This window comes from Ruditapes philippinarum, unplaced genomic scaffold, assembly GCF_026571515.1.
Source record: "Ruditapes philippinarum isolate M1 unplaced genomic scaffold, ASM2657151v2 ctg9521_1_1_1_1, whole genome shotgun sequence".
In the NCBI taxonomy this organism is placed as follows: domain Eukaryota; kingdom Metazoa; phylum Mollusca; class Bivalvia; order Venerida; family Veneridae; genus Ruditapes; species Ruditapes philippinarum.
In genome coordinates this window covers 1-66,508 of record NW_026852451.1, presented here as the reverse complement: position 1 = coordinate 66,508, position 66,508 = coordinate 1, and the positions used below count along the sequence as shown (strand labels likewise).

Genomic DNA, 66,508 nt, shown 5'->3' with positions numbered 1-66,508 from the left:
TGTAAGGAGTTCGATAAATTTCAAAAGATAACAAAATGATAACAAAATTATAACTTAGGATGAAAAGGTTAGAACAATTGGAAGTATGTTTATTTAAAGACGAATAATAAAAGATATATCATAACCCTCGTCTTTAGCAATTCCAAGGAATAAAGTAACTGCAACGTATTCATTTTGTAACTATCATTAAATGAGATACCATTTCAGTAGAGTGATTCTTAAAAAGAGGATTATCCTTTGTAAGTTTTGCTATTTCGTAAGATTAATAATTAAAAAAAACATTGCCACTTGCATTTCCTGTTAAAATCACGTATATCAAAGTCCTCACATGTGGTTCATATATTTTTACATAAATATGTATTTTTTGTAGGGGCATATCATTAACAAGATACTAAAGCTTACGGTCAAGAGCATTTCAGTTTACAAATCTATCTAGCATTTAAGACCTTTTTATGCGATGAACAAAAAATATAATTGGACAATCTAATTATCGTTTAAGTTAAGATCAGAAACATCTACTCATTGATTGGTTATGGAGAAAGTCTTGTAGAAAAGTATTGCAGATAACCACGGGAAACGAGTGGCAAACGACGCTTTGGACGATAGACAATTGACGTTTTACAACTGTGCTGAAGTAAATGTTAATAAACGTTATCCGGAACTCAGAAATGTGTTTTTTCTAAGCTAATTCGGAGGTACAAACTTTTACAGTTATAACTTCACAGTACAGTACCCCTCACAATAGATTAGTCAATCTTTTGCGCTTATTTCAAAGCTGTAACTGTAAACGTTTGTTGGTACCTACGGTATAGCTGGGAAATTTTCATGTATTTTCCTATCCGGAGTTAGTCTTTATTAATACATGCCTGTGTTAGGGTCTTTGAGGATTCCTCCACATAAACGCTCTTGTTCAGTTGGTTCTTCGGTGAATAAAGTATTTAATGAGAGCGTAGAATCTCTGCGCAGAGAATATTCTTGTCGATTCTTCTGATAAATTATTGTTCCTGTTTCGGCGATTTGTCCTACAGGCTCTTTAATAAAAGCACAATTTTACACAGTTTTTTATTTACCGAAAACATGTGTTTGCTTTGAATGGATCTCAAAATACGAGGGTGCTTAAAAAAAAATGTTACTTTATTTATAAAATAAAGACGGTTAAAAGTGTCACAAAATGATTTATTTCAATCCGTCTAAATACCCCCACTTAATTGAAATGCACGTTTGCAATCTCAAAATTCATTGCTTAAAAGTCCTGTAGTAGTCTGCCCTTGGTACCTGTGTTTGCCAATGATGTACTGTGCTTCAAAGTGTACTCCTGGTACCATATCTCCGCTCTGAAAGACTTTTTCTGAGTCGTGGATTAAAAAGAAGAATCACATGGACTTAAACTAGGAGAGAAGAGAGGATGGAGTTAGGACATTAACTTTTTTGTTTGGTCAAAAAGTCTACTACCACCCGACATTTATGGGCTGGGGCATCGTCACTCGTGAAATACATCTTTAGGTGCTCCGTAGTTGAAATATAGCCAGATCTTACACTGAACTAAACAAATATCCTCTATATCTTAGAATCGTGAAATTATTTGTCCGACATTGTTTCAAATATCTGTTATTTGCTGTAATGTTCTGATACATGTGTTGTGTCTTTCAGCACTACCTAACTTATTTATAATGTAAAATAATTTAGGATGAATTACTCTTGCTACTAATCAAATTCTCTTTATATTATATGCAAGGAAACGTTCAGAAGGACAATTTAACCTTATACTGAATAAGCGCGCCAAAAATTAATACAACGTGACGTATTTAAGGTAAAAAGTCCTTTTAATTTGCAAACCTACCGTAACCATCCGATTCATCTTCATCCGTCAGTTCATCTTGTCCCATTGAATCGCTCTGACTCGGTAGCACACGGACACCAGTGTGATATGAAGTCATCGTATCACGTGACGGTACTACAAGTTTCTGTGTCACGTCCTCTATCAAAAAGAATGAGAATATAGGTTTACTTTTCGAAAAAAATTTAAAAGCATGCGGATACGTTTTTATACATTCATTCAGGGTCTTTCAAATAGTATGGTCTAGAAACGGGCTATGTAAACCCTTCTCGCTGAAATTAAACTTGTCTCGGTATAAGTCGGTATAGTTTGCTATATGCACATTAGGTAAGTGTTCAAGAAATGGGTGAAAATGAAACACAAGAGTAAAAATGAAAGTTCTAACAACATGATGTTCTTTAGAAATCTTTAAACTTGGGAAAAATATATAAATATTTCAGAAAATAATGCTTTTAAAGCCATAATCTGTTGAAAAATATAGATTGCTCGTTCAGAATATTTGCCGAAAAACGGCACCATTTTGAAAATACACAAACTTAAACATAAAGTATTTGTAAATAACATCGTGAAGCATTATAAAATCTTTACATGATACGATCCACTTACATTTTTTCTCTTAAAATCAATTTCTATTTTGTCGTTGAACAATGCATAACATTAAGAAAGCCTAAGACACTCGGACCTATTTTCAAATATGAGCAGTAGATTTTAACCTTGACACCGGGAAAGATAAATTTCTTATTTCATTGCAAATCTATAAAATTGTTACTTTTCAAATTAAAAACTGATAGTGTAGTGATTCCAGGAATAGTTTTTTAGTAATTTGTTGATTGATTTTACAAAACATTATCTTATAATTTGATTTTTGAACGGTGATGTACTGTTCTAGATCACGGTCGGTAGATAACCTAATCATGCGACTCAGCAGAGACAACTTCTTTCTTAAAACTTGTCCAACTCCAGACCGTTCTATTTGAAAGACCCTGATTCATCCAACCAATAAAGATCAATTATCTTCTATTTTTCCTTTTATCACCATAAACACTGAATAAATCTAATAAACACTCACTATTTTTTTTAACATTGTGGTTAGCAGAACTAATAAATAATAAATTTTGGGACTACTATATCTTATTCCAATTATCATAATGATCGCTGGGCTAATCAAAGTACTGAATGTGGTGAATTTGTTTGGATAAGAAACAAAGTACATGTTATACTTTTTTTCCTTGCAGAAAGTCAGCTTTTGTACGAAAATCGTATCAACAGTTATGTTATCTTCTGCTACACAAAAAGTAAAAAAAGCAACCCGGTTCATTTTACGACCTGGCAGCACGATTTAACCAAATTTATTTTGTACCACAGAGTTTACTGCCAATATAATTAATACAACTTTTGTATTTTGTATTTCGTGTTATATCAGACATTGATGTTTAACGTGTAGATATTGTTGTCTGAAAAGTTTGATTTGTTACAAATGTTTTCTTTCTGCAAAATATAACTGATATTTGATCGGGAAATGATATTTTCTGGTCTCTAAAATCGATGAAAAATTAAAGCGCCTCTTAATTTATACAGACGGGTCTTTGTCGGATTTGACAACAAATGGAGTATAGGCTTCAAAAAGCAGTATTAAAATATTTGCTTGGGTCTGAGGAGACAAACAAAAACAATTGACGCACTATCTGAACATGAATTTTAGGTGCTTATGAAATTTATGTTATTCAAAATTTTAAATAATGTAGCTGTACTGATTAAATTCATAATCAATCGCTATAGTGTGTTTTATTTGGGCATGATTACGTAGATTCTAATACCTTTTGGAGACGCTAATGCCGTTACCAACAATACGCCAAATTCCTTCTCTTCCTTCAAAAGCTCTTCCACCATGTGTCCTGGTTGAAACTCTTGCCTTCCAATAGAATTAATAATATCGAAAACCCGGTATATCATATAAATTAAATGAATGTAATGGTATATATTGCTCACTTTAGGATGGAATGTTGCACGTAAAAGGTACTGAAAAACGGCATTGCTTATCATATGTGAATATTGCTTAAGCCTGAGTCTAGTTGACATGGACGATAACTTGCCCTTTTCACTACTGTCCAATGACAGGCTCAATCAAACTTCTATTTCATTGTGTTTGTAAGTGTTGAGTGTGCAAAATTATATTCAGATTTATTAAAAGATTTTAGTTATGATGATTATCTCAACAGAATTTTCAGCCAAGTAAGTTTAGGTAAGATAACCCTGTATAAAAAGTAAGCTAGCTGCGTTATACAGAATTAGATTTAAAAATACGAAAGTACACGTATATAAGTTGAAACGTAGAAGTTTGTAGCTATATCGAAAATAGTTACCTTTCAACAAAATTTAGTTTTTCAATTTCTTCTAGCTCAATTTCAATTTGCTGTAAATTATCTTGTGATTTTTTCATAGCTATAAACAATGCTACGTCTTGACCACTCTCCTTCTTTTCATTGATTTCCTGGTGAATGTCTGAAGTTTCCCTTTCCTTCGTAGTCAATTGCTCATTCACTTTACGTAATCTAGCAATGGAGTTTTCGTATTTGAACCGATTCCTTTCATATAATATCTTGTGATGTCTTTCGATGAGACCAATCAAATCTTCTTTATGCTTCCTTATCAAAGATGCTGCTTCCTCTTTCAAGTGTTCAGTTGTTGTTGTTATTTTGTAATTATTTGCCAATGTTTCATTTACACGTGTGGAAATGACAGACATGTTCTTTTCATACACTACAAACTCCTTAGTTTCAGCGCAGTTAGTAGCGGCGTCTTCAATTGTCTGTATCTTCTTATGATCGCCATTATTATGCTCTGTAGCTTGGCAAATAACACATATCACTTTGTTACAATCCACACAAAACAGGTCTACAGTATACTTAGGATGTTTGTCACATAATGCAGAAAATATATCCTTTTTTTCTTGAACTGTGACAGTAGTTTTTTTCCGGAGTTTCTTTCCCATCTTGACTTCACGAGAGTCACGATATATTGAAAACATACTTGTGAAAATCAGTCACCCACAATCCCCGCTATCTTTCATAATGCATTGACACTTAAACTATTTTTTTATCATATGTGAACAACAAAACAAACAAATATTTAGATCACTATATAGAATAGCACTCCGTTAAACATACAAACGATATTTTATCATATAGGTGTCACATATCACACTTAAAAAGATCAATTCTACGTGAAGGAAGTTACATTATACTGTAAATAGAATAGGAAAAAAACCCTATGCAACATGCAAGGTGCAAGGTGCCAATAACATATTGCTGTGCCTACTTAAACAAGTTTATAACTATACTAGTGTTCTTCAACTATTTATGTCGCACTGCCTATTTTGTATTGTGCTGTAAATAGCGTTCTGTAATTTTATTTGAATATCAACTTCATTTCACAGAAATAACATTAACAATATTTTGTGAATAACTAACTAATCGAGCATATTTAAGAATGTGTCTGATGATTTCAGGATCAAATAAAAACAAGTTCTACGATGTACGCTCGGATGCGTGAGTGCGCATGTGTGTAACAAGGTTTTGGTTTATTGCCCTTCTCACTAACAAAAATCAAAAGAATTCACTTCTGTTTTATTTCTGTAGGTCTTCTTTTTTATTATCACACTGTTAGCCACATGTTCGATTTATTTATTAAGCTTTCTTTTGAACACATTCATGGTTTTAAACTTACTTATCTACATATTTTGCATTAATATTAACGGCAACAATCTATCTGAAATTGGATACAGGATTTCACTGTACCAAATTGCTTTTCTTGTGGATCGCAATTAAATGCCCTTTTTTGTATTTCAGACTGTTATCTTTTAATACAAGTATACCTTTTCATCATAAGCTATTAATGAAAATATGTTAGAATCGAAAACAAAAGTGAACATTTGAAATAAAAAAGTGACCATAACCGTTTAGCTACGGCAGTCACTCATATACTTTGAGTAAAACAAAAGCAAAAGTTATAATATGCAAAATAACATTCAAACACATGTCTCTTTATCGCGAAATTCCTAAAATGTGCTTATGTTTAAATTCATAAAAGTGACTGCAATTAAAATCCGTTGCAAAGTTTGAAAAAGGGCAGTTTCATAAACTTAAAAATAGAGAAAATATGAATCCCTAAAGACTGTCCAAAACAACAAAATTGAAATGTTTCAGAATCGGTTTAATTGAGACTTCTCATGAACGGTACTGTCAAGTGCAAACTTCCGTCCACGCTCCCCCCCCCCCATCACCAGCTTGGGCAAAATTTAACATTTAAACGGACAATCAAGACCTGTGTTCTTATTGTTGGAAACGTGGTCATGTCAAGAAAAGTGTGGCACAACTGAGTAAGACTCAGTGTCCTGCATATGGCCACAGGTGGAACTTTGTCATCGAGATCACCATTTCGATAATATCTGCCGCAGCAAGGACAACCCAAAACGCCAAACACAGTCTAGCCAACACAATTTTGACAAAGAAAGTGCTGTGTTTAACACCTTGTGTACACTGAATTCCCCTCAACCACAGCATGACAATCTAAACACTATTCAAACCGGACAACGGCAAAGTATTTCACTAGATCATCACTTCTACGACAGCATGACAGACACGTGGTTTCGCAGAAACTCAAAGTCTCAGCCATTTGTGAACATTACTGTGCGAGCTCTTCCTGAAGATTACTCAGCCTTTGGAGTCGACCTGCCAACACCGTCAGCGCCCACCATTATTCCTGCTATGGCTGACACCGGTTTTCAGTTCAGAGCTGCCTTGCCGGTCTTAAAGTTATTTATCGCATAGGACTATCTAAATCTGACCTTATCCCTGTGACAATGCGCATGCACACAGCTAACAATCAAGATTCTTGGAGCCTCTTTACTACGGTTCTTAAGCAAAGACAGTAGTGGTGGAGTGTTGGAAATTAAAGAGGCAGATGACATATGTTACAGACTCTTCAGACAAACTGTTTCTGAGTAGAGAGGCATGTGTACAGCTAGGTATCATCAGCAATAGGTTTCCAGACATACAGCACTTACAAACCGGTACCGCAGCTGTCCATGGAGAGAACACTGCGCCATGCGGATGTTCTGAGCGCCAATCTCCACCTCCACCGCCAAGTGTTCTGTTCTGCCATTTTCACCTGTAGAAGAAAACCGCTTAAAACTACAGGAGTATCTCCTTGAGTACTACAGGTCCAGCACATTCAACACTTGTAAACACCAGACTCTGCCTCTAATGAATGTCCCACATATGAAGCTTTTGGTTGATCCAAACGCTGAACCATTGGCCTATCACACACCAGTACTCGTTCCAATACACTGGCGAGCTGCAGTAAAAGAAGGCCTTGATCAAGATTTACGGTTGGGCGTGCTAGAACCAGTCCCCATCGGACAACCTGTCACATGGTGCCATCGGATGGTCATATGTGCTAAGAAAAATGGACAGCTCAGACGAACAGTTGACTTCCAGGCTCACAATGCACATGCATCACATGAGACACATCACACACCTTCCCCATTCCTCCAAGCGCGATCGGTTCCAAATGGGAAGAAAAAAACAGTGTTTGATGCCTGGAACGGCTATCATAGTGTCCCACTATATGTAGAACACCGACATTCATGAAGCCATGGGGAAGATACCGATACAAAACCGCCCACAAGGCTACATTGCCTCAGGTGATGGTTACACAAGACGCTATGATGAGGTAGTTACAGACATTCCAAACAAAACCAAGTGTATTGATGACGCCTTACTCTGGGCAAAGACCTAGAAGAAAGTTTCTTCCAGGCAGTGCGTTGGCTTGACGTCTGTGGAAGGAACGGTATAACACTCAACCCAGAAAAGTTTGTCTTCGGAGCAGATGAGGTCGAGTTTGCCGGCTTTGAAATCACTCGTGATGAAGTCAGACGCTGTCAGAGATACCTGCAAGCCATCATGGACTTTCCCACACAAAAAGACATCACAGACGTTTGTTCATGGTTTGGCCTTGTAAATCAGGTGTCATATGTTTTCAGTATGGCAGAGCGCATGTAACCATTTCGGGATCTCTTGAAGCAAGGCACTGTTTTCCAGTGGAATGAACATCTTCAGACATTATTTGAGGAGTCAAAAGCACAGATTATAAAATAAATAGAAGAAGGCGTTCGCATCTTTGACCCTGACAGACCCACATGTTTGACAACTGACTGGTCTTAATCAGGTATCGGGTTCTGGCCCCTTCAGAAACACTGTAAATGTGATAAGACAGAACTTTTTTGTTGTCCATCTGGATGGAAGATCACACTTGTCGGCAGTAGATTCACTCATTTAGCAGAATCTCGCTATGCACCTATCGAGGGTGAGGCACTAACAGTTGCAGATTCCTGGACAAGGCCAGATACTTTGTATAAGGATGCAAGGACTTAGCCATTGCGGTTGACCATAAACCACTTCTTAAGATCTTCAGTGACCGATCTCTTGAGGACATTTCCAACAATCGTTTGAGAAACTTGAAGGAGAAAACACTAAGATACAAATTTCGTAATATCCACATCCCTGGCGTCAAACATCGTGCTACTGACTGCCTTTCACGCCATCCTATTAGTGATGCAGGAAAACTTATCTTCCCTGATGATGTTGCCCAAGTGACCAATCACAGAACTCCAAAGAGCTTCCATCTGGAAAATTCAAATACTCAATACATTCAAACAAGTGGCAGAGACGGAAACATGATTTCAACTGATGTTGCATCATCGAACACCCTTGGCCTGAAGTCGGTGACCTGGGATAGAGTTCGTATAGCTACAGCCAGTGACCAGGATATGCTTCTACTGAGTGAGATCATAGAAGGTGGAATGCCACAGCACCGTCATGAAGAACCAGAATCTCTACGACAGTATTTCCAGTACCGTGAAGGCTTGTCGACCATTGATGGGGTTATTCTGTACAAGGACCGTGTAGTTATCCTGCAATCACTCAGGAAGGAAGTTCTAGATGCCTTACCTTCATCTCACCAAGGTGTTACATCCATGATAGCTCGAGCTGAGACATCCGTGTTTTGGCTAGGAATCACGCCTGACATAAACATTCTTCGTGCAAGATGCCAAAAATGCAACCGCAATGCACCGTCCAACCCGAGTGCTCCACCAGTTCCACCAATGAGTCCTGAGTATCCTTTCCAGTGCATCTGTGCTGATTACTTTACTTACAAAAGTAACCATTACCTGGTGGTTGTGGACCGCTACTCAAACTGGCCCATCGTAAAGCAGTCAGCCGTTGGAGGTCAAGGACTGTTTACTTGCCTCAGAGGCATCTTGTTACATACGGGATACCTGACGAACTTGCATCTGACCGGGGACCAGAATTCACAGCTACAACTACAAGGCAGTTCTTAAGTGACTGGGGTGTTCATCATAGATTATCCTCAGTAGCCTTCCCCCACAGCAACTGCAGAGCAGAGATTGGAGTCATGACAGTCAAACGCCTTCTAATTGACAGTACTAGCTCTTCTGGCGACATTGATACAGACTCTTTCAATACAGAAATACACCAGACAGAGACACGAAGCTCTCCCAGCCATATGCATATTTGGTCGACCAATTAGAGATTTCATCCCAATTCGACCTGGGAAATACAAGCCTCACCCAACATGGCGAAACACATCCCTTGCCCGTGAAGAGGCATTGCGCAACAGACATATGCAATGTGCAGAAAGACTGTCGGAACATACACAAAGACTACCACATCTTTCTGTTGGAGACCACGTTCGGATGCGGAACCAAATTGGCTCATTCCCTCGCAAGTGGGATAAGACAGGAGTAGTCATTGAGGTGCGCCAGTTTGACCAGTACGTTGTGCGCATTGATGGTTCTAGACGTGTCACTCTGCGGAACAGGACATTTCTTCGCAAATATGTTCCAGTTCAGTTGCCGCCAAAGCGGCTTACCATAGACACTGACACTACGCTACATCAACCATCGTTTTCTTTGCTGAATCCTGTCACTTCCCCTACTGTTACTACGGACGCAACAGTGAAGCATGGATTAACAACTCCGATGAAAACAGTCACAGTGCCGGAACAGTCACCCGGGCCTGCATGCCTGCCTAAAATGGAAGCCTCATACGAGACACCTACTTGCACCCAGGTACAAAGCCCATGTCGTCAGCTCACATACTCTAACCAATAACTCAAGATGCCATCTCACCGCCAGATGTTGCCACAGGCCCACCTTGTGCTAAAGCAACGGTTGTTCCATCGCCAACGGTTGAGTCTACTTCCTACCCGCCATGACGGTACAGCCGCATTAGGCATGCCCCAGAATGGCAAAAAGACTTATACTTGTATAAAGTGAATAAATGAAGACTTTCAACAGTCAATATTCTATAAGACAATGTTAAATCATTGGTTATTTATATTATCATGTGTTTATTTACTGTCAAGTTAAATATCAGTCTTTTTCATTTAGTTCATTATATTCATAAACTAAATAGATACTGCCTGCCAAAAGACTTGGGGGAGATATAGGATAATTATCATAGTTTATCAGTTTATTATATAGTTCGTCAGTTTATTATAGTTTCTGTTCTCATCATTTCGAGATCTTGATCATTGTGTAATACAGTTGAATAAAGATACTTACAAATAGATATAACTCTTATTTAGTACGTATGTTGCAGTTTTTTGAACAAACAGTGATTTCAGCACTTTTAGTCTTGACAATTGAGTTCCGCCCGGGGTATAAAGGATGTTAAAGTTTATTATTTTTCCTCATGCACAGGCTCAATCAAGTCGAATCTGTAATTTTATGTAATTTGGTTGTGATTAATGCTTTATGTTTTGTAGCAATATAGACACACATAATTTTATGGAAGATTAGTTTTTGACTTAAGTAATATATATATATTTAAGTTGTGTCATTTACGGTGTCATTTGATTATGAGATTCACTACTCGTACTTTTTATTTTTTCAACAAAGCCGTGATAAATTATAAAATGTTTAACTTAGATAACGTAGACAATCTATTATACTATTTAATGTATCGGTATTTACATTTTTTGCCTGCGTGATTTACAAAGGCTCGCATTTTTATCACAACTCAGTCTAAATGCATTCGAATCTTTCTTACAAATAAGATTGTGTGTCTATTTTAAGGACGTAGAACGCGTCACCCATAAAATATTTTCAATAATGTATTGGTTTTCTGTCACATATATTGTGCAATCCCCTTACTTTTTCCTGTTTTGGCACATTGCCAAATTCGTTGTAAATTCATGGCGTATATGTATTTTCGTTTTATATCGTGATCTATTGGATTAACTATTACTTCAGAATACGATTTTAAATATAAAACCAATTGTATAATGCTCAAGACAAAATATTTGGTTTTGAGGTGGAGACTTTTATTTCTTTTCGAAACATAATGGATGTAAAATCTCAACCTTTTACACAACAATTATAGAACCACCCGAATGTATACTTATTCGCTTTTTAATACCAATACCAACACTTGTTAAACACACTCTTAATAAAAATATGTAGTAAAAGTATGAATTCATTGTGAACAATGTTTAAGTTACAATATTCGGTCAATATTTTTCGGACAACTATGTCTCCAAAAAATCTAGTTTATGCCTTAAATATATAATATAGAAATTATAATTTGTAAATTGTCAAACAATCAAATGAAATGGTTCCTGTATTGTTTGCCGAGTATAACAAGACTATGACAAATCGCCATTCCTGTAAACAAATAATATCGTTTTTATAAATAAGATAACATATGTTTGTTTTGAATGAATCATCATCCTCAGAACTAGGAAGAAATCATAATTTGATGTGTGATCAAACAATTTTTTATGTCATGACTAAGTAGAAAGGTCAAACACTTTTCATCGAAGCGCGGGAAACAGAGGCATGTAAAGAAGATAACGACAGGCGTAAATCGATGAGGCGGAGAAAACAAGTAATCATTGCGGTGCAACTTTTAACCACTTAAATGAAGTTACGATAATTTAATTTATGATTTAAAAATGTAACGTTAGCAAAAAAGTAACGAAACAAATGAGTTCTATTTAATAAATATACAGATATACAGATTCATGAAAATTAAAATGCACATCAACTAAAGATTTGACACAGCATTATTACTAAAGCGAATTAATATGTTGAACTGGTTAGCATTAAATATAAAATGTATATATTAAGATAAATCATTTCATTGAAAAACTCTGTCCTATTATATTCAAGGTAAAATGATTGTGACGTCCTTCACGTAGACCAGAAATTTTATCCACTCATTGTATGCATATGTTTTATACGAGTCTGTAGAAGAATATCATTTGTACGTTAAACGGGGAGTTATTCGTAAGTGAGATATCAAAATATTTACTTAACTTTTTGTTAACAGTGGATAAAAACAATAGTTAAAGCCTTCATGAACTTAGAATAAGAAAAATAAAATAATGGTTGTTTATTATTTCTTTCATAGGTAGGTTTTCAATATATCGTGATGGGAAAGAAAGACAAAAAAGTAAAAAAGGAGGTATTTCCTCCAATATGTGACAAACATCCAAAGTATACAGTAGACTTGTTTTGTGTGGATTGTGACAAAGTGATCTGTGTTATTTGTCAAGCTACAGAGCATAATTCGGGCAATCATAAAAGGATACTTACAATTGAAAAAGCATCTACTGACTGCGTTAAAACTGAGGAGTTTGAAGACAGACTTAATACCGTTATCACGCGTGCAGATGAAACATTGGCAGAAAATAACGAAGTGAATGAAACAACAAATCACTTAAAAGAAGAAACAGAATCTTTGATTAACAAGCATAAACAGGAATTGATCGATCTGATTGAGACACATCACAAAATATTATATGAGAAGAATCAAGTCAGGTACGAACAATCCAAGAAAAGATTACAAAGTGTGAATAAGCAATTGTGCATAAATAAGAATAAAGCTGCAGAGATTCGCCAGGAAATAAAAGCAAAAAAAGAGAGTGGACAAAACGTGGCATTATTTATAGCTTTGAAACAATCACAAGATAATTTACAGCAAATTGAAATGGAGCTAGAAGAAATTGAAAAATCAAATTTTGTTGAAAGGTAACTATGTGCGATGTACCTAAAAACTTCTATATTTATACTTATATACTATTATATTTCACTCTGTATAACGAATCAAGCTTACTTTTATTAAGGGTAGATCTTACATACTTAACTTGTCTCAAAATCCGAACTCTGATAAAAAATATTAAAACTTAAAGCTTTATACCAATTTAAATATACTTTTGCACACTTTTAGACTTAATTTATTCAATTAAAACTGCAAAAGACAGTGCTGCAGGCCCGGACGAAATTTACTACCAGTTTCTTAAACACCTACCGCCCCAATCTCTTGACTTGCTTCTTGAAATTTTTCACAGAATTTGGGTTTCTGGTGAATTTCCTAACACTTGGAAAAATGCGTTGGTTATTCCTATCCCTAAGACCTGGAAAAGATTCAAACTGACCCTATAAAATTATCGCCCAATTTTCACTGACAAGTTGTCTCTGCAAACATTCGAAAGAATGATAAATAATCGGTTAGTTTGGTATCTAGAAAATAATGGAAATATTTACTAATTTTCAGTCAGGTTTTTCGTAAACAGCGAAGTACAAATGATCATCTTGTACGACTTGAAACTTTTATTAGAGAAGCCTTTGTAAATAAAAAAACACCCTGGTATCAATTTTTCTTTGATCTTGAGAAGGCTTACGATACTACTTGGAAATATGGTATCCTAAAAGATCTAAAGGATGCTGGACTTAAAGGCAGACTTCCCTTTTTTCATTTCTGGATTTTTAAACGATAGGCACTTTTAAAGTAAGAAACTTGGTTCAACTTTTTCTGAGGATCACACAAACAAGAACAAGGTGTTTCCTCAAGGAAGCATACTTTCTGTTACAACTTTTTGGACTTAAAATAAAATGCAATATTGCTAGCGCTCTGACACCAGGGTTGACATAGATTGTTCTCTATATGTAGACGATTTTCTTATCTGCTATCGATCGAAAAGTATGAGAACAATTGAACGGCAACTTCAACAAAATTTAGATAAAATTCAGAAGTGGGCAATAGAAAATGGGTTTAAAATTTTCAAAGTAAAAAACTCAAATGTGTTCATTTCTGCCGATTGCGAAAACAACATAATGACCCTGAACTTTACATATCTGGTTCTAAAATTCCAGTAGTTGATGAAGCTAAGTTTCTAGGAATTATATTTGATAAAAAAACTTTCTTTTATACCACATATTAAACATTTGAAAACTAGATGCCTAAAAGCTTTAAAATTTACTTAAGGTTTTATCAAGTACAAAATTGGGGATCAAATTCTCCACATTACTGAAATTATACAGAAGTCTTATCCGATCAAAAATTAGATTATGGTTCTGTAGTATATGGGTCCGCAAGAAAATCATATCTTCAAAATGCTAAGATACCATACATCACCAGGGTTTACGTTTAGCTTTAGGTGCTTTTCGCACTTCACCTGTAGAAAGTCTATATGCGGAAGCTGGGGGAACCATCGCTTTTATCTTCGACGTAAAAAACTATCACTTCAATATGCAACTAGAATTTCATCTAATAGGAAAAATCCAGCTAAAAAATATTATTTTCAAACCAAGTTATACTGAAAATTTGTTAGCAAACCAAAGGAAATTAAACCATTAGGCCTTCGTTTAAAAGTTGATTTAGATAAACTTAAAATTAATCCAGACAGTATCCTTCAAAATGACGATGAGGATGTTCCGTCTTGGACTTTTAATTCCCCGGAAATAAATATTAACCTTTCAAATATAAAAAAGGCATCAAATTCACCTGAATATTTTCAAAGAGAAGTTTCTAGCAATTAAGGAAGAGCATGAAGATGTTATACATATTTATACGGACGGTTCAAAAGAAGGTTGCAAAGTAGGTGCGCGCTGTGTTTTGAAAATAATTTTACATCTAGTATGAGGTTACCAGATAATGCATCAATTTTTACTGCTGAAGCAAAAGCTATCGATTTAGCATTGTCATACATAGCACAGCATACCCACGATAAATTTGTGATATTTTCTGACTCGCTTTCTGTTTTAATATCCATTAAAAATAAAAAATCTGACAATATCATGGTAAAGAAACTTCTTTTGCGATTTCATGATATACTAAAAACAAAAAATATGTTAAATTATAATTGGATTCCAAGCCATGTAGGAATACGAGGAAATGAAAAAGTAGAGATGCTTTAGCTAAACAATCATTAAATTTTCAAAAAACTGACTTATTGTTACCGCCCATGCTTGTGATTTTAGACCGGCTATAAATAAACTCGTATCATCTGAATGGAAGCAAATTGGGACAATGCCGTTTTTAATAAACTTCACGATATAAACCCATCTCTTGAATGTCACCATCTCTATCTCTGTCAAACCGCCGCGACAAACAGTTCTTCTTCGATGCCGAATTGGACACACTAAAATTACCCATCTTATCTCCTCACAAATGACAATGCCCCTTTCTGTGTAGGTTGTAAATGAAAATTTTTACTGTCAAGCATTTTCTTCTTGAATGTCATGATTTTTCACAGGCCCGTAATAGATTTTATTCTGTAAATTCACTCAAAGAACTTTTTAATACAATTCCATCAAAAAACATAATTGATTATTTAAAAGAGATAAACTTGTATTCTAGGATCTAATTGGCTCATTTTTATTGTCATTTACAATGTTTTACATAATATTTTAAGCCTATTATAGCATTCGGCACGATATGGCCTGTTATGTGTTGACGTGCCGTAAAATCCAAACAAACAAACAAACACTTATAAACATAGCAATCATCTATTTTAATATTTCTCATAAACAATCGTCATAACCGAGTGCCATAGTTTGAGGTTAGATGTTCTTTAAATGGCCATGTTAATTTTAGTAGCATTTTACATGAAACTTAAGAGTTTGATATTTACTCGAAAAGTTTCTTAATCTTTACATTTGTAAACATAGCGCTGGAATAATGCTACCATGATTAAAGGGTTAGATTGAATCTAACGAATAATCTCGAACACAAACAGATATCTACGTACCATGTTGGCATTACTTAACACCATAGACACTTGATGTTAACGAAACATTCTCTCATTCTATAAGTGTGCTTTTCTGTAGTTAACATTCGTCGAGGACTCTTTGAACAGAAAAGGTCATTGAAATTTATACGACCCCTATAACATTCCCATCCTAATTGTTTTAATACATTTTGTACTTAAATATTACTGTTTATACAGGAGAAAAGATAAAAGTCATAAACAAAATAGAGTGAAATAGAATCTCTAAAGGAAACCTTATACAGCTAAATTTGAAATGTTGCGGCTTGGTTTGATTGAGCCTGTTCTGTCCTGTAAGTGAGCCATATATACCTTTACATACCCTATATTAATATGATCATTCCGATATTATAAATTCCCTTGGTAGGTATGAGTTTCAAGCAGGACACGTGGTGGGACAGCTTTTGAAGGAAGAGAAAGAATTTGGTGATTTGTTAGTAATGGCGTCCGCGTCAACCAAAGGTATTGGCATCTATATGATCTTAGTTATTACTTAAATAAATCAAATCCGGCATTTACGTTTGTATAAATTAGCACGCTTCTCAGACAACAGAAAAAAAGAGTTCCCGATTAATCACAGATCCATTATGCTATGTAATAAGAAAACATCAAATTAAAATTTTCTGTCACCAATTTGAAATACATGATTATTTTACTTACTTATATATATATATATATATATATCACAGGTCAACAAACGTATTTATAAATTTTGCAAACAAATTACCAAATATAACATGTTAACAGGACTTAGTGAGAGACAGCATATCAAAACACGTTGGCCAATTGGATACGAAATAGAAATAGAAATTCTCAATAACATTCTCAAGTACAAGAAATGAGGTTTTTAGTACATCGTGCGGCTAGGTTGACGGCTGACCCGATTATCTTATGACTGCACATAATTTCAAATATATACATTTATAATATATGGCCTCTCTTTATTATTGTCACATACATGTATAGTGAAGATAACAATAATATTGCTGTTTTTGTAACCCTAAAAATTCAGCTCATTCAGTGCTTTGATAAGTCCATTTGTCATTGCGTTAAGTTTTTTTTGTAAGTAAATGAAATTTATAATGATTATTTGGAATAAATGTAGCAACTTCAAATGCTATCATTTAAAAGTTCTGCTTTAAAACATGTAACAATAAAGTTCAAAATATGAATGAGGGTTTATTAGTTTTATTTACTATATAAGGTAATTGAAATAAACAAAGTAAATTAATTTGTTTTAGTTGGATGATGAATGAATATACATACATGAATTCTCATATTATGTAGCATATTTCTTAAAAAACCTATATTCCAACATTTGTAGAACCGCCACGTGAATTAAAACATCGTGGTGTTTTTGTGTTACCTCGTCAGAGCAGTACCACAGGACAAGCAGCAGTGGCAGATGAAGATGAACATGATGATTACGGTAGGTTCTAAAGTCATTTGGACACCTTAACTTTGTGTACAAATTTGGCCGTGCACATTTCAAAGCTAGCTGCCTGCACATTTCTACATTATAACAAATTACATCTTGTCTTTCACATAGAGATATATGATAATCATGAAATACTTACGCCGACATAGTTTCAAATCGATTTTGTACTGAGTTCTATGTTTGTTACCCACATAATGTTCTCTTAGTTGTACTGTCTTTTAGCAGTACAAACTTTTTTCTATGATGTGCTGTGTATCGAACACAGTATTGTAAAATCAAAGCAAATTGCGGAAATAAGTTTATTTTTGTATGTCAAATATTTTATCAAACAATGTTATATACCTAATTTTTGCCGACCATGTTGGTCAAATAGTTTTATCACGTGTTTATTGCAATGTAGATTGATAAAACATGAAAATGAACAGGAAGTAAATATGAGTTTAAAGGGTATTTTTGAAGGAAACATTTCATTCATTTATGGAAATGAATGGATGATAAATTGTCGTCTAGTTATTTGCATTACATTAAAGAAGGTTTAATAATGTTCAATGGCACTTCTTGTAGTCCGTATTTTCATATTTAAGAATCAATTATTGAAATAACAGATATTTTTGATCAAAAACATGTACCAAGTAATAAACTTTCTGGATTACGTTTTATTCTTCATGTAACTATATAAATTAATTTGATTATATTATTTTCTATAAAATAAATAACATTGAAACTTTTAAAAACAAACTCCAAAAGGAAAAAAATGTGTAAAAATGTAGACTCAGTTTATCCGAATCTGTTCATAGACGAAAGTGGTTAGTGCAAGCTCAATCTAGTCAGCTTTGCCAAATGAAAACGAATGTCATTATACAAACTTAAATCAATCACTTTGTTTGATCGCTCATGTTTCTTATACATTGTTCGCTAGTGCTTTGTATAAAATTTTCAAGTGTTTTTTTCTAAAACACTATTGATAATATTTTGCCCAAATATCACATGAATTATTTTTAAATTGTCCTTCGCAAATAGCAGTAAAATAGGTTGGGTCTGATTAAATAATCAGGGGAGTTAAATCCTTTCAACCATATTAAGTTTATCTTGAAAAATATAGAATTATTAAACTTATGAATAATTTTTTAATCATTACAAGCAATACATGTTTTCGGTAAATACAAGAATCGTGTTAAATTGTATTTATTTTTATTAAAGAAAATGTTGAAAAATCTGCCGGAAATGGATCAGACACTGATCAGAGTACTCAACAAGAACCTCCTCCGCGCAGTGATTCTACTCAGTCCCTGAATACAGTTTTCACTGAAGAAACAAACAAACCAGGTACATTGTATGTATTGATAGTTAAAATTCAAGCACAGATATGCTCAGATGTAAAACATCTATTTTCCGTCGTCCAAGGCGTTGTTCGTCACACGTTCAACGTCGTTATCTTAAAAACTTTCTCCCAAACCACGGAGTAGATATTTCCGATTTTTACATAATATTATAAATGACAATTAGATAGCCTAATTCATATTTCTAGTTCAACGCTCAAAAAGGTCAAAGAAGCTAGATATATCTTAAAACTGGGCTGTTGGAAACTAAAGGATAAAATCTTGTATATGGTTCTACCTATCAAGCATCTACAGGAAATGTGTAAATGTGTTAAACAGCGGCGCCATGTGATCACCCTCAAGACTTGTTTCTTTAAAACGACTTTTAACAAAATCTAATCTTACATTGTTCAAATATTTAAAAAGGTGTGTTGTAAAAATTCATTCGAAGTTTGCATTTGCAATGGAAAATAGGACTTTGCTACGGATTTCCGGTATTTTATCAAAGCTTTTCCATGGCTAACATGCAAACAAGTTTTGTAACTTTCCCATGGTATATTATCCGCGGCAAACTGAAAAGATTAGAAAAAAGACTGAATATTTTGTAACACATACTGTTGGCACCCATTGTAATGTTTTCAATATAAATCTCAAAATTAACAATTTCTGCGATGGCAAATTTTGCCATAGCATTAACATGGCAAAATAAATCTTTTTTAAAATTCATTAATTGTGAATTATCATCAATGTCATCCCAATCATCATCATTATCGTTACCATAATCATCATTGTCATCATCACAATAGTCGTAAGCATCATAATGATTATCACCATTATTTGCCAATAATCAAGAATCACTATCATCATCATATTTATTATATCATAAAAGTTCTAACAATTCATCATCCCAATATCATCACCATTATTGTCATATGCGCCATTTTTTTCATCTTCATCGCCGTATTACATCGTCATCATCAATATCGTGTTTTTAATCTGAAAGCGATTGTCACTCCCCCCTCCTTTTCTTTATCATCGTCCATTATCGTTATTTTCATCTCATCATTATCATCAATATTATATCATCAATTATGTCATTGTTAAAACTATCCCTTATAATGTTAAACACCATAATGAACTTCAGCATCATCATTTTTGTCATAATCAACATCAAAATCATCACTACAATCATCATCATCATCATAATTATTTTTTCATTATGATCACCATCATTCGCGATTATCCGTAAGGATAATCATTTTATTGAATTTTTTAGTCATTCTTTTCATCCCTCTTATCATCATCATTGTCTTCATCATTATCCCTTAAATCTTATCATTATCTTCTTCACAATCTGTATCATCGACATTGTTATCATCAACACTATCCTTTTCACAATCATCAACAAAAAATTATTTTTAAATATCATCAGTCAAATAAGTCATCATTATCAAAATCATCATCCAACTCATCATCACCTCATTGTCATTATCATCATTTTCATTAACAGCATTATCATCAATGGCATTACAATAACACTCATAATTATATAACGCAAATTGTTTCCAAATTGCTCGTGGCTAATTAAGTCGTGTTTTTTTTATTTCTTTTTTTTTCAGTTATGAACCATGGTTTTATTAATAAATATATTTCATTCATATATGGATTATATTTATTAACATTGATAATGATTTTTTTTGCTTTTCAATTTTTTTAAATGCAAAATACGACGGACGGACGTATGTATGGACGGACGTTTATATCTTAATAAAGAATGCAATTAAGGACATTTCAGCCTGTTCTTTTGTGTATGTACATATACGTACACATTCATACATTTATAAATTAAATACTTGAGAAAAACCCCACGCGACGCTTCAAATAGAGAGTTATTTTATCAGTGTCTAAATACTAATAATATCTTTATATATTCTAATTTCAATGACATTCCTTTAGCGATCTAAAAGTTCAGAGGTATGTATGACAAGTTTCATATTTATGCACTTCTGTGCCTACGTATACGATCTGCGCTAGTTGTTGCAAAGGAAAGACCAGGAAGGTAATAAAATGGGACTCTTATTTGACCCTGATACATGGTATCTTGCTGTTGACTTCTGTTTAAATTTTCACGTTAGAAATATTTTTGCACAATTAGGATTAAATAACGAAAACAAATCAATGATGAATAGCAATAATGTTGCTTAAGTAAACATTAGCAATTTATATGGGTATGTTTTTACTAATTTATGATTACAAAACTTACACGTCTATAAGGCAGTATACAAGACGTATCGAATGGTATGATTTAATATGGACGCAGAATGAATGAATTAATGCATGCATGCATTAATGAATGAATGAATAAACGAACGAATGAATGAATGAATGAATGAATGAATGAGCTAACGAACGATCGAATAAATGATTATTTTAAGAATAGATTGTATAGTATGAAACGCCATAGTTGCCTTCTAAACTAGCTTCATTTGTGGTGATATCGCTTTGATAAATTGTGATGTCGTTTTGGTAGATGGCACTGGTGTTGTGGTTTTGATAAATGGTCTTAGGTTTTGATAAATTGTGATGTCGTTTTGATAGATTGTGATATGATTTGAGGGTATGGTAATGTCATCTTGATAATTGATAATGTAATTTTGGTAAAAGTGCTGCGGTTTTGATAATTATGATGATGTCGTTTTGGTAGATTTTGCTGTAGTTTAACGAAATAGTGATGCTATTTTGATAGATGGTGTTTTGATTTTCATTAATGATTTTGTTATTTCGGTGATTACTACAAATGGTGATGTGTTCTTTCATATTACTATATGATGTAATGGTTTTGATACATGGTGATGACGTTTCAATAAATAGTGATGCTGTTTTGATAAATGGTTCTATCATTTTTATGACGATGATGTCTACGATTTATAGATGGTCTGACCGTTCACCGAATCAGTTTGATGATGGAAAAACTGGTCTGACACCGTAATAATTGTAGTAATTCTGTCATCATTAACCAAAAACATTACAATCCCATATTTTTATTCTCGTCAATCCCAGCACATACACATAGCATATATAAATATATCGATAAGATATATAACTTTGTATTAATCATTAACATTCCATCATTGTTTAAAATTTAACCGCGTGTCCATCCAATATACTTCCATATTAGACGCTGGAGTTCGTAAATACGCCTTAACTGTAAAATTAAATGCGCAAGCTAGGTATGATTTAATCTAACCATGGACGGTAGTGGTAAATGCAAGCTACCGCCCACTCCCCATGCATCGGCTTGAGCAGAATTCAATACTCAAACAATTCAGAAATATCCGCAGATGTTTTCATAATGCGGTAATCTTAGAGCCTTCATTGGACGTTAATGTCATTCCATGCAAAGGGTCGTTTTGTTTTCAATTGAAAGAATGCTTTTGTTCTAAATAAAAAAAATTATTTGGCGGAACATAATAAAATGGAATTTTGAAAGGGGGTCTGAGGTTATGAAGCTAATATATCATAGACGAGCTGTCAAAAGACAACGTTAAAAGCAGGCATCATATTCTTAGCGTGATCATACAGTATCAAAGTAGAAATATTGGAACCACCTAACTAGGGAAAAAGTAAATGAAGGAACTAAATATTCCTTAAAAAGCGATATTTATGGAACAATGATAAAACAGAAAATGATAGTATCTGTAGACAATGCTTAAAACGGCAAAATTGATGATGTTACAGGCTCGATTTGATTGAACCTGGGCGGTAAAGAAAAAATAAAAGCTTTTGTTAAGCATTAGCGTAAGCAGAATTCAACATTTTAAAATGCAATGGTGAAATTTTGAATTAAGAATTTATAACTTCTCTACCCCTTTTCAAAATTCCATTTTATTTAGTTTCGTCCATTGTTTTCTCGTTAGGGGCACACGCGATGTTTATTTTGAGACCATATGCCGCTATTCATAGAATGGCACTAACGTGTCACATTTCCAGTATAACCGCCATATGAATCCATCTGCGGATGTTTATAAATTCAAAGTTAAACAATTTCCGTGATTAAATGTTGAATTCTGCTTAATCTAATCCCGTGCCGAGGGGCGCGGGTGGTGACCTGCACTTTCCAGTACCGTCCATGAACAAGTTTAATCAAACCAAGCCTGCAACATTTACAATTTTGCCTTGTTGGGCTTTCTTTAGGGATTCAGTTTTTCTCTATTTTAGAGACATCCGCAGATGTTTTCATACAGTAATGATAATGGAACCTTCAATGTGACACATTAATGCTATCTATGAAAAGTCGCGTATGGTCCTTCAATAAACAAATGCTAATGTCCTAATTAAGAAAACAATAGGCGAACAAAACGACATAGAATTTTGAAAAGGGACGTTACGAAACCTGAATGTCTGAAAAAAGAATCCCTGTATAACGCACGAAACGGCAAATTTAAAAATATTGCATGTTCGGTTTGATTAAACTTGTTCATGGACGGTACTGGAAAGAACAGAACTTCAAGTAACAGAAATTTTGATTCTTCGGAAGCATAGATCACAGCAAATCTAAATGAAAATTGCAGACCCGGTAAGATTGATTCTGTACACGAGGGATAATGAAAAATTGCCGACCCACCAGTACCTTTTTAAGAATTGCTAAATTTTCATAATTGAATGTGCTGGAAGAACTTCAAAATCGAAAATAGATGTAGAATAAACAGCTTATTTATATGTAGCATATACAATTTGTTTATAAATTTGGACTCGTACGCAGCTTTTGAACTCCTTTTTGACTCAACTGCAACGCTATCTACTTGTCCAAATTCGTTCCGGTATTGTGCAGTTAGATGTTACATAATCTATCAATATGCGCTGTGTTGATTAATTAAAGACGTTGATCCTGCTTTGACTTGACGCAACATCATTTTTATTCAAGGGTTAATATCTCCAATGCCCTAAGTGGACTGAAAGAATTTTTCCAAACTGACGACAAAAATTGCCTTCAGTTTTTGCGGTATCAGAATAGTTTTGCAATCATCAAACAGATCCGGGTAACTTCCAGACTACTATAAACAGTCAACATTAATCGTAATTAATATTATAGAACAATAAACAAATAGTATCACTATACACATGTATATAGAAACTAAACAATTGAGCATCATTTATCCAAGTTACATCATCATTTACCAAAACCACTTTACCATCTATCAAAATCACATCATCATATTTGAAAAGGACATCACGATACATAAAAATCACATAACCATACATTTAAACGACATCAGAATACATGTACATGAAATGGGCATCGCCATGTACCAAGACAACATCAAAATATATAAAAACGACATTACCATCTATCAAAACGACATCACAATCTATCAAAACCACATCTCCTTCTATCAAAACCAGCTACAGCGTTCAATTAGACAAAAGTAAATAAAACTTTGTTCGAAACATCGCGCAGTTTTTTCCTCAATATTCACGATTGTGTAGGTACGAGGGGTTATCCAAAAATTCGTAAACTTTTAAAAAAATATTTCTTGCACTCAACGTGTATTTTACTGACATTTTATCAGCATACCCTGTAGAATATTATCAACACATTTTGAAAGGACATGTACTTTCCTGTTATGAATTTTTCTAAGCAGTGAAAGAATTTCAAACGAATATCTCAAAAATATTTTACACAACAAAGAAAGTCCACGAATTTTTGGATGGCCCATTGTACATTAACGAAAGGTCAGGCAAATATATATCTTTATTAGCATTTATTAATTAAAGGGAACAGATCCGTCCCTTTAATATGATGTTTAATGCATTAAAATTTGTCGATAAGTATTGAACTAATTCATAATCCATTCATATCACAATATCAATACAATATGGACAGTATGTGATAACAGTATATTAATTAATAAAGTCATGACCGACAGAAATATTAATTAAGTCTTAGTCGCGCGCGATTTGAACACAATACGCGTTGATAGATACCTTTAATGTAGATTGATGGTTAAGTCATTGGATTATTTTAAGGATGACTATACGCGTTAACCAGATTTATTGTTTACGTTTAAGCGCAGTATATTTTTTACTTTTTATACCTTTAGGGAATACAACAGATATATACGTTTCATACCACATCATATCACAAAAGATAAGATTAATAACCTTAATACTAATATCACTAGATTACTTTCCTGAATTTAGTGTAAGATTGTTAACATTTATCTTCTTTATTTCTGTGGGGAAAAGCTTTAATTTTCAATTATAAATTTCTTCTTATCATCACTCATTTTATAAGCATCACTCTTTGTCCCAATATTTCAAGAACTACCTCCATCAGAACCTTGAATATTTCGTAACAATTGTTTTTTTCCTGTACCTTTTACTGTCTTGCGAAAGATACCTTATCTTAAATATAAGTTCCTTATCTTAAGCTGAATCATACACATTATGTGCCAATGTACATTAAATGAAGCGTCAGCTCCTTAATACAATTTTGAACTGACAATCTTTTCGAAAATGGACAATTCTTAGATTTCTAATTCTTTGATAAAATGGTCTATTTTAACAATTTTAAGCTAAGTGTCACTTGTCATCACTAACAGCATCTATAACAAGGTTCATAACTTTTTTTCTTTCAAAGAATCGTCTTTGTTTTAATCAATTTTTTTTTACTCTTTCTTTCTGCGCTACTGAAAGGATGGATACTTCAGATTCATCATTGTTATCTTTTCTAATATATCTTCTTGTCATATTTTTATTTCTTTCTTTTCATTGACATGGTGACATGCTGACAGGCTTGATAAAGTGTTTATAAATATACAAATATTACAATATTTCAATTGATTCTTTTAATAATTCAGGCATTTTTACTCCTCCTAGTTTTTAAAAGGTCTAAGATCCTGTAATAGCTCTTGTTAATTTGATTTTTTTCTCTATATTAAGGATGCATGAACCCAGATACTGAAGATGAACAAGTTGATATGAGGATGCCTCACAATGCAGCGGCTAGAAGAGATGTTGATATATTTTCCAAAGATCCGAATAGGATATGCAAGTTGCAATATTTTTATACCCCTTGACAAACGAAGTTTTAGGGGGTATACTGGAGTCAGCTGGTGGTCGGTTGGTCGGTCAGGCGGTTTGTCAGTTGCAGATTTCTTGTCCAGGACATAAATCTGCAACTTCAATAGTTATCAACTTCAAATTATGTAGCTGGCTAGATATTATTGAGTAAAAGTGCCGTGCAAAAGCACAGTCACTCTGCATTTCCTAATCTAAGAATAATTGCCCTTTGATTTTACACATTGAACATTGCCCGGCACATAAATCTAAAACGACAAGGGGTCGTAACAAGAAACTTTGTAGGTAGATAGATCTCATTGAGTAAAGGTGCAATGCGAAAGGACTGTAACCTTGCCTTGCCTAATTTTAGGGATATTGCCCTTTGCTTTAAACACTTTAAACTTTGTCAGGCACATAGCTCTAAAACGACAAGGGGTATAATCAAGAAACTTTGTAGATGGATAGATCTCATTCAGAAAAAGTGCAGTGCAAAAAAACCCGTTACACTGCCTAGTCTAACTTTGTAGTTTTCCCTGTGTTTATTTTTACACTTTGAGCTTTGTCCGTGAAATAACTCTCTAATAACAACGGATATTTACAATAAATTTGTAGGCAGAAATATCTTATTGTGAAGAAGTTCAGTACAAAAGAACCATAACACTGTCTTCCCATATATTGGAATTAAAGCCCTTTGTTCCTTTTCACACTTTGAAATTTGTCCAGGACATAACTTTAGAACTATGAAAGGTATCAAAATGAAGCTATGAAGTTGTATATATTCATTAAGTTGAAGTGCAGAAATCTCAGAGAAACATAACGTTTTGCCATTAAAAGGAGTCAGGAAAGCTTCAAAAACTTTAATTTCTCTTATTGATGTAGGACACATAATTCAAAAACGTTTGAAAAAAACTCTATTAACTTTCGCATTCTCCTCTCCCTATGTGAAAAATCATTAACAAAAAAAACAACATTTTTCTGACAAGCGCGTGTCGGAGTAATTCGTCACTTGTGACAATTTTAGTTTAGTAATTGTTCTAATAAATAGGTTTAAGTAAATAAGTCATTTTGCTGTAATGCGATCTCCATTTATCCTGTTTACATAATGAATACTTTAAATTAACTATACTCTTTTGAACCGATTAATACGATGGCGTTGATATGTTTCTAGCTCACCAAAGTCGAAGGCTCAGGGAAAACTATAAGTATCAAAGGGGGATCCTCCGACGTCCGTCGTCCGGTCCACGTCCGTCGTCATGCGTCAACAGTCGTCTTCTTCCCTGACTTCAAATTTGGTCTGTAGCATCATTTTGGCAGTCACACTTGCATTTGCTTATGCCATTTCAATCGGCCCCTTTAAACCTTTAAACACTTCTACTACAGAACTAATCGATGGATAATCACCAAACTTTGTCTGTCTGTACAATTCTTAGGTAGTCTTTTATCAAGTTTGCTCATATTAATTTGATTGGCCCCTTTTAGGTGTCGCTTAAGCTGAAAAATAGAACTACCTCTAAACATCTATTTCTACAGAACTAATAAATGGATGATCACCAACCTTTGTCTGTAGTATTCTGGGTAGTCTTTTATCAGATTGATCATATAAATTTGATTGGCCCCTTTTAGGGGTCTCTAGAGCTAAAAATAGGAAAACCTTTAAACATCTTCTTTTATATAACTAAATGATGTATAATTACCAATTTTTGTCTGTAGCATTTTTTGGTAGGCTTTTATCAATTTTGATCATGTTAATTTGATTGGCCCCTTTTAGGAGCCGCTAAAGCTAAAAAAGAAATACCTTTAAACGTCTTTTTCTACAGAACTAATTGATGGATGATCACCAAACGTTGCCTGGTGCATTCTTAGGTACGCTTTTATCAAGTTTGTTCATATTAATTTGATTGGCCCCTTTCAGGGGCCACTAAAGCCAAAAATATAAAAATCTTTGAACATTTCCTACTGAAATTATTGATAGATGATCACCAAATTTTGTAGCAGTATTACGTAGTCTTTTATCAAGTTTGCTCATATTAATTTGATTGGTGCCGTTTAAGCTAAAGCGTAAATGCCCAAGTCATTGCATTTCTTCAAATTAATGTTTAAACATATTCAATGCTCAAATTAGATATCAGAAAATATTGACAATTATGGATAATTTTAAACTCTGAAAAGAAATTGTTCCTAATGAGCGACTCAGGACCATCATGGCCCTCTTGTTTATTTTCGTTCCTAAGTCACTCTTTGAAATCTTTTGATTTTTTTTTTTATCCAAAGTATCAACTTTGTTTCCTTTTGAAACATATTGAAATTTATTCAAAAAGAAAATCTCTAAATTGAAACCTCGTTATATTCAAAGCAATTGACTTTGATTCAAAAAAGTAAGAGCATTATTTATATTAACAACATATTTTATAAAGCTGCACCTCCGATTGCAAATAAACCATCGCCTGGAACCATACGACGACGACGAAGGAACACATGGCATCAAAATTATGATTATGATACGGTAACTACAGTATTCACGTACGTTATTTTTTTTTATAACTTGTAATATAATAAGATTTTGCATTTATCATCCCCTCGGCTTTTCGGTGTAAGTATAGGAAACAATGATAACAGAACTTTTATATATTTGTTCCAATTTGGATATGTGATATGATTTTTCCAGGAGTTAATGGGCATAACTTTTACTTCATACAATGTTGTATAATTTTTTGACAACAATTAAGTTGTTGATCGGAATCTTATACTAGCTAATATATGACTAACTATGCAAGTGTTTAGTTTCAAGTTGATACCTACCATATTTTCATTAAATAAATACGATCAATTTACATACCAATTATTTTTCACATCAATATCACCTTTTTTAAATTGAATATTTGCACTTCCATTATTCATAGATTGTCAAATTTACATGGAAATTTCTTTCAAAAGTGTGTCCAAATCATTTCAATTTTGTAGGTACAGTTTCGAGAAATTGAGCAAACACAAAAACCAGGTAAAATTTCAATTGATTCACAATCGCTTTTTTTTCAGAAGTATTCATTAAATCTATATTATTGTTTACGAGTGATAATGTATTTAAAGGGCCTGTGGCCGAGTTAATGTTGAGGTAATGTCGTTGACTTCGAACTACTTACCCCTAAACGTTGTATTTTCAATTCCCGACTGGGATCCTTTCACTCTTTCATGTGAGGAAGCGATCAAATTAGTTTCGGTGGTTATTCTCAATTCCCCATTCGTGTCAGAAATAATGCACAGACGGACAGCCGGGGCTATAACACAACGCTAAAGCTGGAAAGTCGCCATATGACCTACATGCGACGTTAACCCCAATGTAACAAACATAAGGGTATAAACATAGTGTTTTGTTATCAATCAAAAAATATGACAATGCCACAAGGTTTCCAATTATTGCCATTTTACATACAAAACTCTGAAAACCTAAAACTTCAACTATGCATTCCAAGGCACTACAATCAACACTACAAAAAATCGTGCAAAAGCCCAGGTCAGAAACTCAGCTCAAATCGGAGAGTAGTGGAGGACCCCACTCTGGACGAGTGCTTTTCCTTTTTTTGTCTATATAAAGCAGCCATCTTTGATTTTGATTTTGGAACCAGTCAATTTTCGAGAGGATATGTTAGTCTAGAAAGGTCTTTTTTTAATAAGTCATACTTTGCTTAAAAATTGCTTTACAGGATCAATCCTATAGCTTTTTTAAATCTCTCACCACTGTGGTATATGATATACATTACAAACACGTTATAGTAGTGATAAAAGACAACAAACAATAACAAATTATTCATATTTTATTATCATAAAAGTGATATTTTGATAACAGCAATAGCTCTTCAATAGCCATATGGAAAAGACACACAACCATCTCTCACCCTCTTATCAAATACAATCCTTTACTGTTTTGTTTGGTTCAGATGGTTAAATGTTTAGCTTGATCACGGTCTCTGCATATTTTATGGAAATCTGTTATGGTTACAATTTCATTTGAAGGTTTCAACCATATCTTTGATTGTTCCAAAGTTTATTGTAATTTTGTTTTTAAAGTTAAGGGTGATACACTTTACCTTGCAATGAGTTATATTACCAGTTTCATCTGGATCTTTTAATTCGTAGGCATAACTTTTTTTGGGCCACTTGTCACAAATGTTTCGATTTGATTTCCAGGTTTTTTGTCAGTAAGATCGAAAAAAAAATTTACCTAGGGAGGGCACCCAGTCTCTAGATTTTGAGGAAAATACGACAGATTTGGTATCTGCATACAATGCACGCGCACCTAAATTTTTAAAGTAAGAGTAAAATTTGAGTCTGGCTTGAGCTGTTGTGTAAGCAGCTATGACAATAATTGTTTTCCCAGAAGGATTTACAAATACACCTGTATTTCCAGCGTATTTCTACCATGTCATTAGAAACAAAGCTTACTGCTGTTACTTCTTCCCTGTCGCTTGTCAGTTTTTCAAAAGTACAGGCAGGATCATCGATAAATTCTACTTAATTTTTGTTTAGTCTTTGACCAAATTCTCCCCAGAACAAATTGAACATTAACTTAGCCAAGTTGAATTTCATGGTGACTTTTGGCATAGGAATTCTAACCAATATTCAAGAAATACAATGAAACCTGTCAGTAAACTTACCATAAGTGAGCTTTATCAAAATACTTTGACTAAATAGACATATATAGAAGAGCTTGGTTATGCGTATGTATCTATCTGGGAATCTGAGTTTGAGAAACAATTAAAAGGAAACAGTGAGATGAGGACTTTTATAGAACAGCTTGATATGGCAACTACCTTACAACCTAGAGAGGCTTTTTTGGAGGGGGTCAGGGGGTGTCTGTCAAACAGATGCATTCACCCTTTACAAAGAAGCCAATGATGAAGAAAATATACAATATTATGATGTTTCATTCCTTTATCCATTTATCAATAAGACAGGAAAAAATCCCTTCGGTCATCCTAACATTAATACAGAAAAGTTTGCCGAAATTGATTAATACAAGGGGTTTATCAAATGTAAAGTTATATGAGTGTGTCGGGGGCCGCGTCCTGAGCGTTGCCTTTGCCTTGTTGATCTTTATTCTTGTTTTTTTATTCCCGCACAAGATTTATTTATACCTGTGCTGCCATTAAAAATGAACGGAAAATTACTATTTGCTTTGTGTAAAACATGCGCTGAAACTTACAAACAGACAAAATGTCTGCATACGAACAAAGAAAGATTTTTTTATAGGTTCTTGGGTCACAGACGAAGTTAAAAAAGCCATTGATAAAGGTTACATATTGGATTCAATCTATGAGGTCTGGCATTTCGAAAACATCTCTCAAAATGATTCTATTACTAACGAAGTGGGTCATTTCACTCGATATATAAATTAATTCTTAAAATCAAACAAGAACAAAGTGGTTGGACAAAATGGTGTATCACTGAAGAACAAAGAATATAAACATTCAACAGTATTATGAACTAGAACTATCGCTGAATGCAATTCATACCCCCGCTAATGTCCTTGATAGAAGACGACTTTAAAAGGTGGTTAAAGGAATAACTTTAGTGGTACATAAAAGGAAATTATCTCTGAAGAAAACAAGACAAATTGTACAGGCAATAGTATAAGTATATTGTCAAATCTTGTTCGAAACAGTTAAAAATAACCTTTTATTTTCCCAATGTACTAAAACTTACAAATGCAGCGAAGTTAAGAAAATAGCATAATTATGTCAAAATGTAATTAAGAGTGGAAAAACTTTGCATACTGAGCATACTTGTGACTCTTCATATATTATATACTTTCAAGTGAATTTCTGTTCTAGTTTCAGAAACATTCAAGTATAAATGGTTATATCAGAACATTTTCTAAGCCTAAAAGGGGCATAACTTGTGTCATAATTCAATGGAATTGTAGAATTTTCGTCATCTGACTTTTTATCTGCGGATGTTTCAAAATTCTAATTTTAGATTAGAAATTTTTGAATCTGTAAGCTGGTGTAGGGGGCGGAACGGTTTTTTGAAATAAAGTACGCCTGAACAGGTCATAAACCGATGCAATTTTAAAATTTTGCCGTTTTGGGTTTTCTTTAGGGATTCTTATTTCACTCTATTTTTGCTTGTAACCATTCATATAAAGTTTAAGTTTCAAGTTAATATCTGTTCTGGCTTAAGAAATATTATAGTTAATAAATTTAAAGACATAAAAATGGACTTAATTTTGTCAAAATACAATACAAAGTTATCCCCCTCCACTTTTTTTAGTTATGAAACTTGACATGCATATCTTACTTGCGACACTTTGTATATTTTTGAAGTTTCAAATGATTATCTTTTTTAGTTTTAGAAATATTCAAGTACATGTTAAAATTTCAGAACATTTTCTAAGTCAATTTTTGACCTTCATGTGTGGCCTCGACCTTAAGCTGGCACAAGGGGAAGATAGATTCTGCACATAACCTTGTTGAGGTGAACATTTAAGTAAAGTTTAAAGAAAATTCTTCCATTAGTATAGGATTTATAGAGCGGACAAGACATATTGTCTAATATTTGATTGTATGTAAATTTGAAGTCTTAAAAAGCAGCATAACTTTGTTAAAATGCAATACAGAGTTATGAAACTTGACATGCATATCTAAATTGTAACACTTCATATATGTGTTAAGTTTCAAGCAAATACCTTTTCTAGTTTCAGAAATATATTAATACATGTTGAAATTTAAGAATATTTTCTAAATCAATTTTTGAGCCGGCCTAAGGGTGACATGGGTTCTGCACATAGCCTTGTTTAGGTGATCATTTGAGCCAAGATTGAAGAAAATCCTTAAATAAGTGTAGGACTTACAGAGCGGACACAACATATTGCCTTGATATTTGACCTTCAATTGTGACCTTTACCTGACACCTGGGCATTATGGGTTCTGCACATTCCCTCGTGAGGTGAACATTTGAGCAAAGTTTGAAGAAAATCCTTTCAATTGGTATAGGATTTATGGAGCGGACACGAAAACCTCCCTAGGTGATTATCTGGGCGATCTTTTTGATGAAATACCTGGAAATAGAATCGAAATATTCGTGACAAGTGGCCTAAAAGGTTTTGTCTACAAATTTAAACACCAAGATGAAACTGGTAATATAATTCATTGCATGGTAAACAACACACATTTCTATAAATAGATAATTCTATAAATAGAAACACGCAATTCTATAAATAGAAACATGCAATTCTATAAATAGAAAATTCTATAAAAAGATACACATGGTGTCACGTGGTGGTGAGACGTGGTAGTGACACGTGGTAGTGGCAAATGGTGACACGTAGTGGTGTTGACACTTGGCGATGACATGTGGAGGTGGTGACACGTGGTGGTGGTGGTGACACGTTGTGATGACAGTGACACGTGTTGGTGACACGTGATGTCACGTGGTGGTGACATGTGGTGGAATCATGTGGTGGTGTCATGTGGTATCACGTGGTGGTGACACGTGATGTCACGCGGTGGTGTAACGTGGTGGTGTAACATGGTGGTATTACGTCTGTCTTGTTGTTTTTAAGGGTTTTCCTTGAAGATTATTATGTTCAAGTTTGAAGACAATCCATTTAAAAATAACAAAGTTACAGCAAAAAATAGCAAAAAAAATGAAATTTTCAATAATTTGAGCTTCAAAGTCAAGGTCATTTATGAGTGAAGGTCATGGTCTGTCTAGTTATTGTTAAGGGATATCCTTAAAGATTATTATGTCCACGTTTTAAGACAATCCTAACAAAATAACAAAGTTACAGCCAATAACAGCTTGAACAAGCAAAAATTGGACTTTTAACCTTGAAGGTCAAGATAATTTATGGATGAAGGTCAAGGTAAGTGTGGTCAACTGAAAGGTCTTTCCCAAGCGTTGTTGTGGCCAAGTATGAAGACAATACACCAAGAAATAAAAAAGTTATGATCCAAGTACAAGTTTGCGAACGGCAACGGTAACGCCGCTGCGACTATAGCAATACCTCTACTTTTTTTTTGAAAAAAAAAAGTCGAGCTAAAAACAAAAAAACAAAACAATTAGATTTGGAACGATCAGAAGTATGGTTAGAAGCCCTTCAAATGAAATTGTAACCGTAACAGATTACCATAAAATATATAGAGACCGTGATCAAGCTAAATTTTTAACACTGACCCAAACACAACAGTAAAGGACTGTATTTGATAAGAGAGTGAGAGATGGTTGTGTGTCTTTTCCATATGGCTATTGAAGAGCTATTGCTGTTATCAAAAAATCACTTTTATGATAATAAAATATGAATAATTTGTTATTGTTTGTTGTCTTTTATCACTACTATAACGTGATTGTTTTGCATATCATATACCACAGTGAGAGATGGTAATGTGTCTTTTCCATATGGCTATTGAAGGGTTATCGTATCATTACTATTATCAAAATGTCAGTTTATGATAATAAAATATGAAAAATGTATAATTGTTAGTTGTCTTTTATTACTAGTATAGCGTCATTGTTTTGCATGTAATATACTTCAGTGGTAAAGGCCCTGTCACACTAGACTGCGCTTTCACTACGTTTGCACGGCGTTGTAAAATGTAACAAAGCGCCGCGAGATCGCAATGAAAAATGTGATATTTTTGATGACATGAAGACTTCATGGAGTCTTCACGGCGTCCCCACGGCAAACATGGCGATGCTACGGAGCTTCCATGGCGTTTTTATTGACGATTGTCTTCGTTCAGATGGCGCTTCTACGACGTTCTTTGCGCTTTCACTGCGCTTTTATGGCGCTTATACGGCGCCCTTACGGCATTCACACTGCATTGAAATCGTAAAGCTCTGTAAAAGCGCCGTGCACACGCAGTATTAGCGCGGTAAGGACGCCGCACAAACTCCATACAAGCGCCGTGGATAATCACCGCGTTCATTCGGTGTTCCTTTTGCGCTTTCACGGCGCTCCTGTTGCGTTGTAGAAGATGTTACTGAGTTGCTACGGCGTCCTTGCTGCGATTCCACTGAGCTCATTGTAGAACGCCGAGTGACGGCGTTTGTTTTGAACATGTTCAAAATGCGCGCCGTCGGTCGGCGTTCTATGCGATGCCACTACGATGCTACGGCGATGCTGCGGCGATGTTTGCGATCTTACTGCGCTTACCTCGGCGTTCTGAAGTTTCATTGGACGCCGTGAGAACGCCGTCCGAGTGTGACAGGGGTTTTAGAGATTTAAAAAGCTTAAGGAATTATCCTGTCAAGCGATTGTTAAGCAAAGTGTGACTTATCATAGAAAATGACTTCTTCAGACAAAAATATCCTCTCGATTGCTCCCGAAATCAAAATCCGAGAAAGCTGCTTTATAAGGAAGGAAAAAACTCGTCTACAGTGAGGTCCTCCACTATTTCTGAGATTCTTCTCAACTCAAAAATTTAGATTAAGATTTTTCTTAGTTTGCCTTCCATTAAATTTCCGTGAGATAAATATTATATTGAGATTTGAGATTGATCTTGAATATATTGAGACAAGAGTTTGGCTGTCTCAGATTAGGTCTTACTTAAGCTAGTGTTAATTATCACAATGTTTTGTTATTGTAACGTATAAACATACATTGTATCATAGTATGCAGACTTCATAACCTCAGATCCCCTTTCAAAATTCCATTTTATTTAGTTCCGCCCATTGTTTCCTCGTTTAGGGCACACGCATTCTTTTACTTGGGGACCATAAGCCGCTTTTCATGGAATGGCACTACTATGTCACTTTGAAGGTTCCATGATAATTGCCGCATGAACACAACTGCGGATGTCTGTAAATTCAAATTTTACCATTTTTCGTGTTTAAATGTTGAATTCTGCTTAAGCCGATGCTAGGGGGCGTGGACGGTAACTTGCACTTTGCAGTACCGTCCATGAACAGACTCAATCAAACCGAGTCTGCAACATTTTCAATTTTGTTGTGTTGGGCTTTCTTTAGAGATTATGTATTTCTCTATTTTATTGTTGTGTATACATCTTAGATGGTATTTTTAGTTCTTGTATTTGGCCTTTTTCAATTTGGGTGGTTGCAGTATTCCAACATGAATACTGTATAATCACCCTTTGGATATGTTGCTTGCTTTTTGTATTTGTCTTTTGACGTCTTGTCTGTGATATGCAGGCTCCCTAACATTAGATCCCCTTTCAAAACTCCATTTTATTTAGTTCCGTCCATTGCTTTCTCGTTTAGGGCACACACATTCTTTTACTTGGGGACAATACGTCGCTTTTCATGAAATGGCACTACTGTGTCACATTGAAGGTTCCATGATAACCGCCGTATGAACTAAGGGTGATTATACAGTATTCAAGTAGGAATACTGGAACCATCCAAGTAGAAAATGGCCAAATAGAAGAAACTTAAAGTACCATATAACATGCATACACAACAATAATGTCGTGCTGAACGATGTTCAAGGATCGAAAATATAACATCATTGATTAAATGTACGGGGAGACTTTTTACAGCCGCCACATTGCACAAATAACACGGATGTGACAATAAAATAGAGATAATCAGAATCCCTAAACAAAGTCCCAAGCAATCCCAAGCAAAGACTACACATATGGCTGCTAGGAAACTCATTTCATTGAAATATCTCATTCAAAACTCTAGTAATTAACCAGAAACAATATTTTCTCTATTAATTTATAGCAACAATGACCCAAAATGACCAACAAGCAATCCCAAGCAACATTTTTGCATTTGTTTGAAATTTCTCATTCATGTCTGTATTTATTGAGCAGATATCGTTTTCCTATTTTTATAAACAATACCAAACATTAACCGTAGTGGGTCCAAAAGCAATTACAAGCGAGATCGTGTGCACCTTTGATAGAGTTAGACCTCAGGCGGCCTTCCTGGTAGTATTTCAGATACATCCGGCATCTGAATAGAACAACCAACGTTCGTAGGCTAGCTGGATATTTTCCTCGCATGAACGAGTTTACGGCAGTAAGGGCAAGTGGTTTGACGACAATGACATCAACCACTCGGTCACGGGAACACCGACTATGCTCTAGAACATTGGCAGTTTCATAATTATAACATTTTAACACCTAAATATACTGTTCTTAATCCAAAGTTTTGCTGATCTTTTACACATATTCACCAGGCTAAATGTAAAGAAATAAATGATGTTTTTTAATGTACAGGATCTCCAATTCTAAGTACAGAACGAGATCAAGCAGCACACCCAGACCGTGTATTTCATGTACAATCAGACCAAGATATGATACTGGTACCTCAACAAAAGCCTGGTAAATTCAAATAAAGCAAGGTTACATTCGTATATTTCTTGAGGTTGATAATGAAAAAAACTTAAAATATCAACGAATATATTTATGTTTGTGGCTTGAGATAAATGTTTTGATAATAAATTATTTTCAATTCAATAACATAATGTACAAATTATTAAGAATGAGAGTTCCTGAATATCAAAACCTTTCTTTTTTGATAAATGGATTTACATGCTTGTAATCAGAATGATGATTTTTTTTGCTGAATGTAATTGTACGAAACGTAATTATAACTACCAATGTAGTAAATTACAACAACGGCTTATGAACAGCACCAGTAAAGTTTTCATTATATTTCATTGTTTTTAAAGAAAAATACATAGCTTTGTACAATTACGAACCAACAATGCCGAGTGAAATCGAAATCAAGGCAGGAGAAATTGTGACGGTTTGGGAAAAATGTGATGAATGGTTCCGTGGTGAAGCAGGTGGGAGATATGGATACCTCCCTAGGAATTACGTTCAGAAGGCTGAAGATAATGATCTAGGTGGTGACTTAAAGACGTTTTCGGGAGTTTTCATATAGACATATATGCAAAATTAAAACTGTTCTATAGAATTTCTTGAAACTTGGCATGTTGTTAGAATATGATAACAGAAACATTTTAAGCGAAAACAAATTGGGGAAACCGTTCTCATTTTTGAGTTATCTGTTCTTGAATGGAGTTTTATTTTGTTAAATTCAAGGGCAGATTACTTACAATGAATGGAAACAATACATTTTTTTCTTATTTCACTAAGCTTACCTTCGTTTTAGTTGATATGCAAAATTTCAATAACAAACTTAGAGTGGGTCGTTTTTATTAATTTTCCATTTCTTCTTTTCACCTGTGCATAATTTTTTTAAAAAATGGCGTATTGTTTTTAGAATTTAAAGTACCTTTATTTTCATTGAAAAAAATAACAGAAATGATGTAAGGAATTGCATGTTATTATGTATTGTACTCAACAATAAAAAGAAAAAACATAATCCAGAAGTAAAAACAGGAATTCATTTAAGTATGTAGAAGTTATCTGCCCTTTAAATGACCTCAAATAAGTAGAAAAGTCTGATTCAGGGGCAGATAACGCAAAAACGATAACGGTGACCCCAATTTTCTTTTCGCTGAACATGTTTGTGGTATCATATTCTTGCAGCATGCCAAGTTTAAAGAAATTCTATTGAACAGTTTTGGTTTTGCCTCTATGTCTTTATTAAAACTCTCGAAAACGCCCTTAACAGACATTGAAATGTTTCCAATGAATAGGAGATGCCAGTCGCAATGTTCTTTAATTATTGTTCTTAAGAAATAGGAACAATTAAATCGTACAATTCATCTAAGAAGAATCATTTTAATATATTGTCAACTGCCTTTATTCTGCTTACACAATGATCATTGTATGGTCACTTTTACTTTATACTTATTTAATCTAGCCCGATTGTGTTGTAAGCCATTAGCTTTTTGAAACACTTTCGAATCTGTTATTGGAACCAACCAGTTCTAAGCAATGGGTGAAAAGGCTTTTGCATAGACTTAACGGCTGACCCTGATGGGGTGTGAACCAACACGGTCAGCAATCCTGAGGTTACTAGTCCGAAGCGAACCACTCGGCCACGCCACCACCCAAATGTATCTGTTAGCCTTGGAATGGTGAATACGATAATGATGATAAGGTTTTCTAATTATTTATCCCTACGTGTACACTATTTCAAATATATTAAATTATTATATTTTCTAAGGTAGTTTTGCTTTTTAAATTCATTTCCTTTCATTAAGTATCGAAATCGATTTAAAGAAAATGAATATCTAAACATTGATACCTGGTTAGAGTTTAAGCTTTTGATTTTTATTTGAACATTAAGAGCATAAAGCTTTAATTGAATATTTATAAAGCTGCACCTCCAATTGGGAAGACACCTTCACCTGATACGATTCAGCTACGAAGGAGTATGTTGCAAATTAGAACGGATACAATAACCACTCATTACGTAAGTTTGTTTTCTTTTTATTAACATAACTTCTTATAGAATTAGGATTTTCATTTTTCATCGCGCCAATGACAGGATACAAACAATAACGGAGCTATTATTCATGACTTCATACAATGAAATAGCATTCTTTGACAACTACGAAGTAAATGATCGAGCTCATCGGAATATTTTAGACGGTCATTTGATTAATAATATAAATAACTTCGATGTATGTGTTCAGTTGCATTTATATCAATAAGAAGATTAAGAAGGATTTTTTTTTTTACATTTTATGCATTTCAAGTTAATACTCAACCATAGATGAAGTGAATAATTACGATCAATTTATACATCAATGTTTGACATACCTTTTTGACATCGATATCACCCTTTAAATTCAGAAGTATAACGACGTTACGTATATTTGTATTATTCGTATGGTTTTCATGGTACAGTTGAATTTTTTATCTGAAATTGCATCAGTGTTTTAAAAGAATTGTGTCCAACTCTCATGTATTTCAATCTGCAGGTACATCTTCGCGACATTGAGCAAAGACAAATACCAGGTAAAGTTTTTCAATTGATTGATATTGTAAGTCAAAATCCCCTTTTCCTAAAACATTTTATTAATAAAAGAAAAATAAAAAATTAAATATGAAGTATTTATTAAATTGAATTTATATGGGATAACCGATACTAATGATTAGAGTAAACATATACAGTGTAAAACTTTTTTAAAATAAACCTTGGTGTATTAAAGGGGCGTCTGTGACTAAGAGATAAAGGTCGATGCCTTCAAACCAGTTGCTCCCCCACCACATCGTGTGAGGGAGCTATTCAGCTATCCGTCGGTGGTTCCACAAAAATGCCCGTCCGTGCCTGAAATAATGCACGGAAGGGCATGTTAGGTCTTCCCTCGCCAGTAAAGCTGGAAAGTCGTCATATGATCTATACTGTGTTGGTGCGACGCCAAACTAAGTCAAACAAACATAATGTAATTAACATAATGCTTTTATAACACAAGAAACATAGCAATGACACGAAACCAGGTTTTTAATCATCACCATTGTATAGTAAAAACTCTGAAAACCTAAAACTACCACTAAATATACCAGGGCAGAAATATATAGACTACAAATAAGAGTACAAGAGCAGAGGGCAAAAGAAACTGACATTCCTTTAAATATCACTACCGAAGATTAACACTATTTCATAACTTCCTTCACTGCTTATAATATTCTTCTCAAATATCATCGTGTTAATTCATTCTGACTTTAGAATACAACTGTATTATGTGATATAAAGCTAGCTTGAAACTAGACCCTGTCCGGACTTGACCAAAAGTGCGGTTCTTGGAGGATACCAGTTTTCAGATATTTAAACATTTATTATTATAATGATGAGTTTTAATATTTACTTTGTTTAAATCTACTTGTATCTTCTTTCTACTCTTTTGTTTAAGATATACTAGTATTTTAATTTCCTTTTTTGCAATTGTAACTGTTTTAAATTTTTTATTTGTTTTGCAGATTCGTCAATATATTTCGAAACATTAGATATTTAAACATCACATTTCTACAAAAAACATTTTGTATTTGCTTATAAAATATCTATTAATTAGTAAGTGGAATATGACTATAATAATTATAGGTAAAGAATGGTATTTTCAAATGGTAATAGGGCATTTAACCTGTTAGGTTATTTTTTATCAGCATTGAAATACACAAAAAGTTTAAATTTAATATGCTACCCGATTTTCAAGGATTTTAATGCATGTTTAGCTTAAGTAGCTATAGAAAACTGACCGGTTTTCAGCTTTAAGATGTTTTGGTTTTTAGAGGATAAATTCATTGAACTTATAGGTAATTTACTAAAATCTAGTCTCAAAGGATTCCGGTTTTCATAGGTTTGATAATAGAATATTTTCTAGCGGCAATACAATACACAGGTAATTTGCAATGCAACCAGTGTATTATAAATGATAAAAAAGATGGACATAACAAATAAGCATGCTTTTGTTTTAGTACATAAAATGAAAATTATGCTATCACATTGACCTTGATCCTGGGGGAGAGTGGGGGGTGGGGGTAACCTATTTCCAACCGTGATTTTCATATCAGCTTGCTTATATCAAGTAAACTATAGATATTGACCTGAAAACAAATCCGTTTATCTTAAGTAAAAGTAATTGTGATCATGGCATTATAAATCGCTCATGCAAACCAATTTGATGTCTTACTGTTAGCTTGAATCACAAGTTTCGTCGATATATCTCATTGCTATCCCAGGCGGGATCATAACGTAAGTGCTTATAGACAAGTTTCATTCCAATAGTTTCTTTTATAAATCAGTAATTAACCGGGAGCCGATTTCCTGTTTTTTATTAACAATGACATTGATCTTGACCCTAGGGAGGCTCAAAAGCAATCCTAATATCCTAAGCGAGGACTACCTATCTTGTTTCTTAATTACTTGTTAATCGGAAATCGTCTTTAAGTGAAGGTAACTTGACCTTGACCTTAAATCCCAAGCGATTCCTTTACTTAAGCTTTCTCTATATCAAGTTTAATTAAAAAAATCAATAAAACCTCCAGTTCATGACCGGATACCATCTTGTTTTGACGTCCGTCTGTTCATCCGCGGCGCGTGTATGCCTTAAAACAATATCATTTCTAGGATTTCAGTTTTGAAACATCTGGTTAAATACAAGTATATCAGTATTTCGAACTGAAAATTATTAAAATTAACCCCTATCCTGCTTTATCAAAGTATTTAATAAAAAGTTTACAATCATCTCAAACTCCCCAAAACCATGCGGTCTGACAAGGGTATACTGTGTTCTGTGTTAAATCACACAAAAACTGTAATGGTTATACTGCGATTCCTGAGCTTTTCAGGCTGCTCTTCCTTGCACACATCTGGCAAACTGAGTAAAAACAAAAAACGTCCGTATGGTAGCTGGATAGCTTCCTCAGATAAATGAGAAAAGTGAGCAGTTAGGGGCAAGTGGTTTGAAAGCCTATGATCTAAATCACTCGGTCACGGGAGCCCGACCAGGCTCTAGACTGATGATTACTTAATAATTGAAACTTTTAAATAAACTGTTCTAAATCCAATTTTTGCAAATATTAAACTTATTGACACGGCTGAATGTAAAGAAACAAATGATCTTTTAATGTATCTCCAGTTTTAAGTACAGAACGAGAGGAGACAGCACATCCGGATCATATATTTCATGTCCAATCATGTCAAGATATGATATCGGTACCTCAACAAAAGCCAGGTAAATCCAACTGAAGCAAGAATACATTTGTGTTTATTTGAAATCGATTATGAGGAAAACTTAAAGTATTCGTTCCTGACAGATATCATCGAATGTATTTGTATTTGTGGCTTGAGATAAATGTTTTGATTATTACTTGTATTCAAAAAATGATTTTATTAACAAATTATTAAGACTAAAATATTTTGCATATTTACACCTTTCTTTCTTTTGCGCTGAAATGGATATAGAATGTATCTTGTTAATTATTTTAACTGAGCGTTATTGTACACTTAAGAACTATCTGAACTATCTCTGTAGTAAATTCACAACTGAAACGGCACATTTAACCAGTAAAGGATCCATTATATTTATTGTTTATGTTTAGAAAACTATATAGCTATTTGGGATTACAAACCAACAACGCAGGATGAAATCGAAATCACGGAAGGAGATGAAGTGACGGTCTTGGAAAAATGTAGTTCAGGTTGGTTCCTTGCTGAATTAAGTGGGAGACGTGGGTATATCCCTGGGAATCACGTAAGGAAAGCTGAAGATATAAATCCAGGTGGTGACCTTACAAATGAATTGGAGAAGGCATTACTTCGTCGCCGTGCTACGTTAGAAACAAGTTCTTCAAATGAAAAGTAAACAGGGAGCAATACTTATATTTCATCAATATCAAATCAAGCCAAATTTTTAATTAAAGACATAAGACAAAATGTATATACAAGAAACAAGACTAATCATATCACATACATACAAAATAAATATCTATATTGTACTTAATTCAAACACTTCATAAAAACATGAAATCATATTAAGAGTGACCCACAACGAATAGTATTTCTCCTGTTTTAAACTAGAAACATTATAGTAGCGTAAACAATTTTTTATAAAATTACTATACAATACTTTTTATCCAATTTTCACAAATTAAAAATTGTTAAGTACAAATTTGAATTGATTTCTGGAATGGACCCGACTTTATCTAAGAAATTTCCAATATATGTAATAAAGTCAGTTCCCCCAAAAGACCTCATAAATAACAGTGAACTACAATAAAACTTGGATTATTCTGGAAATAAAAAAAATTTTGATCATTTTGGAAAAAAAAAAAAAAATTAAAGTATAAATATTTTTTTTTTTGTTATGTTCAAAAATTCCACAAGGACTTTTGCATAAACATGACTGCCCACATAATGAAAAACCCACAGTAAAATCAATAAATTATATAATGCAATGCAAAGAATATCAACACAAATGACTAAAACTAGCATATAGGGATATCAACCAATACGTAACTGATGATGTCACGTGCATTTCATTCTTTTCATAAAATGGCGTTTTATTTTAGCTCGACAATTGCTCACGATCATGACATTTCTACATTTCTTGCAACGCAAAATGAATGTAAAAGCATGCACACACGTGCCCGCCCGCCCGCGCACTCACACTCACCTCACACTTACTAACGACTTCAAGAGCTATTGGTAGAAAATCAAGAGCAGTTTATTTTTTATTGAAGAAATGATCAGGGTATAATTTACTTATTTGTTCAACTCATTAATTCATTGAATCAATCAAAAATTAAAATATTCCCCCAAAAATGCCTTTATTTCTATTCTATATCTCAAAGATTTTTATTTTATGAGTATTTTTATAGTTCTAATATGGTTCTTACTGATTTACATACTTGCAATTTACCTGAAACCACCGTTTACTTCTTTTTCTGTTGTAAACTAGTACTGATATAATGATTCAGTATTTTGTATGGAGGTGAAAATTGTCATTTTGCTACCATTAATGAAAATTTTGTTCACAATAATTCTTACATGCCTTTGGTAATAAGCGTCTAACATGCTTTTAAACCATAATTTAAACATTATAATACTTATGTTTACCCTCTTTTATAGTACAACATATAATAAAGTATTTTACAGACTAAGTTGATCCAAATGTTGATCCTTATACTAAATTGGTCCTTATTTTTATCCTATCATTATTATTATATTTGAATGTACTGTTATTCGTCAATTTAATAAAATAGTGTTTCTTGTAAAATCAACACTTTGTAACATTTTGTTATTTACCATTTAATGTTATCCCAGTTTAAGATCAATTTAAATTTCATGAAAAAATGAATTAAAATCAAGATTAGGCTTTTCATTTGGCTAGAAGTTAAATTACACTCTTATGCAAGACCTATGAATGAAAACAGGTTTTACAGGGAATGCCACTTAATCTTAATATGTCTTCCAATAAAATATTATATTCATCTTAAATTGCATCATCATCTTTTAATGTTAGTTTCCTTTGTAAGGGAAGACAAAATTATCTTGATATTTGAATTACATTTTTCAATGATGGGAATGAACGTGTCACAAGATGATATCCTTGGCAATATGTCGTAGGCAGTTTCAGAAACTGAATAAAAATAAAGATTCTGGAACATTATCTACATTTCAAAAGGTGAAAACTGCTTATTTTGGAAGGATTTATTTTTAACTGCATCTCACATTTAACGAAAATTTATTAAAGACCCATTATGCCCAAGACATATGTTTTTATTGCTCAAAACTTTATATTTTAATAAACTTTGTAGCTTCAAAAAAGGATTTATTTGCAAGTTAACTAAACGATATTTTGTTCTGTTGTTAATATTTTATGGAAGTTAAAATACTACTTTGTTTATATGTTGCTATTTAAATGGCAAATTGTTTCACAATTTACTCTATTATCCTCAGCCAATAATTTTCCAACAAGCTCTTAAAGTTTAACCATGATTTAGATGTCTTTTCAGATTAATTCATATCTCCACTTTAAAACAAAGGACACATTAAAAACTTTCTGAGAGATAATGCGCCTACAATACAATAGTTGTAATATTTTTTAATTCTACAGAATTCAGCCTTTTACCGACTTTAAACATTCCTCACATAACACGTATATCAGCATGTTACAGACTTTGCTAATGTAGTAGTTTCAGGTTGTTTCCCCTTCTTTGTATTTCTTACTATTCTATTAAATTAAATATATGACACTAAGTTTGTAGTTCCTTTTTTACTTTGATTCAAAACAACAGTTTGTTTAATTTTGATTTGAAGATAATTACCTTTGAAATGATTGTTGGTTTTTTTTTGTGGAGATTAAAAAGTAAAAGAATATAGTTTTTTTTTTATTTCGACACTTTTGTTATTTCAATTTATGTAACTAAATTAATGATTAGGAAATATATATCAATTCTGAGTGCATTGTTGTACAATAATGCACGGTTTGTGTTTAAATTTCTAGGAATATAATCACGAGTGATTAATTACAAAGCATTTGAACGAAAAAACATGCATTATTACAGTAGGAACTGTACTTACGGTCACCTCTTTTCGGCGGTCACCTGACATAAATGGCCATTTATACTATAATGCAAATAATTAATATATATTTTTATTCTAACACGTCAGGAGAAAATATGTAGTTGGATTAAATGTTTGATGGTTAAATTTGTTTTCACCTGTTAGTTTCAAAAAGAAACGTCCTGTAAAGGCTGTTCCTGTCGGATGAAAAGAAAACTGTCGTTAAGTCTTCCGTTTGCACACACATTTTGAGAATAATGAATTTTGAAAAGTGGATACAATTTATGTGTGTTTATTTTATTTCACTTTATGTTTTTCAAGTAAAACACGAATTATTTAAAGTGAAATAAATGTGAAATTTAACTTGTTTGCGACATTGAAATAGCGTTCTTTTTTTATTGCTTTTGCAAGCGCTGTTTGGCGCTACATTGTTACGTCACGTAAACAACACTTTAAATTGGTGTTCGTTTTATTTTCTTAGTTAGACCATTTTCTATCATTCTTTATAGTTTTTAGAACAAAATTCACCAAAAAGTTGTTTTTATTAATCAAACAAAATGGCGCCGTCACTGTGCCGGTTTTTAAATACAGAGAAGGACGACAGGAACGGCAAGTGCATTGCTGTGAAATATATCACACTTCCGACCTTCTATGTTTTATAAGAGAAATATCCAATAGTGTTAGAATATGTTATAATGCTGGTTACATCGTTAGAATATCATGTATAAAGTTAGACTTTATGGGCATCTTTGGAAACGCTACTTAAATAGCTACGTTACTGCTCTATCTCTCATTTATATTAATTTTCATATCGTGACTTTTTGCTGATAGTAATTTATTCATCCTATTGTAAATAACATCACATGACATAAAAAATTATAATTTATATATGTTGGTTAAATTTCTAGCAGAGTTAGTAAATATTAATTTCTTAATTGAATTAAAGACAGGATATTTAATTTTCGTTTAATACGGTTATTAAATATGTTTTATCAAAAACCTTTGTTTTGTGTTTGTTTATTTATTATGGTAAAAACCAAATCACAGAAAGAACACAATTATGTTTAAGCCTTGTCTCTACATAAATTAAGTAGCATGGGAGACTTGCGGCTTTTGATAACTCTGCAACATGTCGCCTCGGTTGTGCCCCTCTCTTCTGTTACAAAAATGTAAACAGACACATCTTAAACTTATTGTAAGTAACCACATCCCTTTGTAGTAAACACATTTTGCTTTTGTTTCTCCTCGTCTCTGAATTTTGCGTAGCACTTGGTCAGGTCTCATATTTTCTCTTAAAAACTGGACTTTTTCCCTTTTCATTTTCATGAACATGAAGGTCTTTAATATTTTGTTTTCATATTCCTGGAACCTTTTACGATAAGAGAAAATTCTATTATGTTTCAGTCTGAACTGTAACCAACACCTCGTCTAGACCAGATTTTATTTCTGTTGCAAATGTTATTTTTAAAAATCTTCATATAAGCGATCAAAAAATAAGCGATAACTTAACAAAGTTAGTGACAAAACAAGCAAACAAGATAAAATAAGTAATAGAAAGCGAAAATAAAATGTGTTTTTTTTCTTATATGATGAACAATGTCCTTCTATATCCTTTGAAAATCCTAACTTATTTACTTACATAAAAACTCATAATCATCTTGGACATAAAATGAAAATAAAAATTGACATGAACACATCAATAATCTAATGATTTCAGATTGTAAAGTTCTTAGCTCAATATAAGCATTAAAATATAAACCCAAACGAATTCAACTTCATGAATTCATGTTTGGATTTCGTTAATTCATGTTTTAATCTTGAATTCATGAAATTGAAAACGTGAATTCATAAATTTGAATTAAAATAGTAAAATCGTGTAGTTGAAATTGCGAATTCGTGAATTTAAAGTCATGAAATTCATGAAGATGCAATCGTGAATTCATGAAGTTAAAATTTGAATTCGTGAAGCTAAAATGTGAACTCATGAACTTCGTAGATCCGTGAATTCTATATAAATCGAGTGTTTTGGGAATTCGTAAGATGTACCTAGGAATTTGAGATATTGAAAAGTCACCACTGGTCGATCGTATTATCGAACAGCAAACATAGAAATCTTACAAAATCTTTCATTCATTCATCCATTGAGATGTTTATCTTATTGAGAAACTAGTATTGTTTACACGCTTAATAAAAGGTTCATTACAAAATTTGGACTGGGGCGCTTACGCGTTACCATGGTTGTTAAAATTGCTGTTAGTCTTTTGAAAAAGAAATACCAACGCTATCAAAAGATACAATTTAAAAGTGATCTTATGCTCATATTTTCGTTGTGAAGTTGAGCTGAATTTACTTTGTTTTTCAAAAGATTGACTGTTTAAATGTTTAAATGATGTTTGACCAACAGATTATATTTAGTTTAGTTTAAACATATTTTTTCTCAGAATATGTACATAATAACATTTGAAATATATACACATACAAAAGTTGACAATATTTAAAGAAGAGGATTAGAACGAAAGAGTCTTATAGAATTCTTATCCTTTTAGTTGTTAAATATTTCGGTGTAGAAATGGTGATGTAACATTTTCTGAGAAAAATTTATATAACCATACGTATAATAGAAACAAATATAATTATATGGAGTATGAAAGAAGTAGTAATTCAAAAGAGAAAAAGGGGAAGGAGAGTCTCATAATTATTTGTTATGTGTTAAATCGTTAAAGGAATCTTTTAGTTTTTGATATAAAAGACACGTTAGAGAATATTGTTGAATTATCATCATCTGATAGGCCAGGGTTTTCTAAGAGAAGAATTTCGAGATTGATATCAAAAGCTTGAATATTAATAAATAATTTATTCAACAGATTATATTTGAAAATGTTGAGGATAAAATTAAAAATCTGCATAAAATATAAAAAGACTGCCCTACTCTTTTTATAAATTATACGTTACAGGCAAATTCTAAATGATTATTTTCTGAAATTTCGTTTGAATCCGGTGGTTATTTATTGTTTATGCGAAGTTAATTATTTAATCAAAAGGAATTATGGCAAAATAAAAATTTATTTTGACTCTCACCTTTTCACTCACTATATACCTTTAGATATGCATATAATGTCACTTTAATTAAAATTGCTTCTGAAACGAAGAAGAAAAAAAAACACAAAAAAACGAGGACATTAGTGTACAAATATATTGAACTCTCTCCGTATGAAATACTGATACAAAATTGTAGAATGAAATTTCTTAACATACGAAAGAGTCCTGATAGTTTGAAATCATCTTTACGCTTTAGGTTTCGTAGTTTGTGTTCTACCAACTATAATATTGATAAAATTTGAGATAGAGAATGACTGAATTCAAATAATAAATGTATAACTTCAATTTAATAATAACAACAAAAACAATACACAAAGGTTACAATTTTTAATCCACATGAACGATCTTACCACTCATGTTCTTTGAATTTGGGTCTCTTTCCTTTTGTTAATTTACTTTTGCAAACTACTTTATATTCCTTTTAACTTTTCAGTTTGACACAGTGGAAGTAAATATTGTAGCAATGTTTCCCTACCGGAGTCCTTCTTAAAGTAAAACATGTTTGAATTAAGTGAATACAAATTGCACGCATGTTGCAGTCTTTAGGGAACATTGAATTCAGCACTTTAAGTGTTGACACTTGAGTTCCGCTTGTACCGCTCAAGGCGGTGCAAGGGGATTGAGGGATGTTGCACTTCATTATTTCTCATGATGAACAGACTCAATCAGGGCGTGTCTGTAATTGTCATGTAATTTTGTTTGGATTAATGCTTCTGAGGGATTACCCTATTTTCAAGTTTTGTAGCAACATAGACACCCATGTTGGTTTTCTGTCACTAATATGTGTACGATCCCGTACTCTTTTGTTTTTGGTACAATGCCAAATTGGATGTGATTGATGGCGTACATGTATTTTCGTTTCGAATCGAGACCTATCGGATTAACTATTACTTCAGAATACAAATTTAAATAGAAAATCAATTATATTAGATTAAGACAAAATATTTAATTTTGAGGTGGTGACATTTATTTATTTCGAATTCAAACATGAAAGATTAAAAATCTCAACTTTTTAACCAAACAATTAAAGAACCATATGTTTGTGTGTGAATATTTTTTGGGATAATTTTATTAACGCCGTGCAAAAGGTTTGACATTTTGATTTACTGTTACATCAATTAAACTGAAGGACAAATTTCATCCTATTAATGAGTTTTTCTCTGACTTTGTGCTAGAGAAGAGGATTGCCCACCTCTTTGAAGATTTCAGAACATGCAGCCTGTTTTCAATTTTTTTTAATTGTTTTATTGTTTTTTTTTTTGCTTAAAGTTTTAGGCGTAATACAGTGTGTGTGACCCGTGACTATAAATGTCAGCTTGGCAACGCCTTCTCATACTCCCTATTAAGTTTCTGATCTATTCTTGGACCACCATGGCTCCAAGCTCCTGGATTGTTCTGGGTTGCAGCTGACGAGCTGAAATTCTAGCCGACAGCTCATTCCACATGTGTTCTATTGGATTTCAGTCAGGTGAGCGAACTGACCAGTCCATGCGCTCAATAGACTCACCCACCCAGGCCCTATTAGAGCGAGCATTATTGTCCATTATAATGAAATGATCGCCGCTTGCTCCAGCATATAACCTAACCTGGTTGTCTAAGATGCCGTCTTTGTATCGTTGACCTGTCAATATACCTCTTTTCAGCACAACCAGGTCGGTTCATTTATTCCAGCTGATGCCTTCCCATACCATAACTGACCCACTATCGTAGCGGTCATGCTCAGCAATATTTGCAGTCTGAAACCGTTCATCTCGTCTTTTCAAGACTATAACAGGCCTTTCTGTGAAGCCTAGGCAGAATCTGGACTGTTGCAAGGTCGACTGTGCATGCTCCATGGTCCATTTCAAACGGGTCTTGAGATGTCGATGCGTCAGGGGGATACATATGCAAAGTCTTCCGGACCGAAAATTGCCTTCATGCAGCCTTCTTCTACGTACCGTCTTTGTGGAAACACGGCCCCTGCAGCACTAGCAATGTCATTTCGAAGACAATTTGCTATCGAAAATCTTGCACGACTTGCCCGTAGTACGACCAAAAATCGATCCTGAGCTGGTGTTGTGACACTTGCCGACCTGCAGCATGCATCCTGGCGGGTGTACCATGTAGCCGGCATCTCTTCCCGGAAATGTTGATGATTGTGTGGTGTACACCAAGCGCCGCACCAACCTGGCGGAAGGTTGCCCACCTCCCCGCTGCACCATCCCTACAGCCCTCTCATATGCCGCCCAATGTTAGCATTTGATTAATCGAAGCTACAGATGTAAGAAATGTTAGACCACCGAATGACAATAAGCCGGTAATGTCGCCTTAAAACAAAAGACATGAGATTGTATAGTCTGATTTTATTGACCTGTCAATTATGAATACATTATAGGACTCATTTAAATATTCGAGCCCACTTCGGTTTGGTCCGTGTAGTTTACGAGAATTAATGTGGAGGATATTAGTCATGGATTGAAAGTCACGCCAGCTAAATGTGAAGGTTTTCGTTAATTCACAATAGGACAGTCGGTAAAGAGAATACCTGATAATTGAGAGGTCTGTGGTTCGATCCTTACTATTGCCTTTGATTTAGTACTCTTTCTTTATTTTTGCAGTATATTTTAATGGAACAGATTTGTAGTGTGTTGTACGGCATTGAAAAGACATATATTGATTTAAATCCGTTTTAATTTTAAACATGAATTTTTAAAAAACATGTTATTTAAAAAGAGTATATACATAACAAAATTTAGTAAAACATAATCAAACAAAACGAACAACATAAAATAATCATATATAGATTCAATAATGTTGAAAGTATTAGATCTAATAAGAAAAAAACATGGACCAACGCGGCCTCGAACTTAAAACACGTAGGGCACTTAGATTATAAACTCGTGATTTACCCTATTGCGCTATAACGCTGAGTACACTTAGTTAAGAGATACAAATTAAATTAAATTCCATCGTACAGCGTACATCTCACGGAACTTACCGAACATCTACCGAAGATTAATATACCGTGTGCATCGACCGTGTAATCAGTATGTAATTGACAGGTTAATAAAACCAAACAATACACCCCATCAAAAATATGAAAATACTGGATGCATGCTTTTAATGATACCTAGACGAGTTGTCGCGAATTAGTCATCACGGATTCATGTAAGGGGGATCTTTCAAAACATTACTGAAGGAAACTTTTAAAACATTGAAAAGAAATCCGTTTTATACTTGTGATAATATTAAAATTATGGTGCTTAGCAAATGTTGAGTAGCATATTTGTAAATTGTCAAACGATCAAATTAAATGGCTCCTTATTTTTGCCGTGTATAACAAAACAACGGCAACTGGGCATTCCTTTTGAATGAATGTTTCATAAATCATAGTGAGAACTAGGAAGAAATCATAATTTGATATGTGATCAACTGTTTTCATCAAAGTGCGGAAAACAGAGGCATGGTAAGGAGACGACAGACGTAAAACGGCGGACGATGCGAAAACAAAATTTCTAATTTATAGTCATCATTCTGGTGCACTTTTTAACAATTTTAGTGAAGTTATATTTGAACTTAAAAATGTAACGTTAGGAAAAAAATGTAAGGACACAAATAAGCTCTATATACGAGGGGAAGTCAGAAAATATCCGGACTTTTGACTCGTTCTCGAAAACCATTCAACATTTTAAAAGAAATCTTTCTACTCTTTTTCAAAATATTCTCCACCTACGTCTACGCACTTTGGCTATCTTCGTGGGAGTTTTTGTATTCCCGCTGTTAACCATGACGTCGACCTATGTTTTAGGTACTGTGTAACAGCAGATATCAAAGCCGTCCTGGTCTTATATTTCTTTCCAGTATGCAATTTTTTCAGTTCTGGAAACAAATAAAAGTCACAGGGGCGAGGTCTGGGCTATAAGGAGGGCGAGACAACAACTGCCATTTGTAAGAGTTGATAACCTCCACTGTAGCTGCGGCGGTATGGGAGGGGGCGTTATCGTGAAGAAGGAGGACATTTTTTCTGTGCTAACCTGGGACGCATTTGCTTCAGCTTTTCTCTGAGATTTTTCAGAATTACTTCAGAATAGTACTAGGCGGTGACAGTTTGACCTTTTGGCATGAAATCAGTAAGTATCATTCCTATTGAATCCCAAAAGGCAACAAGCATGACTTTGCCAGCCGAAGGAGACAGCTTAAACTTTTTAGGAGGTGGAGAACCAGCTCGTTTCCACTGCTTTGACTGAGCTTTTGTCTCAGGTTCGGAATAATGAACCCACATCTCACCTCCAGTGATTATACGGTTCAATAACGCATCTCTTTCACGATTAAAACGACTTAAATGTTCTTTTGCATTGGTTACTCTGGTTGCCTTTTGATCTGCGGACGGCTGTCTATGCACCCACCTGGTACTTACCTTGCTCATGCCTAGGTGTTCGTGTAAAATCTTGTGTGCCGATACCTTACCGATGCTAAACTTGTTGGCTACCTCCTCCAAAGTTACTCGACGACTTTTGTTGACAAAAGCTTTAACATTTGCTACCATTGTCGGGGTCACCGCCTCAGCTGGCCGCCCAGTCACGAACACTTGTTCTGCATTCACAAAACTGGGAAACCCAGTTGTAGAAGGTTGAACGTGATACACATTTATCAGAAAATCTTAACCAATATATAATGTGTGTATATAGCTGCACGTGGAAAGAGAGGAGCATGAAAAGTCCGGATATATTTTCTGACCGTCCCTCGTAATTCTTAAGATATACAGAATCATGAAAATCAACACTCAGAGGAACTTAAGGTTTGACCTAGCATTATTACTTAAGTGAATTACTGTGTTTCGTTTCTTGAAAAGCAGTATTGAACCGGTTAGCATTAAATATAAAACGTTTACATTTAGATATATCATTTCATCAAAAACATATAGAAATATCTTTTTGTCATATTATATTTAAGGTAAAATGATTGTTACTTCCTTCTTGCATAACCGAAATTTTATCCACTTACTGTTTAACTATTTGATTTATAAACGGTGACATGCATATGTTTTATACGAGTCTGTAGAAGAATATCATTTGTACGTTAAACGGGGAGTAGTTATTTGTAAGTGAGATATCAAAATATTTACTTAACTTTTAGTTAACAGTGGATTAAAACAATAGTTAAAGCCTTAAGAAAAAAAAAAGAAACTAATTGTTGGTTATTTATTTCATAGATAATTTTTCAATATATCGTGACTTTTGTTAAATAAAGATGGGAAAGAAAGGCAGAAAAGTAAAAAAGGATGTATTTTCTGCATTTTGTGACAAACATCCTAAGCATGCTATAGAAATGTTTTGTGTGGATTGTGACAAACTGGTCTGTGTAATTTGCCAAGCTACAGAGCATAAAAGTGGCGATCATACGATGATACTAACAATCGAAGAAGCTTCTATTGACTGCGCTGAAACTAAGGAGTTTTTAGAGTATAAAGACAAACTTAATACAGTTTTCACACGTGGAAATGAAACATTGGCAGAGAATAACAAACTAACTTCAATAACGGATCAATTGAAAAAAGAAGCAGAATCTTTGATTAAGAAGCATAAACAGGACTTGATTGATCAGATTGAAAAACATCACAAGAAATTATATGAGAGTAATAATCTTAAGTACGAACAATCAAAGAAAAGATTACATAGTGTGAATAAGCAATTGTGTAAGAATAAGAATAAAACCGCAGAGATTCACCAGGAAATCGATGCAAAACAAAAGAGTGGACAAAGCGTGGCATTGTTTATAGCTATGAAAAAATCACAAGATAATTTACGGCAAATTGACATTGAGCTAAAAGAAATTGAAAAGTCAAATTTTGTTGAAAGGTAAATATATGCGATATACTTAGAAACCTCTATATTCAAACTCATAAACTATTATATCTGACTCTATAAAACGTTGATAACTTACTTTTATATACAGGTATATCTTACGTAACGTAACTTGCCTCAAAATCCCAACTCTGATACAGAGCTTAAAAATGTAAAGCTCTATACCAATTTAAATATAATTTTCATACTTTTACACTTATGAACATAATGGTTAATTTATGCTTCCTTATTAAAAGGATTAGGTTGAATCAAATGATCATGCCAATCAAATATGTGTTATCAATTAAAAAAAAAACAATTGTCATTACCGAACGCCATAGTTTGAGGTTATACCGTATAAGTACTTTTTTCTGCGGGAACTTTATTTCTGCTATTTCTGCGGTTCTTAAGGACACCGCAGATTTAAAAACCGCAGAAAATTAAGTCTTTCACTATGTCTATGTCGGAATATGTCAACTACCGGTATTGTATAATTACATTACCATGTACCATTTTCGGTTTTGTAGATGGGAAGTTTTCTTATGTGTCCGTCATGAATAAAATATTAAAAAAGGTTACTTTACTTGTTCTTTTTGTTTAAATAAATATCATTTTTGTATGATTGTCGCTCACCCTACATTGCCCTAAGCTTGATCTTTTTTGTAAAATAAAACTATTATAGTTTGACGCGTGCAATAAACATACCCTTTTGTATTTGTACAATATCTTGTGTCTATGTGCGATTTTACCATTGTTTATTTTTCACACTACATATTTATACACATGCAGTATAACAATTAAGTATTGTCATTGCAATCTTTGTTAATCTTTGTTTATTAACGTTTATATACCGATACATAGTGATTACGGTGAACACACATTATAAGTCGCCTGCATGATAACCGGAAGTAATGTACATGTTACATCAACACATCTTGAAATGTTGTCTGTTTGTATCGGTTAATTTTTTTTAAAAGATCTAAATTAAACCGCAGAAGTAAAAAACATCAATGCGAGAAAGATAACACCGCAGAAATAAGATACGCAGAAATTTAAAACCCCTTATTTTAACAAAAATCGCAGAATATTAAGCCCGCAGAAATAAGTACTTATACGGCATGTTCTTTTATTTGTCATGTTGGTTTTAGAAGCATTTTACATGATGCTTAAGAATTTGATATATACTTGAAAAGTTCGTAAATCTAACATATATAAAATATTTTTATATATAACAATCTATCATCTAACATTTTCTTAAGATTCGTCGACGACTCCCCGAAGAGAAAAGGTCATTGAAAGTTACAATTAATTTCGACCCAGTAAACACTCTCACCATGATATGGATTTGAATCATGATATGTATATAATGTTATTATTATGCCCCCATTTCGAAGAAAAGGGGGTATATTGCTTTGCACTTGTCGGTCCGTCGGTCCGTCGGTCTGTCGGTCCGTCGGTCCGTCGGTCCGTAGACCAAATGGTTTCCGAGTGATAACTAAAGAACCCTTAGGCCTAGGAACTTCAAACTTGGTATGGTGATTGGTCATGACCAGTAGATGACCCCTATTGATTTTGGGGTCAAAGGTCAAGGTAAAATTGACCTTGTATGTTAAAACGGTTTCCGATCAATAACTAAAGAACCCTTAGGCCTAGGAACTTCAAACTTGGTATGGTGATTGGTCATGACCAGCAGATGACCTATTGATTTTGGGTCAAGGGGTCAAAGGTCAAGGTCACATTGACCTTGTAGGTAAAAACGGTTTCCGATCAATTAACTAAAAACGCTTAGGCCTAGGAACTTCAAACTTTGTATGATGATTGGTCGTGACCAGCAGATGACCCCTATTGAGTTTTTGGTCAAGGGGTCAAAGGTTAAGGTCATGACCAGTAGATACTTGATAACCCTTATTAATTGTTTGATCACTGAGTCAGAAGTCATGCATAATAACCTTATCACATGACTAATTGGCTGCAGATAGGGGGCATACATGTTTTACAAACATATCTTGTTTTAATACATTTGGTATTTATTACTGTTTACATAGGAGAAACTATCACATGTCTCAAGGAAATACATGAAATAGTAAAAATTGACGGATAAAATATAGTAAAATAAAATACCTCAAGAAAACCTTATACAGAAGAAAAATGAAAATGTTACAGGCTCGGTTTAATTGAGCCTGTTCATTGACGGCACTGAAAGTGCATGTTACCGTTCACGCCCCTTTACGCGGATCTTCATATCATGCAATTGAGAAATATAAATTATACCTTAACATACTCTACATTGATATGATATATCCGATATTATAAATTATCTCGGTAGGTATGAGTTTCAAGCAGGGCACATGGTGAGACAGCTTTTGGAGGAAGAGAAAGAATTTGGTGATTTGCTAGTAATGGCGACAAAGTCTCCCAAAGGTATTGGAATATAATTGATATAGTTATTACTCGAATAAATAAAAGCCGACAGTTTTCTGTCTGTATATATTAGCAGGCATACAATTTAATTTATAAAATATGCAAATAATGAGGTTATAATATGTCGTAACTGCACACATCCACATATAACATGTAGTACAAGAGACTTAGTGAGGTATGTCGCATCAAAACACGTTGGTCAATTATTATACGAAATAGACAAATGCAAAGCTTATAGTTAGAGTCGTTTTTTAGCAGTACAAACATTCTCAGGTACAAATGTGGTTTGTTGGAAATCGTGAGGCTAGGCTGATCGCTGACCCCGATTATCTTGTGACTAAGTATATTTAAAATGCCTAGAATATGTGGCCTATCGGTATTATTGTTACATTCCATGTATAGCCCTATATCTAACAAAATAATGAGACAACCCAAAGATATTTTGTTTCTAAGTTACATACTTAGAGTTGTTAGGATTCTTTTGCCAACTATAAAAATAATTGTTGGTTACAAAATTACTGGATAAATGGTTTAGGTAAAAGAACTAAATAAGATAACAAAAATATTGCTTTCTTGTAACCCGAACAAATTCAGCACATTAAGTGCTTTAGTTGATCCATTTCTTTTTGTATTAACTTTTCTTGCAAAATAACAAACTTTATCATAATTTATTGGATATAGATAAAGCAATTTCACATGTAATTATTCACTAGTTCTGCTTTACAAAGTTTAACCAAAATGTTCTAAATATGTAGTGAGGGTTTATTAGTTTAGTTTGCTGTATATGGTGATAAAAGACACAAAAATATTAATTTGTTGGATGATGGATAACTGCATATCCCCATATCATTTAGAAAATTTCTTACAATATATCTATATTACAACATTTGTAGTATCGCCACGTGAATTAAAACCTCGTGGTGTTTTTGTGTTACCTCGTCAGAGCATTGATACAAGACAAGCAGAAGTTGCAGATAAAGATGAACAGGATGGTTATGGTAGGTCTTAAAATCATTAAGACACTTTTACTTTGTGCAAAAAATTTAACCGTGCACATTACAAACTTAGCTGCCCGCACATTCCTACATTATTATCATTTACGCCTTTATGATAGAGATATAATACTTACGCCAACATAGTTTCAAATCTATTTTTGTACTGAGTTCAATGTTTGTTACCCACATAATATTTTCTGGTTTGTACTGTCTTTGAGTAATACAAAACTTATTTATTATGTACAGTACTGTGTACCAAAATTATTAAGAACAAAATACTTTTGTAAAATCAAGCAAATTTCGAACCCAGAAATTAGTTTATATCTATATGTCAGATATTTTATCAAACAATTTTATATACCTAATTTTTGACAACCATGTTGGCCAAATAGTTTTAACACGTGTTTATTACAATTTAGATTGATAAAACATGAAAATAAACAGGAAGTAAATATGTGTTTTAAGGATATTTTTGAGGGAAAAATTTCATTTATTCATGGAGGATGGTTAATTATCGTCTAATAGTTTGCAATACATTAAAGAAGGTTTAATAATGGTCAATGACACTACTTGTAATACTTCTTTTCATATTTAAGAATCAATTATTGAAATTGCAGGTATTTTGTGATCAAAAACATGTACCAAGTTATTACTTTTCTGCATCATCATCATCATCAACAGCAGCAGCATCATCATCTTAACATCATTTTCATCAACATTATTGTCATCATCATCATCATTTAACAATCCAATTCATCAAAATATCATAAAAACTGAAATCAAAAACCACTCTTCTCCTATCCTTTATCATCATAATCGTACCAAGTTACTCATTTTAGTCAATCTCATGAATTTTAAGACCTGTATATATATTAACAAAGATCGGCAAACTTATTTTATAAAGTAAACAAATAATGAGATCATAACTGGTCGCAACTACACACATCCACATATAACATGTGGTACAAGACTAAGTGAGGTACGGCGCATCAAAACACGTTGGCCAATTATTATACAAAATAGATAAATGCAAAGCTTGAACTAAGAGTCGTATTTTAGCAGTACATACATTCTCAGGTACAAAAAAATGTGGTTTGTTGGAAATCGTGCGGCTAGGCTGATCGCTGACCCCGATTATCTTGTGACTAAGTATATTCAAAAAGCCTATCGGTATAATTGTTACATCCATGTATAGCCCTATATCTAACAAAATAATGAGACAACCCAAAGATATTTTGTTTCCTAGTAACATACTTAGAGTTGTTAAGATGATTTTGCCAAATATAAAAATAATTGTTGGTAACAAAATACCTGGATAAATGGTTAAGGTAAAAGAACTTAATAAGATAACAAAAATATTGCTTTCTTGTAACCCGAACAAATTCAGCACATAAAGTGCTTTATTTGATCCATTTCTTTTTGTATTAACTTTTCTTGTAAAATAACAAACTTTATCATAATTTATTGGATATAGATTAACCAATTTCACATGTAATTATTCACTAGTGTTCTGCTTCACATAGTGTTCAAAATATGTAGTGAGGGTTTATTAGTTTAGTTTGGTGTATATGGTGATTAAAGAAACAAAAAATATTAATTTGTTGGATGATGGATAACTGCATATCCCTATATTATTCAGAATTATTTTTAAAACATTAAAAAGAATCTATATTTTAACATTTGTAGTATCGCCACGTGAATTAAAACCTCGTGGTGGTTTTGAGTTACCTCGTCAGAGCAATGATACAAGACAAACAGTAGTTGTAGATGAAGATGAACAGGATGATTACGGTAGGTTTTAAAATCATGAAGATACCTTTACCTTGTGCAAAAAGTTGATCGTGCCCCTTACAAACTTAGCTGCCCGCACATTCCTACATTATTATCATTTACGTCTTGTCTTTATCATAGAGATATATGAGAATCATGAAATACTTACGCCGACATAGTTACAAATCAATTTCTGTACTGAGTTCAATGTTTTTTACCCACATAATGTTCTCTTGTTTGTACAGTCTTTGAGTAATACAAAACTTATTATAATGTACTGTGTATCGCAATTATTAAGAACAAAATACTTTTGTAAAATCAAGCAAATTTCGAACCCAGAAATAAATTTATATCTATATGTAGGTATTTTGTGATCAAAAACATGTACCAAGTAATTACCTTTCTGGATTACATTTTATTCTTCATGTAACTATATAAATAAATTTTAGTATGTTATTTTCTATAAAATAAACAAAATTAAAACTTTTAAAAACAAACTCCAAAAGGGAAAAATGTGATAAGATGCAGACCCAGTTTGACCGAATTTGTTCATAGACGGAAGTGGTAAGTGCAAGCTCAAAATAGACAGGTTAGCCAAATAAAAAGGAATGTCCTTATACAAGCTTAAATGAATCTATTTGTTTGACCATTTATGTTTCTTGTCCATTGTTCGCCATAGCTTTGTATAACATCTTTAAGTTTGGTTTTCTTTTAAAAAAAATATTGAATATATTTTGCCACAATATAATATGAATTATTTTTACCTAGTCCCACGCAAAAGCTGTAAAATGGGTTTGATCAGGGGAGCTAAATCCTTTCAACAACAGAAAATTTATCTTAAGAAATATACAATTACTAAACTTAAGAGTATTTTGTTATTCATAACATGCAATACATGTTTCCCTTAAATACATGAATCGTGTTTAATTTTGTTTTTATGAAAGAACCTGTGGAACAATATGCCGGAAACGGACCAATAAATGATCAGAGGACCCCACAAGAACCTTCTCCGCGCAGAGATTCTACTCAGTCCTTGAATGTTTTATTCAATGAAGAAACAAACCAACTAAAACGTTTTAGCGGCGACATCTTCAAATACCCAAGCACAGGTATGTGTTGATAATTAAAATTCACTTCAGCACATATATGCTCAGATTTAAAAAGTCTATTTTCCGTCGCCCAAAGCGTTATTCGTCACACGTTTAATATCGTAATCTAAAATACTTTCTTCCAAACCACTGAGTAGATGTTTTCCTATCTTAACTGATTATAAATGACAGATAGATAGCCCAATACATATTTTCTGGTTCAACGCCTAAAAAGGCCAAAGAAGCTTGATATATTTTAAAATTGGGCTGTTTTTGTTATAAACTCAAGATAAAATCTTGAATATTTTTTGCCTATCGAGCCTCTACAATAATGTGTAAATGTGTACAACAGCGGCGACCTGTGACTACTTTCAATATTAATTTTCAATAAAACGATATTGTCAAAAGAATAATTTTTTTTTATCTCTTTTATTTTTCAATCAAAATATACAAACATTCAAATCATAGTACATGTAATTGAATACATAAAAATAATGTCAAATCAATGTTATCAAATTATGACAAGTATATTAGTATCTTAAGATCTTTTTATAAAAGTTTTTGAAAGAAGAAAATGAGTGCTAAGAAAATCTGATGCATCATAAGTATGAAAGAGAGAAAAGAAAGTGTTTAAAGAAAGGAACGATAAATAAAGAATGGGAGAAGAAAAAACGAGAGATAAAAGATAAAGATCTGTTATGTCCCTATTAAAAGATAGTTGAAAAAAATACATTCATAATAATATTTGACAAAGCTAATATTTAGTAAAAGGATTTGTTTTGCTATTTCAAATTATAAAGGCTTTTGAACGAAAATCAAAGAGTTGGTCTATATAATTTATGCCTTTTTCATGCCATTTTTTCCAGTAAATTGTATTTTGTTGTATTTTTATCTCGTATTGTTCCATTTAATATGTATTCTAATGTCATTTCCATTTATATTAGAGGATTTTACTACAGAAAACCATGAAATTAAAATATCTCTTAGAAATGTATTTGTTTTACAGATTCTTGAAACATCATGAGAACTAAGATTACATTTAAAAATAAATTTACCACCAAATGGTTTTAATATATTCTCAAAAAAGGCTTCTTAGTGTCCATTGCTTTCATTTGAAATCAATCTCTTTACCCAGCAAGCTTTAATAGAAGTTAAAAATGATTTTATATCTAATGCGTTCCAGAATAAAAAAGGAAATTCCAGATGTCCTTTTTCCGGGGGTCTACCTAAATGCACTTTTTCAGCAACAAATTTACATGCAGAAAGAAAGATGGAGTGTGTTGGCAGACTTAGGGGAATAATTCCCCTATCTTTTAAACCTCAAACGCATCGTACCTGTCCGTTTGCAGATCCCTTTATCTTTTTTTCGAAGGATAATGTTGGATATCGTTGTTCGGAGTTATTTGATGAACACATATACGTATACATAGAAGAATGTATTTCTTATACTTTTAAAAGGATAAGTAATACTGTCGTTAATGCAGTTCATTCTCCGTAATTAGTATAGTGCGGGCATATGGACTAATACTGTTCAATTAATGAATATACATGATACATTTTTCATCGCATTCCTCATACGTTAGTATGATCTTTGCCTTTGATTATTATTTATTGAGATGAAAATGTTGCATGATATATGGTTTACCCCTGTTTTATTGAAGAGAATATAATCAACAACAAAATGGAGAGTAATAATATAACTCAAACATTTGTTTTATTTTTGTGACAATTCGTTACTTTATTTAACATATTCCATCATACATCATATTGTTACAATGAAAATATGTAGTAAGTAAACAACAAAAGTAAGAGGAAAATAGTTAAAAGCTATCTAAAACTGATATTGATATTATATTTTTTTAAGCTACTAGTAACATATTATTGTCAATCAGCTATCTATTTATATAAAATACTTATCCATTTACCTTAAGTTTAATTATTATAAAAATCATCAATTATCACCTTTTTTAGAAAAAAAAATACTAGCGCAAAAATATAATATCTATTTAGATAAACAAAATGATAATGATAACAAAAATAAACAAATAATAATAATAATAATAATAATAATGATAATAATTATGATATTAAAATGAGAAAAACTCAGTCAGTTATTTTTAGTATAATGGTATAGTGTTATACTATATTTCTCATTTTACTACATTAACTATGCTTAGAAGTCTTAAAATAAATATCAGAAAACATATTGCGCTCTAACAATATAATTGTTATATTTACCGGGATGTGTTTCCAAATTATCCATTTATACAGTATGGGCATCAAAAATTATTTGAAGTGACAAATATCTGAAAGATAAGCTCCTTTTCTTTCTAACTTTTAACAAAATGAACAGGTAATTTACTCGTAAAACACATGTAAAGCAGTTAATAAAGAATTTAATGATAGGAAGATTTTTACTTTTTTTAATTATTCATAAATAAACAAATAAATAAATAAAGGGATGAATAAATAAGTAAATATAAGTAAATACATAAATAACAATATGAATACTAGTAAATAAATAAATGAATAAATATAAATGCATAAATAAATTAATAATAAATAAATAAATAAAATGAATTAATAAAGATAAAATAAGATAAATTATGTTAGTGATGAATTGAAAGTGAATTGAAATGTGACAAAAACATCAAATGTTTAAAATGTAATAAAAATGCGGTATATCATTATTAATAATATATGAGATGGTGTGATTTTTGTGTCATGAAAATCTATTGTTTTAATGATGAGTAAATATCATAATTATATAACCCGGTTCAGAAAGAAGACAGATCTCACTCAACCAACGTTTTATTTCAAACGATTTTATGGTAATATTACACATCTTCAACAGTTAATAATTTTGAAATAATATTCAAGATTATGCAGACATTAAACAGATAACTGTATGTTCCAAAAGTGATTATTAAATGTTCTAAAATATCTTTACTCAAAGAGGTTGCTAAACTAATAAGCTTTCATTCTAGGCTAATCATACAATCTCTTAGCTGTAAAATAATGTCCATTTTACTGACAGTCGATTTCACATTAATCATTTTCGCTAGAAGTCAATAAATACACTGACCTAAGAAATGCTAGCACTAATAGTCCATTCATTACGCATTACGCTGAAATAATGAAAGTTAAACGTTAAGTTGATTTATTACACAAATTGTGAGAAGTTCTACACTATCTTCAGGTATTTCATTAAAAAGAATAAATGCGTTTTAAAAATGATATAATAAGATATACATTTCTAACTTTATGATAACTATTATGTAACACAAGTTAAAATTAAATAACAAAAACGGATACATAACTGAAAATGAAACTAAACTATTAATTTTATCTAACAACAAAAGTATCTTAAAAATGCTCGGCCGTTTTAAACCAGGTTGCTTTGTTTATATATACAATTTTAGTCCTAGATATATTCAAACGTATGTTCAATGATATGTTTTCATAGATCGTTTTTCATGTTGTTTGTGTGTTTTTCTGTGTTTAATTTTTTTTCAAAGAAAAAAAGAAATCATTTAACTTGCAATAAAATTTATGCATAGCATAGAAAGAGATTAAAATTTCATTTTCTATTTTTTTTTCCATAAAATTGCATGCATTGTTACTGAAACAAACACAAAAAAGACAAAGTTGGTATTACTGAACATTCATCGAATGTAATAGAAATAACAAATAAATTATTTATGGAGAATTCTGATCTCATATCTAATTTCCTAAATGATATCGAAAATCAGAAACAAAAACAAAAATCAATTTGAACATTGAAACATATCAAACATATAAAGAAAATATGTTTATGAAAGAAAGATATTGGATTTTAAAAGCTAGTATCAAAATTGTGTATCACAATGAGTGAGTACTATTTTTTATGAAACGGTAACAAGATACCAAACATAAATAAAACTAACAGCACAACATTTTTGAGGCATGACGTGCCTTTAAGTATTTAATACCAAAGATTATGACCAAACAGAAGTTTATGGCACAATATGTCTCAGAAATTCATACTTATCAAATATTATAATATTGCGCAATATTATATTACACAAAAACTCAAAGCACTGATAAGACATATTATATATACATTTCCCGGAATTATATTTTAGCAGAATCAAATACTAATAAAAAGTTTGATTTTTTTTAGAAAAAAAAGAAAAACAAAACAACTTTAGTTGAACATGATGAATAGGGAACGATCTGAGATAAGCATCGTATACGTCACTGATAAGAGACCTGTTCTAAAAATAGCCACATATCGATAACTTTCGGACAAGGAAACTGGTTATCTACATGTAGATTACACAACATGTAATGGTTACGAATACTTTTATTCACATTTCTCTCAATGGAAATGATGTTCCTGGGGTTTAACTTGCGTCAAGCATGATTGAGATGGTTTAAAACCATCAGGAAAAAAAAGATGATATGGTGAAAAAGAAATAACTTTCGGGGCAATACTTTCCCTGCAGGTCAATTTGTGAAAAATGCCGGCGACTTGGCAATTTGTTATTGGTTTCACTGTTTATCAAATTAGAAATGGTGATATGATATGGTATGATTTTAAAAAATTGGGACTAAAAATGAAAAAGTATCTTTCTGTCCAGAAAATACCGTACAAAATTTTGTTTACATGTAAAATACGCAGATTGGAAGAAGTCATGAATCTATTCAACCAAAGTGCTACGAGTATTTAAGATTAATGACTATAAATATCTTAAATTAATTCTTTAATAATTTTAGAATACGCAAAACTCTGCGTTTTCCTATTTTACCTAATAAAAAAAATGCTGATTCCAGTATTTATTTTATCACAAATAATGTATACTTCATGCTTGTATATTTAACCTTAATTGACAATAGTGAGGTCAGTGATTTAACATATTTGTGTACACTGTTTAGGTATAGACAATAAATTTAAAGTCATTTGTATTTTTATTTCCCTTGGATATGTCTCACACAAAATATTTTGTTTGTTAAAATCATCGCCAATTTAGAATTACTGGTGCATTTTTGTAAACTTCGCCTCATCAATCAAAAAGAGTCAAACTTTTTTTCTGCCTGAATGACAAAAACCGTTTTATTGACAAATATAGAGGCCAGAGCAGATTGTGACATATGTTTAAATTTAACTTTTCAAAAGTCACAGTGTGTAGTTGTGTCCCTTTTCTTTTCACACTAAATTCCATTTCCAACTTGTTTGCATTCTACACAATTTCTTAAAATATTGCATGTAAACAAAGTAAATATACGCTGATTAACATCATGTATAGTGTGAACTCCCTAATCCCTTGTCCGAAAGTCAGTACAGGTGATGTAGTGGTGATAAGGTAAAATCTATTTTTGGAACAGTGTTACCTTCAGATCGAAGTTATCGAGAATACCAAAATCACTTCAGCAACTTCAAAGTTAAATGTTTATACCTGATGTCTTCAGCGCGCATTCAAAATTTTTCGCGTTTGTTCCAATGCATCACTTGTCTTTTATCCGTTTTATCCGTATTTTATGGTTACTCCTTATTTTGACGCCTTTTTATATTAATATCCAGTATCATCTTTCTTGATTGTTTAATGTCAAATTCACTGTTTCTTTCTTTCTTAAGGCTGAAAAATAAAA

The 66,508-nt window shown here is 32.9% G+C and overlaps 5 protein-coding genes across 5 annotated transcripts; 4 read left to right on the top strand and 1 right to left on the bottom strand.

The window, feature by feature from the left end:
- Window positions 1-866: 866 nt before the first annotated feature.
- Window positions 867-4,874, bottom strand: LOC132712830 (tripartite motif-containing protein 55-like; the record flags this gene model as incomplete). Its single annotated transcript, XM_060695269.1, has 4 exons — window positions 4,201-4,874; window positions 3,655-3,749; window positions 1,841-1,978; window positions 867-1,031 (listed from the first exon to the last, which is right to left on the bottom strand). Coding segments are annotated over exons 1-4 (1,063 nt in total), but the record flags the coding sequence as incomplete, so codon positions are not given.
- Window positions 4,875-12,134: 7,260 nt separating this feature from the next.
- LOC132712811 (uncharacterized) lies at window positions 12,135-18,996 on the top strand. Its single transcript, XM_060695249.1, has 4 exons — window positions 12,135-12,953; window positions 16,341-16,435; window positions 17,298-17,402; window positions 18,612-18,996. Exons 1-4 carry the CDS (start codon window positions 12,355-12,357, stop codon window positions 18,875-18,877), a joined length of 1,065 nt encoding a protein of 354 aa, XP_060551232.1. The 5' UTR covers window positions 12,135-12,354; the 3' UTR covers window positions 18,878-18,996.
- Window positions 18,997-27,630: 8,634 nt separating this feature from the next.
- Window positions 27,631-40,631, top strand: LOC132712820 (uncharacterized). The gene is made up of 7 exons (XM_060695258.1): window positions 27,631-28,295; window positions 28,754-28,790; window positions 36,973-37,077; window positions 37,428-37,604; window positions 38,991-39,085; window positions 39,597-39,633; window positions 40,597-40,631. The coding sequence occupies exons 3-7, from the start codon at window positions 37,050-37,052 to the stop codon at window positions 40,629-40,631; spliced, it is 372 nt and encodes a 123-aa protein (XP_060551241.1). The 5' UTR covers window positions 27,631-28,295; window positions 28,754-28,790; window positions 36,973-37,049.
- Window positions 40,632-42,252: 1,621 nt separating this feature from the next.
- Window positions 42,253-43,065, top strand: LOC132712802 (growth factor receptor-bound protein 2-A-like). The gene is made up of 2 exons (XM_060695239.1): window positions 42,253-42,350; window positions 42,718-43,065. The coding sequence occupies exons 1-2, from the start codon at window positions 42,323-42,325 to the stop codon at window positions 42,978-42,980; spliced, it is 291 nt and encodes a 96-aa protein (XP_060551222.1). The 5' UTR covers window positions 42,253-42,322; the 3' UTR covers window positions 42,981-43,065.
- A 10,757-nt stretch (window positions 43,066-53,822) lies between these two features.
- LOC132712791 (uncharacterized) lies at window positions 53,823-61,591 on the top strand. The gene is made up of 5 exons (XM_060695232.1): window positions 53,823-54,618; window positions 56,930-57,024; window positions 57,918-58,022; window positions 59,706-59,810; window positions 60,734-61,591. The coding sequence occupies exons 1-5, from the start codon at window positions 54,011-54,013 to the stop codon at window positions 60,907-60,909; spliced, it is 1,089 nt and encodes a 362-aa protein (XP_060551215.1). The 5' UTR covers window positions 53,823-54,010; the 3' UTR covers window positions 60,910-61,591.
- Window positions 61,592-66,508: the final 4,917 nt, after the last annotated feature.

Coding starts and splice junctions, on each gene's coding strand:
- LOC132712811 (XM_060695249.1), top strand. CDS start 12,355: ATGGGAAAGAAAGACAAAAAAGTAAAAAAGGAGGTATTTCCTCCAATA. Junction 12,954..16,340: donor AAATCAAATTTTGTTGAAAG/GTAACTATGTGC, acceptor TTCCCTTGGTAG/GTATGAGTTTCAAGCAGGAC. Junction 17,403..18,611: donor AGATGAACATGATGATTACG/GTAGGTTCTAAA, acceptor TTTTTATTAAAG/AAAATGTTGAAAAATCTGCC.
- LOC132712820 (XM_060695258.1), top strand. CDS start 37,050: ATGATACTGGTACCTCAACAAAAGCCTG. Junction 37,078..37,427: donor GGTACCTCAACAAAAGCCTG/GTAAATTCAAAT, acceptor TTGTTTTTAAAG/AAAAATACATAGCTTTGTAC. Junction 39,634..40,596: donor TGAGCAAAGACAAATACCAG/GTAAAGTTTTTC, acceptor TTTGTTTTGCAG/ATTCGTCAATATATTTCGAA.
- LOC132712802 (XM_060695239.1), top strand. CDS start 42,323: ATGATATCGGTACCTCAACAAAAGCCAG. Junction 42,351..42,717: donor GGTACCTCAACAAAAGCCAG/GTAAATCCAACT, acceptor GTTTATGTTTAG/AAAACTATATAGCTATTTGG.
- LOC132712791 (XM_060695232.1), top strand. CDS start 54,011: ATGGGAAAGAAAGGCAGAAAAGTAAAAAAGGATGTATTTTCTGCATTT. Junction 57,025..57,917: donor GGCGACAAAGTCTCCCAAAG/GTATTGGAATAT, acceptor CAACATTTGTAG/TATCGCCACGTGAATTAAAA. Junction 58,023..59,705: donor AGATGAACAGGATGGTTATG/GTAGGTCTTAAA, acceptor TAACATTTGTAG/TATCGCCACGTGAATTAAAA.